At 43.6% G+C, this 72,089-nt stretch overlaps 2 protein-coding genes and 1 long non-coding RNA gene across 3 annotated transcripts; 1 reads left to right on the top strand and 2 right to left on the bottom strand.

Annotated features, from left to right (window-relative positions):
• Positions 1 to 4,710: 4,710 nt before the first annotated feature.
• Positions 4,711 to 5,878, top strand: LOC109786176 (probable F-box protein At1g44080). Its single transcript, XM_020344760.1, has 2 exons — positions 4,711 to 5,015; positions 5,110 to 5,878. The coding sequence occupies exons 1-2, from the start codon at positions 4,711 to 4,713 to the stop codon at positions 5,876 to 5,878; spliced, it is 1,074 nt and encodes a 357-aa protein (XP_020200349.1).
• A 4,580-nt stretch (positions 5,879 to 10,458) lies between these two features.
• LOC109786175 (steroid (22S)-hydroxylase-like) lies at positions 10,459 to 16,742 on the bottom strand. Its single transcript, XM_073496027.1, has 9 exons — positions 16,573 to 16,742; positions 16,076 to 16,409; positions 15,165 to 15,317; positions 13,470 to 13,718; positions 13,224 to 13,413; positions 12,407 to 12,460; positions 12,170 to 12,275; positions 11,804 to 11,912; positions 10,459 to 10,719 (listed from the first exon to the last, which is right to left on the bottom strand). Exons 1-9 carry the CDS (start codon positions 16,740 to 16,742, stop codon positions 10,459 to 10,461), a joined length of 1,626 nt encoding a protein of 541 aa, XP_073352128.1.
• Positions 16,743 to 40,315: 23,573 nt separating this feature from the next.
• LOC120976288 (uncharacterized) lies at positions 40,316 to 40,856 on the bottom strand. Its single transcript, XR_005771534.3, has 2 exons — positions 40,764 to 40,856; positions 40,316 to 40,618 (listed from the first exon to the last, which is right to left on the bottom strand). It is a non-coding gene; the product is annotated as an uncharacterized lncRNA (long non-coding RNA).
• Between the last annotated feature and the right edge of the window lie 31,233 nt (positions 40,857 to 72,089).

Below are 72,089 nucleotides of genomic sequence, written 5' to 3'. Positions count from 1 at the left end.
AGTAGTTAGGAGGCTCCCAGGCAGGAGGCCTTGCCTTTTTTATCGTAGATGCTTTTGTGCTGGCCTTCTTAAGGCAACTTGTTCAACTTATGTCTGTACTCAGATGTTGTTGCTTCCACTGACTTTTGTGTTTTTGAGCTTATGCATTCGAGCCCTCGAGGCCCCTGGCTTGTAATATAAAGCTTGTTTTGTTTTACTTGTGTCTAGAGTTGTGTTGTGATATCTTCCCGTGAGTCCTTGATCTTGATCGTACACATTTGCGTGTATGATTAGTGTACGATTGAATCGAGGGCGTCACACCCAACCCGTCTTTGTAGGATTTCCAGATGATTGCAGCCTTGTGATCATGATTTTGGAAAGGATTTCCATCTTCATCATTGATAGTAGTTATGTAGTTTTTCCTAAAAATTTGAGTAGACATGGCATGAAAAAAATCAATGTTTTCATCATCTAGCTTCACACTCCTCATTTGAAATCTAGATTTCCAGTATATCCTTTTGATTTCCAATAATTTGGAGATGTGGTTTTTCAGGATATTTCTGAAATTTGATTCCATGGTGCTCAGTGATCTTTGGTCTTCAATGCCATCAAGCATAGATAAAACATAGTTGCAGGCAGTAATTTTGGTGTTGAGCTCAGACGGGTTTTTACTCCATTTTTTGAGCCCCATTCTGAGACATTTGAATCTGGCAGCAATGTCTTTTGCAGAATTTAACAATGTTTGGTTTATGTTCCAGCATTGAATAACAGTCTCATAGAATCCATCAAATTCAAACCAATAGTTCTCAAATATGAAAATAGAAGATTTAGGTATGTCACTGCCAATCTGAATGTGAATTGGGACATGATCAGAAGTTACTCTGGCTAGTGGATGTGCCAGGGTGTTTGAAAAGGTCAAGGTCTAGTTTGCAGAAGTGAATATCCAGTCCAACTTCTCCAATAAAGGGAGATCTTGCATATTACTCTAGGTGAAATTCCTTCCTTTGAGTGGGATTTCCACAAGGTCAAGTTGCTGAAGCATGCTATTGAACATGAGCATATTATTAGTGTCACCTCCTGGCCTGTTTCTGTTGTGAGGACTTCTAATTAAATTAAAATCAGCAACTAGTATCCAGTGATCCATCTGAGAGGCATCAATATTGTTCAACCAGTGAAAAAAATCAATTTTGTCTTCATTCTGGCAGGGCCCATATATGTTGCTGATATAAAATATGTGACCAGAGAGATTGCATGACAGTTTAACTGTAATTTGATATGAAGATTGGCTGATGATAGAACCACTGAATAGACTGCCATTCCACATAGTAATTAGCCCACCAGAGAGGCCTATTGATGGTGTATATGCAAATTGGTTGTATCTTCTAGGAGAGAAATTTCTGAGGTAAGCCTGATCAAAAGTGTCTCTCTTGGTTTCTTGTATGCAAATGATGCCACAGTTACTTTCATCAATTTTGGCTCTCAAATCATCCCATCTTGTTTGTGAATTAATCCCTCTGACATTCCAGTTTAATATATTCCAATTTCTACTCATTGATATGGTTAGCAAGAGTGTGATCATATAGGAATGACTTAATCATATCCATAGTGTTCTTACATCAATTAGAGCAAGGAAAGTAAGATAATATCCAGAGGTTTTGACAGGATTTTTTGCCACTGATTAGCTGCTCATAATCCCATTGACCATTCAGACAACTTCTAAAGGAATATAAATAACACATGATGTTCCACCAACATAAGCAAATAGTGGAGTTTAACTCCTTACAGACCAGATGCATAGATAAAGCAAAAGTAATAGTCGAGAAACTAGATAAATAAAGTCTTGGCATAAGGCCAGATAGGGTCTTGTGACAGCAAGACCAACTAGTGCTTATTATGGGTCTATTCATGATCCACAAAGGCCTTGAACTTCTCTCCAGAAACCTCCTCAGGAGGGATCTGACACTGCTTGGTGGCGATTGCTTGGATGGTTTCAAGTGGAAGTTCAGGTGGCGGCTGTGCAGAGGGGTCCCGGATCTCATGCTCGAACTCTGTGTTCAGATTCTTCTTACACTTGTTCGTCTTCTTTGCCTTATTTGCAGCAGCTTCATTTTTAAATCCAACACTCAGACCAGCTATGCGACGACTGCGACGCAGATCGTTTACATCCAATGGGGCATTAACCTTCTTCCTTTTGTTGACAGCCGGAGAGGTAGCATCAGCAGGCAGAACATTAGACACATCCTGGATTGGTTCAGCAGCCGGTGAGTTTTGGTTGCTGGCCATGAAGTCAAGCATTGCAGGTGATAGGTCTTGTTCAGGGTTTTGCATGTAAGATGATTCAGAGATTTCAGATAGTTCAGTCATTTCAGAGATAGTAACTGAGGACACTGCAGGCTCAAGTGGGGCTTCAGTAGTAATGGTCAGCATGCATTTCTTGACAGGTCCATGATCATCATCCACATTGATTAACTGGCATCTGGTGGTAATAACTGAGGAGCCTTAGAGTTGCTCAAGAATAGCAGGTGCAGAAACCATAATTTTTGACATCATGTCATGCATAGCAATGAAAGCATCACTGGCTTCCACAGCAGGTTGGAAAGGCTGATTCTGCTGGGCATTCTCCGGACTCTGAGGTGGTGTGTTGACCATGGGGATGTCTGCATTGGCAGCTGCTGGAGCATGGTGTGCAGCTGGAGCAGCATGATGGTTTTCATTGTCAATAAAATCAGCATCATGCCAGATTCCTCCAAAAGGTGCGAGGGGCATGGGGTGCATAACACCATCGGGGGGGATCGGGTCCTCATCTCCACCCATGGCACCAAGTAAATCAGTTTGCAGAATATAAACAACACTTGTCCATGATTGCCCATGTCCAAAATCATCTAAACTCACACTGATAACATGACTAACTGGGATTTCACACAGATCAGGAACTCCAACAGATCAGAATGCGAACCCTATTAGACATATCTCTGTTCCACACTAAAAACTTGGCAAAACCACTGACAGATTCTCAAACTTTATCCGGTCTCCAGGCCTCAAGCGGATAGTTGACCATTATAATCCAAGCATCATGGGAGAAAGTGCAGTATCGGTGGTTAATACCTCTGTCATGCCGAATGACTCGCAGAACCAAGTCACCAATGAAGTAGGGGCTGTTGGCGATGGCCGTGTCGATGTCGCAGGCGTGCTGAAAGCGGACGAGCGCAGCTCCCATACCGCATCTTGAAATCTCAGCAATGCGGAAACCACGCTCATGATCAAGGTAATGACGGATGAGCATGGCATCCGTATCAAACTGATTTGGGTCGGGTGGTGGTGCGAGGGAGATGACTGCCCAATCCCTGGATTGGACCAGAGGTTCGCCGCCAAGATAATGGTAGCTGCGGCGGCGTCTGTTGCCGTCGGCTTCCAAGATGGCAGTGCCAGGAGGGAGGAGAGGGAGTGGATCGCAAGGGTAGGTGGCCATGGCGGTGGAGGAAATCGAGGCGCCGAGGGAGAAGGATGGTGGAGCAGAGGAGGGGTGTAATGGAGAGCAGGGGGTTTGGCAGGGTGGGCAGTCGTGTTGAGGGGTGGGGGTGGGGTTTTGGGGAGACGAGTCGACGCGCGGGCTATTGGATACGGGTGAAGGGTTGGTAGATGGGTGGGATTTGACCCGATATACGGGGGGTTTGTTTTTGGAGATAAAAAAATGGGATATGTGGCCGTATCTATAACAATTTCGGCATCTGAACTGATTTTGGCAATTAACACGGCGGTGACCGGATGATAAGCATTTCCCACAAAAGGATAAATCGTGAGATAAAAAACGATCAGTAGGGACGATGGTAAGGGAGTGGGCTGGGTGGGTGGGTCGGGTATTGGTGATGGATGGGGTTAGGGCCGTGGTTTGTAGTGGTGGGCCGTTGCTGGGGCTAGGCCGGGTGTTTATGGGCCGCTGCCGGGGAGGATGGGCCGAGGAGGAACCCCCAGGGTTTGAATTTGGAAAAGAAACGGCCGCTCCCGCTGTTGGCTCGTGATCCGAGGAGGGCGCAGGGTTGTTGGAGATGACCGGAGTGTTGCACGACGGCGGTGGTGGTGGACAGCGGGTGCCTAATGGAACGGAATTTGCACCGGAGAGCATGCGACGGGGGGATCTATCCACAGTGGTCCATTCATGATCTAGCTCGTAAAGCCAAGAGTTGTATTCTCTGACCCATGCCAGTCCTCCGAAACCCCATAGATGAAAATGACAAGAGAAACTAGGGCATCTAAAAGATCTAAGATGGTAGATCATAAATCCAACCGCCTTAGAGATAACAGAAGAATTTAAAAACTTGACCACGAAGATGTGTGACATGAAGATCAGTGGGTGATCCACCAATGCATGCCTCAAGGGCAAGGCTAACGTGTTCAGTATTGAAAGGAAAGGACGAATGGCTAAAAGAGACCACAAGATGAAAAGCATGGAGAGGGTCAAGACAATGAACAGGAGTAGATAACCTGGCTCTGACCTTATCTGCAAATCCCACTCCCGGGGAGAGATCCAGGAGAGGTGGAGCCATCTTGGCCGGAGTAGATCAGGAGGAATGGGAGCCATGGATCGCCGGTGGAGTCGCCCTAGGAGTCTCCAGGGAGGAGGAGGGGGGAGGGGGAAGGTGAGCCATCGTGCTCAAACTCTCGATCCACGCTTGTAGATAGCAGAGAGACTCGGATCCATCGGCCGGCGGCCGCGTCAACAAACAAATTAAGATGGCGTCCGCCGGCGATAGCGGCATCCCAGGAACCTCGTCGGTGTCAGGGCAGTGGTCAGGCCTGCATAGCGATCTCCTCCGCATGGTCTACTCCAGGCTCGTCGCCCCGCTCGACCGCGCACGCTTCGACGCTGTGTGCACAGCATGGCGTGCCGCGCCACGACATGTTCTCCCGTGGCTCATCCTCGACCCACGCGGCACCGGCGCCGAGACCATGGTCGTGTACTGCCCCAAGGAGGGCGTGGTCCTGCCGCACCTCCCCCTCCCGACCAAGGCCATAGCCCATAGGCAGGTGCTTCGTCGGTAGTCATGACGGTGGCTGGGTTGCCTCGGCCGAGGCTCCGTTCAGCATAATTAACCTCTTTTCTGGTGCTGTGGTGGTGCTCTCTGCGGTCAGCGTTGATCCTCCGTTGATCTTGAAGAAGATCATCTTCTCTGAGCAGCCGACCTCAAGTGGTTGCATTGTCGCTGCCATCACCGATAAGCACGAGCTCGCTTTCTGCAGAGTTGGGTGCTCGGAGGCCGGCTGGACGACGCAAGGATTTCTTGGGGGTGATGGTCTCATGGATATTGCCTTTTGCAATGCCGAGCTCTACGGCATCACACGATACACCAAGCAGCTCGTCAAGTTTGACCTTGGCTTGAACAAATATGGTGCGTTTGTGATCGTACGCATCCACTGGTTGTGCGCACTAAACAACTATTGGGAGAATCCGAATGAGCACATGAGTTACATTGTTGACCTACTTGGCAAGCTTGTGATAGTGATAAAGAACTATCGGTGGTGGTCGCGCCACTTGCATAACATCTGTGGTCCGTGCGTCACGGTGCTTGAGCTAGTCTGCACCGGCTTACGTACAAGCCCTCACGACTACAAGTGGGTGGAGCTGAATAGCTTAGGAGACTACGCGCTATTCTTGGGGCTAACATGCTCCAAAGCAGTGCCTGTGCCGGCATGCGGGAGTGGCGACGTGCAGAGGAACCATATTTACTTCTCCCACCATCGTTGCTTACGGCTCTTGACGAGATCAAACAGTGATGGCTGTGTATATGACAAGCAAGTCGAAAGTGTCACCGATGGTGTAGAAGGCATCATGTCGACAGGTTACTACGCGATGGGTGACGTTTGTCCTCCCATGTGGATTTTACCTCCGATATCAAACTAGTTAGGATTCGACTACATCAACAATTAACTCAACTAGTCGTCAACCCGTGTATTCACACGGGCTAGTCTTTAAGATGTTGCATAACATCAATACTTTGATATATAAGACATTTTAGGTCAGTAGTTCATATGACAGGATCATCCTTTATTTTCTTGTATATTTGTAAAACAAATCATGAAAACAATTCAATCAGTAGTATCTACTCTCTCTGTAAACAAATATAAGACATTTTAGGTCAATAGTTTATATGACAGGATCATTCACGATTCCACATTAAGAAAAATTTAACCTATCTGATGGTGTAAAAAAAGAAATCAAGTGCTTTATGAAAATTCTAAATGCTATATTGTAGTGTTGCTCCATACAAATTTATACAAAAAAAACCAGACCTAGGTTTTGATCAGCAGGCACCATGCATACATAGGTCCAAAACAAATACCCTATATATGAAAACACTGAAAATTACATGGTCAGCATGCAGTAGTAATCCAATCTACATCATGCCAACACAAATAATAGAGTGCTACAGTTCATATTATTACACACGAAACCGATGTAGAAAGTAAGAAAAAAATTATAATTGGTCATCACTTGAATAAACAATCATTGGAACTTTATCAAGAAATAAATATGTTATTAATTTTTTTTGCGAATAATATGATTAATTATTTGATCGAGCTATAGTTGATGTCTTTGTTTGTAGGAAGAGACAAAACAACATTTCTAACATCGAAGGAGAAACTTTAGTTGCTTGAAACTCGATGTAAAACGCTAAGCACCATCAGCATAAACTAACATATCAATGTACCATATATAGTAAACCATGTAAGCGTTTATCTCAAATCTACCTATTAGCAGTTTTGCACTTCATAAGTGGCATGCATATAGAGAGCTGAAGATAAAACAGTCAACAGACTAAACACTCAATGTTTTATCTCTAAACATTTGGAGGTGCCTTCAAGGAAATAATCACAGCTGATGTGTTGGATGACCAATTATATGGTTGTTCATGGCTGAAACTATAATTTAATAAAGCCTTAATACTTGCTTATGGCCCTATAAAGGTTTTACATGTGACAATTGAAAGAGGCATTAAGGTGCTATAACAATGTTAGCTAACTAAACGCTCACCATGCAAGTCAGTAGAAGAGCCTAAATAATTCCAGCTTACATGCTCATAAATATAGAAAGGAATAACACAGCTCATAAAAGTTAAACTCAATAGAAAAAATGATAAGTGAAAGAATTCACAAAATATAGATGCGAGCCTTGCTCCAGAAATACAACCTTGCTCCACGCCTCCACCAACTACCAATAGACCACGGCTGGCGTTTTCTGCGTTTCTGAGTTCAATTTGCTTTTTTAGGGGTGGTTCTGAGTCCAGTTATTGGTAAGATAACTTCAGGATGCTGCCAGTAATTGTATTGTTGTTCGTTAAAGTACACTTTTTACCTCGGGAATTACTTCAGGGGCAGATTATGGTTACCTCCGGCCCGCCCCTCACCGGTTTTATTAAAGTTTATTTATTTTGCGTTATTAAAGTTTATTTTGTTTCTACTTATTTATTTTATTTTATTTTTTTTCTACTTATTTATTTTATTAAATTTTAATTTATTTTATTCTGTTTCTACTTATTTATTAAAGTTTATTTTGTTTCTTTCTCCTTTTCATGTTTTCAACAGAAAATACATATAACACTAGAGGTTTATAAAAGCTTTTTAGTTGATTTCTTTTGCTATTCGAGTTTTATAAAGTTTTTTTTCGTTGATTTTCTTTTTGCTATTAAAGAATATTATAGTTTTGTTTTACTTGATCATAACAGAATATTTTAATTGATTATTTTTGAGCTAAATGATGTGGCTTTTTAGTTGATCAGGGTTTCATACGGAAACTCATCTGTTACAAAGAGATTTTATTTTTTTTAACTTATTTGAACTCCAGACTTTTTGTGTGTTCAAAATGCACCATTCAAAGCCTCATCATGAATTTTCAACCCTTTCTAACTTCATTTGTTATTTTTCATGCATTTACTGATTTTTTTGAGCTATAAGACCCTGAAATTCAAAAGCATTTCAAATGAACTCTAAAAAGGTTGAAAATTGGCATGGTATCATCATTTCACCCACATAGCATGTGCTAAAATGTTGCGAGGGTTACGGCAAAAACTAGATGCACTTCGTGTACAAAATGGACAATCTCTTTCGAAGTATCAGGGTTTCATACGGAAACTCATCTGTTATAAAAGGGCTTTCATTTTTTAAAACTTATTTGAATTTCAGACTTTTTGTGTGTTCAAAATGCACCATTCAAAGCCACATCATCAATTTTCAACCATTTCTGACTTCATTTGTTATTTTTCATGCATTTACTGATTTTTTAGCTATAAGACCCTGAAATTCAAAGCATTTCAAATGATCTCTGAAAAGGTTGAAAGTTAGCATAGTATCATCATTTCACCCACATAGCATGTGCTAAAAAGTTCAGAGGGTTAGGGCAAAAACTACATGTACTTCGTGTACAAAATGGACAATCTCTTTCGAAGTATCAGGGTTTCATATGGAAACTCATCTGTTACAAAGGGATTTCATTTTTTAAACTTATTTGAACTCCAGAATTTTTGTGTGTTCAAAATGCACCATTCAAAACCACATCGTCAATTTTCAACCCTTTCTGACTTCATTTGTTATTTTTCATACATTTACTGATTTTTTTGAGCTATAAGACCCTGAAATTCAAAAGCATTTCAAATGAACTCTGAAAATGTTGAAAATTGGCATGGTATCATCGTTTCACCTACATAGCATGTGCTAAAAAGTTGAGAGGGTTATGGAAAAAACTAGATGCACTTCGTGTACAAAATGGACAATCTCTTTCGAAGTATCAGGGTTTCATACGGAAACTCATCTGTTACAAAGGGATTTCATTTTTGAAACTTATTTGAACTCCAGACTTTTTGTGTGTTCAAAATGCACCATTCAAAGCCACATCATCAATTTTCAACCCTTTCTGACTTCATTTGTTATTTTTCATGCATTTACTGATTTTTCTTGTGCTATAAGACCCTGAAATTCAAAAGCATTTCAAATGAACTCTGAAAAGGTTGATAGTTGGCATGGTATCATCATTTCACCCACATAGCATGTGCTAAAAAGTTGAGAGGGTTAGCCTCAGCCACTTCGGGAAACATAATTATGTGTGTCTGTCACCGTACATCCATTGCCTGTTCATCTACGTGCATTATATATAATTATGTGTGTCAAAAACCATTACAGGTTCACATGGATAGATAAGTGACCAAATCAATAGTAGTTCATCATCACATTAAAACCAAAGTACATACGTAGTTCAAATTGAACAACATATAGCTCTCCAGAGCATCTAGTTAAACCATACATTGAAACTATGTAAAACCTTTCAATGCAACAACAAATGCGATCATAATCACAACCAAGGTAACAATTGATCCAACGGCATAATGATACCAAGCCTCGGTATGAATACCATATTCTAATCTTTCTAATCTTCAACCGCATTGCATCCATCTTGATCTTGTGATCATCGACGACATCCGCAAGATCCAACTCCAATATCATCTTCTCCTCCTCAATTTTTTTTTATTTTTTCCTTCAAGTAATTGTTTTCTTCTTCAACTAAATTTAACCTCTCGACAATAGGGTCGTTTGGAATTTCCGGTTCAACTACCTCCTACATAAATAAAATCTATGTCACATGGGTCGGCATAATTGTCATAAACAATAAATGAACTAAATAGTTATAAAAAGATAATATATACCACATCCGAATCATAGACAGGACGAGGGCCGATAGGGGCGGATAGCAAAACCATCACACTATATAATAACAAGCAATAATAAAAGTAAGAAAATTAGACAAGTATCTATCTAAAGTAAGAATATATTTTTCTTTCAGAAAGAAGATAAGAACAAGAGGCTCACCACGGTGGTGCCGGCGACGAGATCGGCGCAGGCGATCGACGGCGGCGAAGACGGGGACGGGACGTGACGGACCGCTAAACCTATGCAAATCTCAGAGAAAATGGAGCTTGGAGGTCGAGCTTCGAGAGGAGAAAGCTTAACTCGTGTGGCTCGGGCATTTCATCGAACACCTCATGTGCATAGGAGGGTTTTTTTAGAAAAGATGGCCCCCGGCCTCAGCATCTGGGCGATGCATACGACCACTTTATTAATTATTCTCACAAGACCTTACAAAGTAATACCACAGTAAGACTAAAGCCGCCGTCTAAGAAACAAACAATCGCTACACCTAACCAGTTGATGAAGAGGCGCAGATAGCCTGGGCCTAATACCAAACAGACATCGCAGCCAAACCTAACATCTAAGACCCGAGGACCCATCCAGGACGCCTGCCGGGCATGGGTCTCTTCGGTCCGGCGTGCTCTCAGAGGCCGCCGCCGCCAACTGCCACCGCTCCATCTTCAGAATTGTACTGATGCATCAACCTTGCTCGGTCTAGCTATCGTCGACGCCACCACGGCGCCCAACGGCACCTCCTCCCTGCGCGCAAACAGCTGTGCACGTCGCGGTCGCCATTGATACACCTTAGCACCATGTTGCCAAGTACCACCAGCCGACACAGCTTGAAGTCTTTGGAAGATCTGTCATGCGTAGCACCTGCCGACCAGGCATGACAAAGCGTAGCACCTGTCGGTCAGGCATGACTTGACATCTCCACCGAAGCTCCGTGAAAGACGAAGCCGCTCCACCTCCTGCCTCTGACTTCCAGCGCTGGTCCACAAACGATGCTCCCAAGAGAGAAACGACACCGCAATGCCGCCATCGTCCGATCTGGAACACCAGATCCTAGGGTTTCCCCAGAGCAGCACGAGTGGGTCGACAGTAGTTACACGACGATGCCTCCATCAAGGTAACGGCGTAGAATGCCACCATCGCCTGCAAACGGCTCGGTTTTCACCGGCAACCATGTCTCCCCAACTCGCAGCCGGGACTAGATGATGGATCTCGAGATCCGATCACCAAGCCTCTGGCCGGCCATCTCTGACGAAGAAGATGACCACCACCATTGGCCAGCGAGACGATCCGAGATGAAGTAGGGCGCTGCCAGCGTGCGTCCTGGCCAACACCACCGGCGCTCGGCCCGTCCCGGACCACGCCTCATGGCCGAGGGCAACGTCAAGCGCTGCCACGACAAGGACGCAGACCGGAAGCCCAGATCCGGCCCACCCGCGCGCCGCCACGTGGCCACCACCAAGCGCCGTTCAGGGGCAGCCCCGCCGCCGTGAGGGACGCCGCCTCACGGGCAGCAGGCGCCTGCCACCGGCGGAACACCGCCGCGCGCCACCGGCCGCCGCGAGATCGCCACCGGCCGCCACGAGATCTGCATGAGAACGACGAGGACGCCCTGCCGCCACCTTACCTGGGGATCACGCGGGCTTCGCCGGTCTCCCTTCCGGTGGCGGCGAAGCGGGGGAGGAGCGGGGAGGGGCGGCTGGCGGCGCGGTTAGGGTTTCGCCCGTGCGCCAGAGGCGACACACTGGGGACGGGGGACGGGGATCCAAATGCCCTCCCCTCGCCGCCAGAAAAAACAGAGCACTATGGAGTGCTCTGCTACGTCGGTGGGGCAGCTCATTTGTCCCGGTTCGTAGCTGGAACCGGGACTAACGCTCCACCTTCTGTCCCGGTTCGAGCCACGAACCGGGACCAATGTATGTGGGGCAAGAGTGAGACCCATTGGTCCCGGTTCGTGCCTAGAACCGGGACAAATGGGTCCAGACGAACCGGGACCAATGCCCACGAGGCCCCGGCCGGCCCACTGGGCTCACGAACCAGGACGTATGCCCCATGGGTCCCGGTTCGTGACTGAACCGGGACTAATGGACAGACCAGGCCCGAACCAAAGCCCTGTTTTCTACTAGCGAGCTCTGACCTGGCGCAGAGCCTCGTGCCGCCGCCGTAGGGCATGAAGTTGCTGTTGTGCGCCACGGCGGATGTGTTGCCCTGCTACAACAGCAAACACAACGTTAACTCCTCTGAAGCTGAATGCATATATCAAGTATCATTACCAGTTCCAACGGCCACAGGGCGTCGTTTTGTCTTTGCCACCGAAGTTTCACTGTGCAAACGGCATGAAGGCCTGTGATTGACTGGACAACAACGACTGCCAGACATACATTTTCCTTTTTTGTTCTTTCTTGGATTGAATTTCACGATATCCTTAAGCTGATAGCAGTATCATTCCTAGTTCCAGTTGATTTTGTGCTGATAAAATTGTAGGCATCGTTTAGGCACTGACCTTCCACCTCCAAGGCTGAAGCTGTTGGGATCTTCGTACAGTGATGAGTCGAGATGCACTGCTGCTAACACCGGCAGAATTTTCCATCCGCTCGGAATGTCATACCCTGTCAGTCCACGTACATTAAAATATTCAACAACTCCATCTATAGGAAGAGGAGTTCACTGGTACTGTCAGAAGAATATATGTACGGTAAGAATTAAGCCACCAACCATTGTAGTGCACATCCCGAATGACCTTCCGGTGCAGAAACCTGACCACGTTGCCTAGCCGCAAGGTTTCGTTTATAACCTGCAAGAAAAGAAGCAATTAAGGACTCAAACATTTGTCACCTTATTTTCTCTACCGCTTTTGAACTAACTCGCAAACAAGAGAGTTCAGCAGTTGGAATGTGTAGGACCGGAAGATGCTATTTTGGTGTAAAATGACACATTGTATAGTTCCATACAGTAGCACAACACCGTGGAAAATGCTAACAGTGACCGTCTGACCGAGGTACAGGGAGCTCGTTTTCAAAATACAAATTTCCACAGAATCAAAAAAATAAAAAATTGTGAACACACAAACACGTATACACGTATGTGCAAAATGTCATAACATTATACTTCCGCACGTTGCATACAAAAGAAAATTGTAGTTCCGAAATGGGCTAACATTTTTGGTTGTTTGTCCAGAATTTTGTTGTTATTTTGTACAGCCTAGAAATTGCAATATTTTCTACTGACTTGTCACACGTTCGTGCGGAACACATATAAATTTCAATGGAATTTTTTTAATTGCTTTGAAACTTTGAAATGGGCGTTTTGACATGTTGAAAATAGCGGCCTCCTGGTGCTCGAGCATCAAAAGAACACACTCAACACCTACGATGCTATTATAATAGTACTACTCTACCAAGGAAAGGTGCTCCCCAACTTTTCGGGGGATCAGATAATTTGCCTTGGCATCAAACTGTACATGGACAGTGATTTCCCCATGGGAAGTTAGCAGCCACACACATATATCTTGCACTGATATTATGAGGGAGGAAACAGACAAATCAAAAGGGCCTTACGCATTGTGTGAAAACCATCTCTTTGTAGTCTTCCCAGCTCAATTTGCACTCCCCTCTCAGCTTCTGCTTCTAGCAATCTCAAGATGCTACTCCTGCACGGCCATGGATCACTGTGAATATTTGCATGATATTTCTGGTTCATTTCACCATCCATGTACTGAATGTGGTTTCTTTTTCTTCTGAAAGATTGCTATGTCCAGTTTAGCACAAATGAATTTGAGTTTGTATAGTAAACTGAATTTGTACCCGCAGTTCTTTGACAGCTTTAGGACAACCTTCGAGGAAGAAGATGGCGAGGGCAAGTGCCACTGACGATGTCTCATGCCCAGCAAAGATCAAGCTAAGCAAGAGGTCCAATATTTGCTCTTTTGATAGATTAGAGTGCTTCAATGCCCACCCGAGAAGATCATCTGCTTCTGTGCTCGAGTCCTCGTTCATTTGCTCGAGCCTCTCCTCCATTTTCCTCTCGATTACTCCAACTATGGTGGCTCGCGACTGCACGCAAAATATAGTAAATAATTACTGGTGTTATTCTATGATAGAAAAAAATAAAATTACAGCAAAGTCATATGTAGTAATTTTGTTTGGGCTTGTTGGGAGAACATTTGACCTGTCACAATCATTAAGATGTTGCCTAACTGCCTACTGGTTGAAGATCGTGCCTTGTCATACCTTTCTATTTTGGAGAATTTATATCTTTTCAACATAGGTGCCGTCAAATAAAGTAGGATAATTCCCCAGCATACAAATTATTCCCCTTCTCCATTTTTTGTGCTCTGACGCTAAGAAATGATTAATTAAACAAAAAATGTATTGCTCTTTGGTTTTGGTTTTTTCTTTTCTGTTCAATCTATATTTTTTCACTTCGTGTTGCGAGACGTTTGTAGGTTGGTGAATAGGCAACAAGAAGTACTTCCTAAGCTCGAGTGTACAATGCAAAATTACTTTAAACATTTCATGAATCAAGCATATATATGCCAACGGACGCGGCTTTTTTGCTCCTAGGTCCATATGCACCCATTGTCGAAAACACACATTTTGAAAAGTTGAAAAATTCGGAACAAAAATCCCGCGTGTATATCCGGACATTTTATGTCCGTTCACAAGGTTTCGGTAAAAAACAACGTTTTTTGTGGCTTGTGTAAAAAAGATAAAGAAATGCCTCGTGAATAGTTAGAATGAAGCATCAGAAATTGTCTTTTTTACACAAGCCACAAAAAACGTCGTTTTTCACCGAAACCTGGTGAACGGACATAAAATGTCCGGATATACACGCGGGATTTTTGTTCCGAATTTTTCAACTTTTTGAAATGTGTATTTCGACAATGGGTGCATATGCACGTAGGAGCAAAAGGGAATATCCGAACATTGATGACAATTACTATTTTCTTGACAAAATTTCCTTCTAACAAGGGGTGCTAACATCATTAATTAAGACAAAATCTATGTATACTAGGATATCGATATCAGCTAATAAAGGGTGCTAATGTCATTAATGAAAACAAAATTAAGAGGGTTGCAAATAGCGTGCCTGGTGACATAAACGTGGTTAAATCAAGATAAATGACTGGTTTTTCCAACATATAATCATGCCAAATTAGGAAGGTTGGTCATTCAACTTTTTCTAAGAGGTAAAAACTTCAAGTTGCAATTGTATGCTGTTCACCACGGGCCGTGTGTAGGGAAGAGAAATAGTGTGAGAGCATGCATGCAGCATGCTGCATCTGGGAGCAATCAATAAAGATCATCTGAGTGTGACCGCACAAGCAGTAAAAGGCAGGCAACATTTTATGCGCTCATAAGTGATGATCAGTAAACAAGTGATTTCTTCAACTTATTTTTCGATACTTGACATGACACCCAAGCGCGCGCACAGAGACAGGGACTATATTATACTAGTACTAGTAGCGTGTTGACTGTTGAGTGTTGTTGTTGTTGTACCTTGAGGGCCTTCCAGTAGGCCGTCCCGGGGAACTTTAGGGGCGCAGACACCACCCCCTTCATGAACGTGACGTACTCCAGCCTCAGCCGCTCCGTCTCCTCCTCGCCGGGCTCCATGCTCATGAGATTCTTCCCCATCAGGTTATATGTGAACTGCGCGAACGGATCCATCCATTGTTAATTTTCTACAACTCCACTGTGGGCGTACGACGTTGTCAGTTCCATTCATCTTTTTCCAATGCAAGTTTGTATGTTCTACATGATCAGTCATCCAAATAGCGTCAAATTTGTATCCGCCCACAAGTGTCACCAATATTTTTGATCATTGGTTGGATGGTATTCCAAATAAGTTGAAAACGCTAATAAGGATGGAAGCGTATGCCTTACTATGGTCGCTTTGGCTATGTAGAAATGATTTGGTTTTCAATAACAAAAATGCTTCTCCTTTGTAGGTTATTTTTCGTTGAACGCACTCGCTTCATACGTGGTCTACGCTACAACGAGTAGAGTACCAATCGCTGTTCAAGGCGGTGTGTACGCGGTTGGAGTAGGTGGCTACGGAGGTTTTTACCCAACATGGGTGGCAGCATAATCTCCGGATCGGTCCACCACCCCTTTTGACATAGGCATAGTGTCGGTCTATAAAACTCTACTATCGCTCATTTGTCGTTTTTTTTCTTTCTTTTTATCAGACTTTAGGTGATAGGCTGTGTGCATCTTAGTTATGCAGAGGCCGAGTATTACTTATAATGCTTTGTATCCTCTTGATGCTACTTTTTGAGATAATAAAAACGCCCTTTATTGAAAAAGTTCCATTCATCGACCTTGCATGGACGGATGGACCACATCGCAACACCAAACCAGGTGCTGTGCATGGCGCGTGGTCAAGGAGGTCGTCAGTTACTAGTTACCTTCTTGGCTTGGTGCTGGGTGGAGAAGACGGCGGAGGAGGAGGAAAGTAGCCAGTCGCGGTGTACGAGGAGGGTGTGGCGCTCAACCTCCGGGAGGAGCACGGCACGGAGGCGGGCGGAGCTGAGGAAGTCCAGGGCAATGGAGCGCATCTCGCAGTGGTGGTGCCCGACGAGCACCAACATCGACCATTTGCCCAGGATGCCGCCGATGCTCGGCGGGTAGCTGACCTCGAACAGCCGCCCCTCGTTCTGCAGGATGTACTGGTTCAGCCCTGCGTCCGCCGACACCACCGTTGGGTGTCCGAACAGGCTCGACCGGTATATCTTCCCGTACCTGCATCCATATACCATCAATATCATGCGACCTCAGCCCGAATGTTTGATCACGCATGTTGGCATGCTTTGTATTTGTATGAATGTATGTGTACGTACGGACCGTGCGATGTGCTGGTTCATGAAACTGGCCGATGGAGGTGGCAGGGTACGCGCGGAGGTACCCGAAGGTCTCGCCGATGAAGGGCCAACCGACGGTGCCGGGCGGCAGATTCGGTCGCTTCTTCTTCGTCCAGCCGGCATGGCATTTAGCCACCGTAATGGTGTAGAAGCTGAGCACGGCCAGGAGGATGAAGGGCAGGAAGAAAAGGAGCTCGCTGGTTATGGAGGCCATCATGGCGGCCATGAGCTACGGACTAGCACAAATGCCCGTGCGTTGCAACGGAAGAGAAAAAAACAATTTATATTCAAGTTTAGTTATTTTTATGTGCTAAATCACATTCACGGGTAATGCAAAATTTAGTTAAAATTAAAATTGTTCGGAAGATCCAAATTTGCCCATTTTTTGCTCTTTTTTTTGCTCGTTTTTTTTTTTGCATGATATTTTTTCAAATTTTGTTCTCGTTTTTGTATCTTGTACGTTCTTTTGCCGTGTTCTTTTGCCGGAGAGGAGTTCTCCGGAGAGGAGGGCCGAGGTCACTGGACAGGAGGAGGAGGAGGTCACCGGAGAGGCGCTCGCCTACATCGCCAGAGAGGAGGAGGAGGTCGCCGGAGAGGAGTTCACCGGAGCACCGGAGAGGAGGAAGGAGAAACCGTGAGGGGAGGGGAGGAGAGGAGGGAGGAGGAGCTCACCGGAGAGGAGGGAGGAGGAGATCACCGGAGAGGAGGGAGGAGGAGATCACCGGAGAGGAGGGAGGAGAAACCGTGAGGGGAGGGAGGAGGAGGTCGCCGGAGAGGAGGAGCAGGAGGTCGCCGGAGAGGAGGAGGAGGAGGTCGCCGGAGAGGAAGAGGGTAGTATGGTGGAGGAGAGAAGGGGAGATGGAGTGGAGGAGAGGAGGAGATGGAGTGGAGGAGAGGTGGAGTGGAGGAGAAGAATGAAGAGGTAAGGAGGAGAGGACCACGCCCAGCCATATATACGGCATAGTAATGGCGCACTGTGGGCAGGTGCACCATTACTAACTCTTTTTTTTTTTAATTTTGGAGGCGGGAAGATAGTAATGGCGCACCATGGGCAGGTGCGCCATTAGTAAGTTTGAATTTTTTTGCCTCTCCAGATCTTAAAAGCCCCGTATCTTTTTTTCTGTTAGGTTTTTGAGGATTTTGAAAATGTTTAACAGGGTTCCCGCGGTTAAATTCGGATGTAACTTTTCGAGTAGATGATTTTTCATATAAAAAACTTTTTCATCCGAGTTCGTATGCAAAAATTATGCCCATTTTACAAATTCTCGAGAGATTTTGCAAAAAAATCGAAAATTCATGTTTGTAAATTTTGCTAACAACTAGACCACATATCACATGAGAATCTTATTTTCTTTTATTTTTTTGACATTTCTATCATTTTCTTTTATTTTTTTGAGACTGAAAAGGCGGTCCAAGGGGGGTGCATTCGGGGGAATGTTTGGGCCAAATTACTAATGGCGCACCGTGGGAGTGGTGCGCCATTACTAGTTTTGAAAAAACAAAAAAAAATTACTAATGGCGCACCGTGGATGTGGTGCGCCATTAGTACTAATGGCGCACCAACACATGATGCGCCGTTACTATTTAGTAATGGCGCACCACATGCACAGTGCGCCATTAGTGTCCATATTGGCTATAGCTGTTTTTGTAGTAGTGAAACCCCTTTCGGTCCATAATATAAGATGTTAATTCGTCTAATATGTTAGTATATTGGATGTTATAAGATACTCCCTCCATTCCTAAATATTTGTCTTTTTAGAGATTTCAAATGGACTACCACATACGGATGTATATAGATATATTATAAAAGAGTGTTGTATTACATCATTGTGCAATTGCTGTTTAACTTCTAATATTAACTTGGTGCTTTTAGGTACATATGTCATTGGTAAAGATCCGCGCTTCGACCCTTTCTGCGTATGGGGCAATGAGATACCGATGAACCAGCATCAAGTGAGGAAGCTTATAAAGACTGTTAGTAAAATGGGTCCAAATATGGCAATTAAACTATTTGTTTACACTTTATCCAAGACAACGGCGAACTGCAGGATGGTAAGTAAGAACTCTGCAACCTTCTTTTTACTGCCCATAATGAGTTGTGTTAGATGACAATGTCTAAATCTTTTTCTTTTGCAGTGGTTGCCAAAGCAGTTTACTCAAGATTACATCCCAAGCTACATGATTGGTGGGCATGCAAAGGTTAAAGTATTTCTACCAGAACACGATGATTATCTAGATGTTTTCATGAAGACCGTGAAGGATGGGCGGTCGACCATCACAAGGGGTTGGACTAGAGTCGTGTGTGCCTTCTGCATGGAGGAGGGCACAATGTGGGCATTCCGCTTCACCTTGTTCAGCACCCAAAATATATTTCGCCTCTTTTTTTACCGTCTTTAATAGTACAAGTATACAATTGTGGTTCATCATTCTTTATTTGGTTCCTATGTAATTCTTGAACATATGTACCCATGAATCGAATAATGCATTGGTTGTTTGAACCTGATGGACATGAATAAAGCTGTAGCATACATTTAAATTCAAATTCAAATCCGATACAATTTGAAATAGCAGCAATTAAATTTCGGTAAAATTACGCTCTCCAGGTTGTTACGGCACACACGGTTGGTAAAACACAAACATTTGCGATATATACCATAGTCCGAGACGGTTCACATAGAGGAAACGTATGCAAGCATGCACACAGTTGCCGTTTGCAAGCGTGTGCGATGTCTGACAATATCACAAACGGTGCGAGCAAACTAAATGTTTGTGTTAGTTGCCTTATTGTACACGATTTGCAACCATGAACTATTTCTGATGAAGTATGCATCGTAAACGTTGCATCACAGAATAGCGTGTGTGATAGTTGTCGTGTATGACGGTCCGACGTTTGGTAATCTTGTCCGACACTCGTACGACGATTAGGTAATCTTCTTAACAGTGAATCGTTTATGATGGGCCGCGCATCATACACGTTCTATAATAGTGAACCGTTTGTGATGGGTCACGCATCGTAAACGTAGCACCACAGAATACCGACTGCGATGGCAATGCGAGCAGAAATGAGTAGGAGTACTGTAGAGTCCCTATCCCCAACAGTTTCTGGGTTGTGTGGGAAGGACCCCCCTATCGCCCAAACTCACTTGGCGACGGTTCCAAATTCCATCGCGGAAAGGGTTAAAAACCGTTTGTTTAGGACTGACGCGCACTAGTGGAGGGAGGCAGTGGTGGCGAAGGAGGCAGGGGTGTCTCCAGTGACGGCGAGGGAGGCAGTTGTGGCGAGGGAGGCAGGGGCGTCGAGGGTGGCTCTGGTGGCATTGATGAGGCCGCGCGGCTCCGGTGGCGTCGACGGCGCGCGGCTCTGGTGGCTCCGGGGGCGTCGACGTCGGCAGGAGACGGCGGCGAAGTGGGGCGACGACGAACTGGGGATACGGCGGCAAAGTGGGGCTGAAAGTGCTAGTTATCGACTAGAGGGGGGTGAATAGGCCATTTTTATGAAAGTCTTCAAAACATGAGAGTTTCGAAGACAAACAATAGAAATGAACCTATTGATATGCAGCGGAAGGTAAACTACACTAAGCAACCCATAGTCAAGTATGCAATGAAGTGAAATCACGAAGACTAATAGCCGCTAGGTAGTAAGGATCAGGATGGAAGATGGTATGAAGCCAAACAATGATAGTAGTCACACAGTGAAGACAAATAGGTAAAGCAAATAGGCAATGACTTCACGAAGACCAACTGTAAGTAAGGAGAGGGAGAGGATAGAACCAGTCACCTGTTGAGGACACAAGATTTGTTGGACCAGTTCCAATTGCTGTGACAACTGTACGTCTGGTTAGGGAGGCTGAGATTGAACTCAAAAGACCGCGTCTTCACCTTATTCCCCTTGAGCTAAGGACACCCAGTCCTCGCCCAATCACTCTGGTAAGTCTTCAAGGTAGACTTCCAAACCATCACAGACTTCGTTCACCGGCGATCCACAATGACTCTTGGATGCTCAGAATGCGACGCCTAACCGGCTGGAGGATTCACAGTCCTCAAGTGTAATAAGTCTTCAGGTCACGCGGACAGAAAGACTTCAGTGATGCCTAACACTCTTTGGCTCTGGGTGTTTGGGCTTTGTCCTCACAAGGATTTCTCTCTCTCAAAAGCTTCGGAGGTGGGTTGCTCTCAAACGACAAAAGCCGTGCACTAACTCTGAGCAGCCACCAATTTATGGTGTAGGGGGTGGGCAATTTATAGCCACTAGGCAACCCGACCTGATTTGGCCGAAATGACCCTGGGTCACTATGGAACTGACACGTGTTCCAACGGTCAAATTTCAAACACACGCGGCAACTTTACTTGGGCTACAAGTAAAGCTGAGTCATCCAGCTCTGGATAAGATTTGCTCTGATTGTCTTCGCTCGAAGACATAGGATTTTGGTTGAGCATCCCTTCAGTCACTCTGACTTTGTTCACTGGGACCCCACTTAACAGTACGGTGGTTCCTACGACTCAACAAAGAAGAAAAAGAAACAACGAAACAACTAAGTCTTCGCGCTCCATAGTCTTCACGCAATGCCTTCTCTTGCCATAGTCTTCAATGTGAATATCTTCACATACCACCATTGTCTTCAATGTCTTCATACATTTTTATGGGACATCTCCGGTAGGTAAACCGACTCAATGAGGGACTACTACCTGTGTTGTCCTGCAATTCTCACATACACATTAGTCCCTCAACCAGGTTTGTCGTCAATACTCCAAAACCAAGTAGGGGTGGCACTAGATGCACTTACAATCTCCCCCTTTTTGGTGATTGATGGCAAACTGGTTGAAGTTTTCAACGGGGATAAATATATGTGAAATTGTAAAGGATTTAGTTATTGTCTTCATAAGTAGCAAAAGGCTCCCCCTGAAGATGTGCATATAAGTAATTTGCTTTTGGAATGCAAATGCACATGGCAGGTTGTACTTGTGGAGATCCTCTTCAACTTATGAAGACAATTCATCATGCATGATTTGATATAACAAAGATAATGACATGCACAATGAAAAATGGACGTCTGCAAAAATGACTAAGTGCGGAATTTATCCTCGCACATGCGGAATTTATCATCGCATCAGAGAATAGCAGAAAACATAGCAGACGACCATCAAGTTTAAGTGTTACAACTGAAAGAACCAAATGTATCAAAAGCGAGAGTTGTAAACACTAGGCAAAATATAAAGCAACCGCCCATATGGACCCGCTTGAAGACTATCAACTCATATGCTTCTCCCCCTTTTCTCAGTAAGGACCAAAAAGGTTTGAAGACATAGAGCCTCTACTCGTTCCCAGAAGGAGTAGGAGAGGATGCGGGGTAGGATTCGGGGTTTGGCGGTGCAGACGAACTTGGTGCAGTGTCGATACGTGCTGAAGTTGGAGGTGGTGAAGTAGCATCATCTTGATCATCGATCACTCTTGCATTCACCGTTGCAGCGGAGGAGGAATAATCAGAGTTTTCAAGAGATGGAGTTCGATGCAAGACATCATTCCTTGGAGGAGTGGAGTCAAACTTAAGTCTTTCAGTGAAGCCATCGTCTTGAAGATCTGCTTCAGCACTCACCAATGTCAAACTCTTCCATGACCTCCGAAAGGTTTCATGAGTAACAAAGGCATTCTTGGTGGCAAGATTGCGAATGCGATTGACGTCCACCAAGAGGCTTTGCATCTGACGCTTCAGCCAGAAGTGATGCTTATCCTGTTTCTGATGCAGGGCAACGAGAAGTTCTTGGTCATTGAGAACACGAGATCGCTTCCGAGGCCTTTGAGCAATAGTGCTTTCAGTGGCTTCAGTTTGAGCACGGTGAGGTAAGCGTGTATTTCCGGCCAAAGGATAAACACGAGTGACTGCCTGGACTCCTTCAATGGGTTGCGTGAAGCTTTGGTGATCAGCATTGTGAAGACAAACAGGCTCCTTGGCAGGCTCTGGGTATATGTCTTCAACTGACGTATCAACCTCTGGCAGAAACATTAGATGGTTGCGAGCAGAGGGCTGATTGTTGACAGCTGAGTGTAGCTTGATGAGGCGCATGACCCATGGAGCGTAGAACTTCAGTCCAAAGAGATCAGAGCCTGATGCAGCCTACTGCCTGATAAAGAAGTCTTGAGCATTGAAGCTGATGCCGTTGAAGATATAAAAGACCAAAGTCTTCATTGCTCCTTCATGTTTTGCTGCTGAAGAATGTCCTTTGACAGGCCATAGAGTTTGCCTGATGATGTGATAAATAGTGTGGGGTAGATACTCTAGGTCTTCGACAAAGAACTCCTTTGGGTAATCAGCGTCATGTGGCAGAGGCTTCATCATGCTCAACATTTGGCTCATGTTGGGCTCTGGCTTATGGAAGATACTCTCCAAAGCATTGCGGTGAAGCTGACAACCAGGTTCATATAATTCTCCTAGAGTGGGCAGGCCAGTTATCTCAATGATGTCAAAAGCTTTGGCTTCATGATGGACATTGCCTGTCATCCACTCAAGGACCCAAGTCTTCGGATCCCTGTTGTAGCCGCGAATGTGGAGGGTGGCATAGAATTGAAGCAGAAGTTCTTCATTCCAATGCTCCTTATCAGTCACAAAGTTTAGCAAGCCAGCATAACGGAAGCAGTCAAGGGCTTCTTCAAGGCATGGCAATCCAGCAATTGCTTCGCCGTCAAGACGCATATGAGGAAAGATGCTCCCTTGATCGTAAAGAACACAAGAATAATAACTGCGCTGCTGATAGCTCCAGAACCGATCTGATGAAATCCTTGGCTTGGAATAGGGGTTCTTGGCGCTATCAAAGAAAGTGTTGTGCGCAATGAAGCCATTAGCATTGAAGGACCCTGGTGAAGTGGCAGTACCTGGAAACCTGGGCAGTCTTGGCTTAGGCTTCTGGACCTGAGGCCTGTGCTTGACATGATAGTCAAATTGAGGACCAACAGCAGGCGGAGGCACCAGAATAGGCCATCTGACAGTGACCAGCTGACCATAGTTGTATGCTTGCTCAATAGTATGTGGCCTGGGAGGTGGAACAGGAGCAGTGGGAGTGGCAGTGGCAGTGACTTCAAGCTGCAGATTTGCATCAGGTGCAGCATTGACTTCAGGTGCTATCACTTCGGGCACCACATTGACTTCAGGCGCCACATTAGCTTCAGCCATGACAACGTCATTGGCTTCAGTGTTGGTGTTGGTGGCTGCCTCAATGTTGTTAACCTCCACTTGAGTAGCTGGAGAGACAGACACGTTCTCCTGGAGAACAACTTGGTTGGTAGGGGGTGTAGCAACACGTGCTTCTTCTTCTATTGGTTCTTCTTGGTCATCGGCTGATGCAGCCGGAATATCTTCAGCCATATTGGCTTCAGTCTCGTGGTTGTTCACGGTTGGAGAGGCTTCAGGAAAGACTTGGCGTGAAATGGATTGGCACTCTTCTCCTTCTGGAACTCTTGACAGAGTGACCTGTGGCCTTGGTCCTTTGCGAAGCCTGCGAAATGCTGGCGACACTTGTGGAGATGGAGTTGGTTGGGCCACAAAGTCTTCATCTTCGATCACCGGAGTGGTGACCTGTGTTGGGGGAGTAACTGGTGTTTCTTCTTGACGGGGGGATTCTTGTGGGTGATCAGCCCATGAGTCATCCTGAGCAATTGGCGTCAATGGACGACCAATGCTGATGAGTTTGCTGTTCGTAAGAACAGGCGATGATACCATGTTGTGCTCGATCTGAGGAAGGACTTCATCATCTTCAACATTGTCTTGATGACCAATGTCTTCAGCTGCGGTGGGGTCAACAGCTGGAATGTCTTCAGCCTCAGGAGCCTCTGTGGAAGCATGCTCATGAACTATCATTTGACGTTCTTGTGGTGCAGATTCAGGACGAGCAACAGAAATCGGCTCGACTACAAGGGGCTCTGTGGGAGCAGCCCGATCTCTCTTCTTGGTCTTGCGCTTCTTGGTGGGTGGAGCATCATTAGTGGTGTTCTTGGTCTTGCGCTTTCTGGCCTTGGCTTCAGCTGCCCTTGTCTTCTGAAGCGCTGAAGCCACTGTGGGGACCTTAGGCTTCACGCCTGTCATACTGGCTGGGAAGACAATGCGAGGTTCTTCCCGCCTGGATGGTTCAGTTTGGTCCACAGATGGCTTCTTCTTCTGCTTGGCAGCCATCTTTGGGTCGATGCCAGGACGCCAAGTGCGTTGCGCTTCTCAGCTTCATTGTAAGCTTGAACACACTTGACAGCAAGAATCTTCATGCGCTCACGAGAACCTTTGGCTTCATCACATTTCTTGTGAAATGCTTCCTTGAGCTCATGCAGCATGACCTTGAAGTTTTGGACGTTTGCCACGCTCAGCTTGGCCATGTGCTTCTTGAACTGAGCCTTTTCATAATGATCTTGTGCTTCAGCTCAACAATTTTCTGAGCAAGAGCCAGCTCAGGAGCAATGGCACCATGGAAGGAGACGCTCAGGCCAATGGGAAGTTGTAGATCGTCAAAGCTGAGATTGGGGGTGTCAAACCACTCATCAATGAAGTTGTTCAATACTTCCACATCAAAGAGAGGAAAATCATTGAAGATTTCCGCCTCTTGCTTGCTCTTTATCAGCTGCTCAAGAGCGTCATCAGCAAGATCATTGTCACTTGACAGATCAATGGCGTCATTCTCGTTCCTCAGAACAGCAGCAGGGGTCAGAACTTGACCAATGGTGTGCATAGTCTTCTTGTTCTTCTTCTCAGTTTTGGAGATGCGTGAGAGATCTTCAGACTGCACACTTGGTGCAGGAGGAGCAGTGACCAGAGGCTTCACTCGCGAAGCTTTTGGTGCAGGGGAAGGCTTCGAAGCTTTAGGTTTCTTCAGCTTCTTTGGCTTCGGTGGTGCAGGCGCTTCGTCAGAATCAGCGTCGTTTGCAGGCTCATCCACGGCTGTCCCTTGAACCATAATATGAGTGATGAGACCCTCTAGGTTGTACAAGGTCCCAACAAGATTGGGTTCAGCTTCGCGTGTGCCATCGGCACGAGGAGCAGAGGGGCCTGGACTGAAGTCTAATCTCCGCGACTTCTTGTTTTCTTTGGCAGAGTTCTTGGCAAACTAGAAGTTGCGCTTGAACAGATTGTCGTCACGACACCATAGCAATGAAGATGGGTTGGCATCTTCAAGTTGTGGTCCATGGACCATGCAAGGGTAGAAGCCTTGTTCAATGGCATCAGCTCTGGACCTGGGTGGAAGATTTTTGTACAAAATGTCTCCCCAAGGTCGCTTGATGGCATTCTTCTCAGCATATTACTGGGTCATGAACATGTACTTGTACCATTGTTTTGCCCAATATCTTCGAATCCATTGGATTCAGGTTTTTTGCTGATTGTAGTCCTCCTCTGGATCTGTCTTGTACAGCTCATAGAGGTCAGGAGGCAAATCACTTGAGGTGTTCCCACGGCGTTGTCTGCCACCCTTCCTTGCAGACTTCTCTGTTGCCATGAAGTTCAGACTGAAAGGCTTCAACACTATCAAGGGCTTCCGTCTGCTGGTCACACAGGAACTGGCTTCGGGAGAGTTGATGTGATGCTGTAAGAATTCTGCAAATGAATGCAGACTATGAGAACCAAGGGATTCTCCCACGGAAATGTACCTGTGACAGCATTAGTGATGCGAGGGAAGGGGAAGAGGTCATATGCATTCTCAGAAGATTTTGAAGATAAATCAGTTTAGAAGACATTGACCTCATAGCGCGAAGACATTCACTTATATGTTGAGAGTTGGTTCCAGATTTGTACGAATCCAAGAATAAGTACAAGTGAGGAATCTAACTATGTGTGAAGCATAAGTGAATATACTAGGCATTATATGAGATGCAGACAGGATAGATCCAAATTTGTGGAGGCAGAAACCACTTTTGGTAGAAAGGATGAATCTATAGGATCAAAAAGACGGTAAAAAGAGGGTTTTAATTTACCACACGACAAACTGCTAGACGGAGTAGAAGATGAGGCCGAGCAGTTCGATCTTTCGTGCCCTAACTTGGCGACGGAGGACACCTACGGCGGCGGCGGAGAAGACGATGTCCGCGGCCGGCGTGTAGACGACGTCGGAGAGGTCGCGGCAGCTAAGCGCTTCGTCGCCGGCGTCGTCGAGAGCTAGCGGTGGCGCTAGGGTTTGTCGAGGTGGAAGAATGATTTTGACCGCGATTGGACAGGTATATATAGGGAAAGGGGACGGCACATCGCAATTACGCAGTTGCCCCTGGCGGTTCACATTTGAGGGACACGTGGGGAACATGCAACACATTTGGAGTTGTCCCACGTTCCCACGCCCCTCTGGACTGTCGGATGATCGTTCCGGCTTCTCCGGGTTTCAGGCAATAAGAGTTGAACATTTAAAACAGATTTAATGTTTTTCTCTGTATCTTCTGCTCACAAGGACACAGAGAAGACATTCGACAGTTTCAAAAGAATGCATATGATTTGGATAGACAGAGTTTGAGGTAGGAAGCATAGAGAGGTTAGGGTCCGATCACATTCACTTAGTTCAAAAGATTCAAACGAGAAGACATAGCTATAAGTGAATGTTGTAGAGGATAGAACACTAATATAGGTATATATCAGAATGCAACCAAATCAACATAGTGAAGATAATCACGAAGACAAGTTGAAATTGAAGACAAACCAAATGCGAATACATAGCAAATGTAACGCCATGAGAAAAACACTTCAAACAGAAGAATTTGGTGGTGGCGTTACCCACCGTATAGGAAGTATTAGACCCAGACACGGCGCACAATTATCGTGGCGCTCTGAAGTCAAATTCCGTGTTAATGTATTCACACTTAGAATGTAAGTCTTCATTGATTGAAGATATACTTTACTTCGTGTGTTACACATCTAAGTCATCAACATGCATAAGTGTTAGGATGTGTGCCTGATCACAGGACATTTGAGGATTCCAAGATATTTAGCTCACACCGTAACTTGCAGAACCTTTTCTCATCCAAGGGCTTTGTGAAGATATCTGCCAGTTGCTCTTCAGTGTTGACATGTATGATATCAATATCTTCCTTCATGACATGATCTCTGAGAAAGTGATGACGAATTTCAATGTGCTCTGTCTTCGAGTGCTGAACTGGGTTGTTGGCAATCTTGATGGTCCTTTCGTTGTCGCAGTAGAGTGGTACTTGTTTCAGATGGATTCCATAGTCCTTGAGTGTTTGCTTCATCCATAGAAGCTGAGCGCAGCAAGATCCAGCAGCAATGTATTCAGATTCAGCAGTGGAGAGTGATACACAGTTCTGCTTCTTTGAAGACCAACAGACAAGTGATCGTCCCAAAAAGTGACATGTGCCTGATGTAGACTTGTGATCCACCTTGTCACCAGCATAATCAGCATCCGAGAATCCAACTAGATCAAACTCTGAGCCCTTTGGATACCATAATCCTAATGTTGGGGTGTAAGCCAAATATCGAAGAATTCGCTTCACAGCTAAGTGATGCGATTCCTTTGGTGCCACTTGGAATCGAGCACACATGCAAACACTAAGCATAATATCTGGCCTAGATGCACATAAATAAAGTAAAGAACCAATCATGGAGCGGTATACCTTTTGATCGAAGTCTTTACCATTGACGTCAGGACCCAGATGACTCTTGGTTGGCATTGGCGTCGTGTAACCTTTGCACTCTTGCATTCCAAACTTCTTCAGACAATCTTTGAGGTATTTCTCTTGACATACGAAGATGCCATTTCTTTGTTGACGGATTTGAAGACCAAGGAAAAACTTCAGCTCACCCATCATTGACATTTGATATTGCTCTTTCATCATGTGTCCAAATTCATCATTGTATTTCTGGTTGGTGCAGGCGAAGATAATGTCATCCACGTATATTTGGCACACAAACAGTTCACCATCATATGTCTTCGTGAAGAGTGTGGGATCCAGGGAACTAGGTTTGAAGCCTTTGCTCTTCTGGAAGTCTTTGAGCGTCTCATACCAAGCGCGAGGGGCTTGTTTGAGGCCATTCAGTGCCTTGTTTAGCTTGTACACCATATCAGGATGTTTTGGATCTTCAAAGCCAGGAGGTTGTGCGACATACACTTCTTCTTCAATCTTGCCGTTGAGAAATGCACTCTTCACATCCATTTGATACAGCAAGATGTTGTGATGGTTAGCATAGGCTAGCAGTATGCGAATAGCTTCAAGCCTAGCCACAGGAGCAAATGTTTCATCGAAGTCAATCCCTTCAATTTGAGTGTATCCTTGAGCAACGAGACGAGCCTTGTTTCTGACAACTTGACCATGCTCATCTTGTTTGTTGCGATATATCCATTTTGTTCCTATTATGTTGTGCTTGCGGGGGTCAGGACGCTTGGCAAGTTCCCAGACATTGTTCAGCTTGAACTGTTGAAGCTCTTCTTGCATAGCTTGAATCCATTCAGGTTCCATGAAGGCTACAGCAACTTTCTTGGGTTCAGATATTGAGACAATCTCAAAGTGCCCACAGAAACTTGCTAGCTGTGTTGCTCTTGAACGAGTGAGTGGACCAGACGCATTGGTGTTGTCAATTATCTTCTCAATCTGTACTTCATTTGCAACTCAAGGATGAACCGGACGAAGATTTTGCTCTTACTGATCATTTTCATCGTTAGGAGGATTGTCTTCAGGCTGAGCATTGTCTTCAGGTTGATTAGGTGCGGAAATGATAAGTTCCTCTTCAGGCTGTGCATCAGTCGGTATGATTTCTCCAGTTCCCATTAGCTTGATGGATTCACTAGGTGGAACTTCATCTAGCACATTTGGCAGGTGCTCTCTTTGCGAGCCGTTAGTCTCATCGAACCGCACATCCACAGTTTCAACCACTTTATAGTGAAAGAGGTTGAAGACTCTATAGGAGTGCGAATCCTTTCCGTAGCCAAGCATAAAACCTTCATGTGCTTTCGGTGCAAATTTTGAAGTGTGATGTGGATCCTTGATCCAGCACCTAGCACCAAATACTCTGAAGTAACTGACATTTGGCTTCTTACCAGTGAGGAGTTCATAGGATGTTTTCTTCAGAAGCTTGTGAAGATAAACACGGTTGATGACATGGCATGCAGTATCAATAGCTTCAGGCCAGAACATTCTTGGTGTCTTGTATTCATCGAGCATCGTCCGAGCCATCTCAATGAGTGTTCTGTTCTTGCGCTCCATGATGCCATTCTGCTGAGGTGTGTACGGAGCGGAGAACTCATGAGTGATTCCCAGTGTATCCAAGTAAAGGTCGAGGCCGGTGTTCCTGAACTCTGTGTCGTTGTCACTCCTAATATGCTTGATCTTGACGCCATAGTTGTTCATGGCACGGTTGGCGAAGCGTCTGAAGGCATCCTGCACTTCAGTCTTGTAGAGAATTATGTGCACCCATGTATATCTTGAATAATCATCAACAATGACGAAGCCATAGAGACAAGCAGTAGTAGTGAGAGTAGAGTAGTGAGTAGTGTTGGGGTACGTAGCGATAATTCAAAATTTTCTACGCATCACCAAGATCAATCTATGGAGTCATCTAGCAACGAGAGAGAGGAGTGCATCTACATACCCTTGTAGATCGCGAGTGGAAGCGTTCAAGAGAACGGGGTTGATGGAGTCGTACTCGTCGTGATCCAAATCACCGATGATCCTAGCGCCGAACGGACGGCACCTCCGCGTTCAACACATGTACGGAGCAGCGACGTCTCCTCCTTCTTGATCCAGCAAGGGGGGAGGAGAGGTTGATAGAGATCCAGCAGCACGACGGCGTGGTGGTGGAAGTAGCGGGATCCCGGCAGGGCTTCGCCAAGCGCAAGCGGGGGGAAGAGGTGTCACGGGAGGGAGAGGGAGGCGCCAGGGCTTGGATATTGCTGCCCTCCCTCCCCCCACTATATATAGGGCCAAGGGAGAAGGGGGGGGCGCAGCCTTGGCCCTTCCTCCAAGGAAGGGTGCGGCCAGGGAGGAGTCCATCCTCCCCAAGGCACCTCGGAGGTGCCTTCCCCCTTTAGGACTCTCCCTTTCCCTTATCTCTTGGCGCATGGGCCTCTTGGGGTTGGTGCCCTTAGCCCATATAGGCCAAGGCGCACACCCCTACAGCCCATGTGCCCCTCCGGGGCTGGTGGACCCCCGGACCCCTTTCGGCACTCCCGGTACAATACCGATAATGCGCGAAACTTTTCCGGCGACCAAAATAAGACTTCCCATATATAAATCTTTACCTCCGGACCATTCCGGAACTCCTCGTGATGTCCGGGATCTCATCCGGGACTCCGAACAACTTTCGGGTTACCGCATACTAATATCTCTATAACCCTAGCGTCACCGAACCTTAAGTGTGTAGACCCTACGGGTTCGGGAGACATGCAGACATGACCGAGACGACTCTCCGGTCAATAACCAACAGCAGGATCTGGATACCCATGTTGGCTCCCACATGCTCCTCGATGATCTCATCGGATGAACCACGATGTCGAGGATTCAATCAATCCGTATACAATTCCCTTTGTCTATCGGTATGTTACTTGCCCGAGATTCGATCGTCGGTATCCCGATACCTTGTTCAATCTCGTTACCGGCAAGTCTCTTTACTCATTCCGTAACACATCATCCCGTGATCAACTCCTTGGTCACATTGTGCACATTATGATGATGTCCTACCGAGTGGGCCCAGAGATACCTCTCCGTTTACACGGAGTGACAAATCCCAGTCTCGATTCGTGCCAACCCAACAGACACTTTTGGAGATACCTGTAGTGCACCTTTATAGCCACCCAGTTACGTTGTGACGTTTGGTACACCCAAAACATTCCTACGGTATCCGGGAGTTGCACAATCTCATGGTCTAAGGAAATGATACTTGACATTAGAAAAGCTTTAGCAGACGAACTACACGATCTTGTGCTAGGCTTAGGATTGGGTCTTGTCCATCACATCATTCTCCTAATGATGTGATCCCGTTATCAACGACATCCAATGTCCATGGTCAGGAAACCGTAACCATCTATTGATCAACGAGCTAGTCAACTAGAGGCTTACTAGGGACATGGTGTTGTCTATGTATCCACACATGTATCTGAGTTTCCTATCAATACAATTCTAGCATGGATAATAAACGATTATCATGAACAAGGAAATATAATAATAACCAATTTATTATTGCCTCTAGGGCATATTTCCAACAGTCTCCCACTTGCACTAGAGTCAATAATCTAGTTCACATCACCATGTGATTAACACTCACAGGTCACATCACCATGTGACCAACATCCAAAGAGTTTACTAGAGTCAACAATCTAGTTCACATCACTATGTGATTAACACTCAATGAGTTCTGGTTTGATCATGTTATGCTTGTGAGAGAGGTTATTAGTCAATGGGTCTGAACCTTTCAGATCTGTGTGTGCTTTACGAATATCTATGTCATCTTGTGGATGCTACCACGCGCTACTTGGAGCCATTTCAAATAACTGCTCTACTATACGAATCCGGTTTACTACTCTGAGTCATCCGGATTAGTGTCAAAGTTCGCATCGACGTAACCCTTTACGACGAACTCCTTTTCACCTCCATAATCGAGAAAATTCCTTAGTCCACTAGATACTAAGGATAAGTTCGACCGCTGTCATGTGATCCATTCCCGTATCACTATTGTACCCCTTGACCAACTCATGGAAAGGCACACTTCATATGCGGTACACAACATAGCATACTGTAGACCCTAAATCTAAAGCATAGGGGACGACCTTCGTCCTTTCTCTCTCTTCTGCTGTGGTCAGGTCTTGAGTCTTACTCAATACTCACACCTTGTAACACAGCCAAGAACTCCTTCTTTGCTTATCTATTTTGAACTCTTTCAAAATCATGTCAAGGTGTGCGTTCTTTGAAAGTATCATCAGGCGTCTTGATCTATCTCTATAGATCATGATGCCCAATATGTAAGCAGCTTTATCCAGGTCTTCCTTTGAAAAACTCCTTTCAAACAACCCTTTATGCTTTCCAGAAATTTTACATCATTTCGGATCAACAATATGTCATTCACATATACTTATCAGAAATGTTGTAGCGCTCCCACTCACTTTATTGTAAATACAAGTTTCTAACAAACTTTGTATAAACCCAAAAACTTTGATCACTCCATCAAAGCGTATATTCTGACTCCGAGATGCTTGCTCTAGTCCATGGAAGGATCGCTGGAGCTAGCATACCTTTTAGCATCCTTAGGATCGACAAAACCTTTATGATTATATCACATACAACCTTTCCTTACGAAAACTGGTAAGGAAACTTGTTTTGACATCCATCTGCCAGATTTCATAAATGCAGCTAATGCTAACATGATTCCGACGGACTTAAGCATCGCTACGGATGAGAAAATCTCATCGTAGTCAACTCCTTGAACTTGTGAAAATACACTTTGCCACAAGTCGAGCTTCATAGACGGTAACATTACTGTCCACGTCCGTCTTCTTCTTAAAGATCCATTTATCTCAATGGCTTGTCGATCATCGGGCATGTTCACCAAAGTCCATGCTTTGTTTTGATACATGGATCCTATCTCGGATTTCATGGCTTCTAACCATTTGTCGGAATATGGGCCCACCATCGCTTCTCCATAGCTCGTAGGTTCATTGTTGTCTAGCAACATGACTTCCCAGATAGGATCACGTACCACTCTGAAGTAGTACGCATCCTCGTCGTCCTACGAGGTTTACACGGAGTGACAAATCCCAGTCTCGATTCGTGCCAACCCAACAGACACTTTCGGAGATACCTGTAGTGCACCTTTATAGCCACCCAGTTACGTTGTGACGTTTGGTACACCCAAAGCATTCCTACGGTATCCGGGAGTTGCACAATCTCATGGTCTAAGGAAATGATACTTGACATTAGAAAAGCTTTAGCAGACGAACTACACGATCTTGTGCTAGGCTTAGGATTGGGTCTTGTCCATCACATCATTCTCCTAATGATGTGATCCCGTTATCAATGACATCCAATGTCCATGGTCAGGAAACCGTAACCATCTATTGATCAACGAGCTAGTCAACTAGAGGCTTACTAGGGACATGGTGTTGTCTATGTATCCACACATGTACCTGAGTTTCCTATCAATACAATTCTAGCATGGATAATAAACGATTATCATGAACAAGGAAATATAATAATAACCAATTTATTATTGCCTCTAGGGCATATTTCCAACTATCTTGAATAATCATCAACAATGACGAAGCCATAGAGACAAGCAGTAGTAGTGAGAGTAGAGTAGTGAGTAGGGCCAAATAAGTCCATGTGTAGCAGCTCGAAGGGTTGAGATGTCGTCATGATTGTCTTCGAGGGATGCTTAGCCCTAGACATCTTTCCAGCTTCGCAGGCACCGCACAAGTGATCCTTCTTGAACTTGACGCCCTCGATGCCTATGACATGCTTCTTCTTTGCGAGAGTGTGTAAGTTCCTCATGCCAGCACGCCCTAGCCTCCGATGCCAGAGCCAGCACTCTAAAGCTTTTGCAAGAAGGCATATGGCAAGCTGTGGCCCTGCTGAGAAATCTACCATGTACAGATCATCTTTCCGGTACCCTTCAAAGAATAGAGACTTGTCAGATTCCATTAGTACAAGGCAACGATATTTTCCAAATATCACAATCATGTTCAAGTCACAAAGCATTGAAACAGACATTAAGTTGAAACCAAGGGATTCAACAAGCATCACTTTATCCATGTGTTGATCCTTTGAGATTGCAACTCTACCTAGACCCAATACCTTGCTTTTACCAGTGTGAGCAAATGTGATGTGACTCTTGTCAAATGGACGTAAGGTTGAGTCCATGAGAAGACTTCGATCACCAGTCATATGATTAGTGCATCTACTGTCCATAATCCATTCTGAAGCATGAGGTGTCATACCCTACAGTACAGTTAGGGGGATAGGATTCACCAAGAGTATTGTGAAGCATAAACATTTGACGGGCAAGAGGATTATCAAGATTAGGACTGATAGGATGATTGGCAAACGATTCAGGAACAAAATACATAGTGAGACCATTTGGGCATTTGATCTTGCGCCCTACAAGATGTTTTAGGTCCTGAGCAAAAGCATCAGACGCCTTTGATTTCCAGCTGGAGACCTTTCCCTGCAAAAGAAAGTTAATTCTTCTTAAGAACCCACATCTTCAAGGGTGGCTTAGAAGCAATGAGTCTAAGTGCAGCATCTGAGAACTTCGGCTTTGGAGCCCTAGCAAATAGCCTTGCAGGAGAAGAATGGTACTCATATGAATAAGCAGAAAAGTTCTTAGTTTTATGAACATAGCAGTTTGAAGACACACGCTCATATTCACAAGTCTGAGTATGGTTTCCCTGCAAAACATTGGCGTTAGGGTGACTCAGTTGAGTCATGTATCTGTATGAAGCCTTTGGACCATATGAAGCCTTTGGTCTGGGATTTGTCTTCTTCCCAGGTGGTGTCATGATGGCATTCACGAGAACTATTGGGAACCCAGATCTTCTTCATAGGTTGTCCATTCCTGCAGTTAGTACTAATATATCTGGCAAACACTTCACCATTCTGATTCTTAAATAGTTTGTAGTTTGCATCAAAGGATTCATCAATGATAATAGGGTTAGCACAGGTGAAGCCAGATAAGGTGGATGGATCCACTGAAAGGTCCCTTTGCAGCAACCCATGTGGTTTTGGGGTACTGCTCAGGCTTCCAGTAGGAGCCATCAACATTCATTTTCCTCTCGAACCCAACACCCTCTTTCCTAGGGTTTCGGTTCAGAATCTGCTTTTTGAGGACATCGCACAGTGTCTGATGCCCTTTGAGACTTTTATACATCCCTGTTTCAAGCAATGTCTTCAACCTAGCATTTTCATCAGCAATAGTAGTGGTATCCTCAACAAAGGGGTTAGTTACCACATCAACAGTTAAGGATATTGCAACAGTAGCAGTAGTAGAACATTCAGCAACAGAAGTAGCGTTATCACGCTCAAGGCATTTTAGACATGGTGGTTCAAATCCTTCCTGAGCGGAACTGATCTGTTGAGCGCGAAGTGACTCATTCTCTTTTTTGAAGATCTTCATGAGTCGCTCTCAATTTCTCAAGCTCTTGCTTCCTTTAAAGATAATCATAGGAGAGCTTTTCATGAGTTGTTGAGAGCGTTTCATGACGACTCTCAAGTTCCTGGTACTTAACATGAAGATTTTTTATGTCTTCAATTTAGGACTGAGAACGGGTCATTTCAGCGTCCAACAGGTCATCGCTTTTATCTAACAGTTTTTGAGTATGTTCCATAGCTTTCTGTTGTTCAGTTCCAATTTTAGCAAGTGTTTTGTAGCTAGGTTTGGATTCACAATCAGAGTCATCTTCACTAGATGTTTGAAAGTAAGCATCGCGTGATTTTACCTTGGCACCACGTGCCATGAAGCAGTAGGTGGGAGCAGAGTCGTCCTTGTCATTAGCTTCAGCGTTGGTGACGGAGCCATTGTCTTCAGTGTTGAAGATGGACTTGGCAGCGTAGGCAGTAGCTAGAGCCAGACTTGCAACGCCAGGGCCGGACTCCTCCTCAGACTCCACCTGCGCCTCCTCAGAAGAAGACTCCTCCTCTAAATCCATCTCCTTGCCGACAAAAGCACGAGCCTTGCCAGATGAGCTCTTCTTATGAGATGAAGACTTGGATGAGGACTTGGAAGAAGACTTTGAGGATTTCTTCTTCTTGTCATCAGAATCATATTCCTTGCTCTTCTTCTTCTTCTTCTTCTTCTTCTTGTTCTCATTGTCCCACCGTGGACACTCAGAGATGCAGTGTCCAGGTTTCTTGCACTTGTTACATGTTCTCTTCTTGTAGTCATGAGTGGAAGCTTCATCATTTCTTGAGCTGGATCGTGAAAACTTTATGAAGCCCTTCTTCTTAGTGAACTTCTGGAACTTCTTCACAAGCATAGCAAGTTCCTTTCCAATGTCTTCAGGATCATCAGAACTGCAGTCAGATTCTTCTCCAGATGAGGAAACAGCTTTTGCCTTCAAAGCACGTGTTTGGCCGTAGTTGGGACCATAGATATCTCTTTTCTCATATAGCTGGAACTCATGTGTGTTGAGCCTCTCAAGTATATCAGACGGATCGAGTGTCTTGAAGTTAGGGCGTTCTTGTATCTCGGTAGTGTCTTGACGATTTCATGCTTGGTGATCTCAGTGGCGCCGAGAGCACGAAGCTCATTTGTGATGTCAGTGAGCCGATCAAACGTGAGCTGGACATTCTCATTGTCGTTTCTCTTGAAACGGTTGAAGAGGTTGCGAAGAACACTGATCCTTTGATCTCTTTGGGTTGAGACGCCTTCGTTGTCCTTGGAGAGTCAGTCCCAGACTAGTTTCGACGTTTCCAGAGCACTGACACGGCCATCTTGTCCTTTGGTCAGATGACCACAGATGATATTCTTGGCAGTAGAATCTAGTTGAATGAACTTCTTGACATCGGCAGGGGTGACACCTTCACCAGTCTTGGGAAGGCCATTCTTGACGACATACCAGATGTCGACATCAATGGCTTCAAGATGCATGCGCATCTTATTCTTCCAGTAGGGATATTCAGTTCCATCGAAGACGGGGCAAGCAGCGGAGACTTTGATTATCCCTGCGGTCGATATAGCTAAAACTCCAGGTGGTTAAATCGAATCACACAGAACAAGGGAGTACCTTGCTCTGATACCAATTGAAAGTGCTAGTTATCGACTAGAGGGGGGTGAATAGGCGATTTTTATGAAAGTCTTCAAAACATGAGAGTTTAGAAGGCAAACAATAGAAATGAACCTATTGATATGCAGCGAAAGGTAAACTACACTAAGCAACCCATAGTCAAGTATGAAATGAAGTGAAAGCACGAAGACTAATAGCCGCTAGGTGGTAAGGATCAGGATGGAACATGGTATGAAGCCAAACAACGATAGTAGTCACACAGTGAAGACAAATAGGTAAAGCAAATAGGCAATGACTTCACGAAGACGAACTGTAAGTAAGGAGAGGGAGAGGATAGAACCAGTCACTTGTTGAGGACACGGGATTTGTTGGACCAGTTCCAGTTGCTGTGACAACTGTACGTCTGGTTAGGGAGGCTGAGATTCAACTCAGAAGACTGCGTATTCACCTTATTCCCCTTGAGCTAAGGACACCCAGTCCTCGCCCAATCACTCTGGTAAGTCTTCAAGGTAGTCTTCCGAACCTTCACAGACTTCGTTCACCGGCGATCCACAATGACTCTTGGATGCTCAGAACGCGACGCCTAACCGGCTGGAGGATTCACTGTCCTCATGTGTAATAAGTCTTCAGGTCACGCGGACAGAAAGACTTCCGTGATGCCTAACACTCTTTGGCTCTGGGTGTTTGGGCTTTGTCCTCGCAAGGATTTCTCTCTCTCTCAAAAGCTTCGGAGGTGGGTTGCTCTCAAACGACAAAAGCCGCGCAATAACTCTGAGCAGCCACCAATTTATGGTGTAGGGGGTGCGCTATTTATAGCCACTAGGCAACCCGACCTGATTTCTCCGACATGACCCTGGGTCACTAAGGAACTGACACGTGTTCCAACAGTCAGATTTCAAACACACGCGGCAACTTTACTTGGGCTACAAGTAAAGCAGACTCATCCAGCTCTGGATAAGATTTGCTCTGATTGTCTTCGCTCGAAGACATAGGATTTTGGTTGAGCAGCACTTCAGTCACTCTCACTTTGTTCACTGGGACCCCACTTAACAGTACGGTGGTTCCTACGACTCAACAAGGAAGAAAAGGAAACAACGAAACAACTAAGTCTTCGCGCTCCATAGTCTTCACGCAAGGCCTTCTCTTGTCATAGTCTTCAATGTGAATATCTTCACATACGACCATTGTCTTCAATGTCTTCATACATTTTTAGGGGACATCTCCGGTAGCTAAACCGACTCAATGAGGGACTACTACCTGTGTTATCCTGCAATTCTCACAAACACATTAGTCCCTCAACCAGGCTTGTCGTCAATACTCCAAAACCAACTAGGGGTGGCACTAGATGCACTTACAGGGGTGAGGGATTTGGGGGAAAAGTGGTGGCCGGGGGTGGGGGGGGGGGGGATCGCACGGGGGTTAAGTCAAACATAGCGGTAGCGCTGGAAGTAAAAATGCGCCATAGCTAAGTTAGCTATAGAGCTTTTTACAAAATGCGCTACTGCTATAGCTATTTATTTTCCTTTTATTTTCTTATTTCCTTTCGCCTTTCTATATCGGGGGTCTAAAAAACGCGCTGCTGTTATATTATCTATAGCGACTATCATGAACATACACTACTACTATGCCTTCCTCCTTTATTTTTATTTTTCTTTACATTTTATTTTTTTTCCTTTCTCCTTTTTCTATTTATTTCATTTTCATTTACTTTTCTATTTGTTTTTCATTTTATTTTATTTTCATTAGCAGTAGCGTTTTTTACGGTAAACGCGCCGCTACAATAATCTTAGCGGTAGCGCGGTTTTTCTAAGATCGCTACTACTATTTGTAGCCTATCGGCTTAGTAGTGGGAATTTTAGTAGTAGCGCTTTTCTCTGAAGAAGCGCTAATACTACATCTGTATCGGTAGCACGGTTCACGTGCACGCGCTACTGCTATGAGGCACTAGCGCCCTTTTTTAACCAGCGCTACTGCTAAAGTTCTATGTATAAGGTTTTCCTAGTAGTGATAAGTGGGTTGTTCAAGTAAGAACAACACAACACCACCTGTCTACCCACATAATAACTTATCAAAACAGTGAACGCGAGTCTGAATCTTGATGAACTTGACAAGACAACATTCGCATGTGTCCTCTAGAACGCTTTGCTCACTATAAGAAACAGTGCCAGCCAACTCCTGCTCCGACTGCTCCTCCATCCAATGTGGTGCACTTAAGCTCCATCTACAACCATTAGGCCGTTGTTGCCATCTCGGATGACGATGTGCAGGCGAGGAATCGGGCGCATCTTTTAGTTTTAGTTAGATTTAATTTTGTGATTTCAATACTATTGTTCAAATCTGTGTAAAATGTGGATGCCAACTAGTTTAATATTAATGTTTGAGTAAGGTTCAGTTTAATTAATGTTTTAACTAGATTAGTGTAACATGCTGGGGTTATCTGACAGTAGGTGTTTACTGACGTTGGGACCCACAGGACAAAGCGAGCATGAGCAACATGGCACATCACTTCTATTACTGGCATCTACTGTCCATGGTGCAATACTTATAATTTGTTAGTTAGTGGCGTCGCATGCCAAACGCCACAGATGAGAGATATACAACTGGCGTTGGGTGTGGATGTTAGTACCAGCTTACCACTGATGTTACACTAGCGGCAACGGCATCTACTGCCACTAAATACATTTTTTGAACGCCGCTAGTAGGCATTTATGCACTTTCCCTCGCATGCTACTAAGTTGTATAGTTTCTTGTTGAGTTATTCTTCCATTCGCCAATATCCTTTTGATTTTAACAATCTATTTCTTTGGTCTTCTATCTGTTTTGTAGAAATTGCTAAAATTATTCAATTCACATTCACCCCCTCTGGTCGATATCTTTTTTTAGGACATTGCTCTGGTCGATATCTGATCCTACAAGTTTCTACCACTAAACATACTCACCGACTAGGGAAATATATACTACTTCCTTGTGTTCTGGCTCCATCAGAAACGGGACTGCCGGTATAATTAGGTCGATTCATTCATGTCGTATAAGGTTGTTTTTCTAACTTATAAATCACGAGGCCATGCAAACCTAAAATTACCAGATCAATATCGAACACATGACAAGAACGAATAGAACACCTAAAATGGCAATCGTTATGTATTCTTAGATGCATGTCACAGGAAGATTTTATTATCGGATCACATCATTTGTCCATTTTTCGACATGATTTTTCAGTGCAACTCTACAAACAGATACGGCACCTACAATGCCAATAGTATGGGACGGGGTTGATACACCATGAGGCTGTGAGTTCTGCTGCAAACAAATCTTTGCAGGTCACCTGGCATTTTGACAGATTGCACTCACGGCCGATAGAAGCAGTTAGATCCTTGCATGTTTTTCTTTGCGGGTGAACTAGATCCTTGCATTTATCTGTAAAGAAAAACACACACCATAAAAAGAAGTCCAAATTGGGGAAAATATGAAAATATTCATGATGTTTAAGTGACAATATTATCCTACTTTGGTTGATAGGAGAACGGAAACATATATAGGGATGGGGAGATCGATTTCTTACCAATATGAATGGAATTTCCAACGTGCGCAAGCACCATAAGGCAAAGAAGAATAGCTTTCCCTTCCATAAGAGAAGACACAAACTTCTTACTCCTGACTCGGTTTGGGCGTCTAGAAGCATTGTATCTTTATATATAGACTTATGGCTAGAGAATATTTACTCCCATCTCGCTCAAAATGAGATCACAAAGATTTGGCCGTCTCACTATACTTAATTTGTAAAATATGGTTCTATCTATAAGATGGTGTCCATTTCATGGATGTTATCTTTCCATCTATGCAAATATAAATTTTGAAGGTATTCTTAAGTGTGTGCCATTAAATATGATATCATCTCAAATCTAGTATTAAATACCATATCACTTGAGTACTAGCACATTGGACCTGGTATAGAGTACAGCTGACCATCACCTGCCAATTTTCTCTTGTATGGGACGATGTTGCTACACCATCACCTGTCAATTCTGCACACACAAAAAACTAGCTCTCTACACAAATGATGTCACGGAAAACCTGTAGGTATTAGAGCATCTACAGCCGTTGGCCCACCAGGAGGCGCTAAAAATCACCCCCTGGAGGCGCACCGGCGCAAACCGCGTGCTGGGGGCGTGATGCCCCCCAGTCGCGGCGCCCACGTTTTTTTAAACTAAAATCCGGCACAAACATGGCGCAAATTCAACCAAACTTCGGCGAGTTCATACATATTTAAAATATTTTACATAAAAAGAAAAAAAAACACTACTAGGCCCGCCGTTTCCCTCGCCGCTCCTTGCCGCCCGCCGCCCTTGAAGCTCTACATGCCGAGGAGGCTGTAGAACTGCGTGTAGTCACTGCCGTCATCATCGTCGTCGTCGTCGTCACCTACTCCGCGGCCGCCGTCCCTGCTGCACCCCTCCCCAGGTTGGCGCGGCGGGTTGGACAGTCCAGGGGCGTCCTCGTCCTCGTCACTGTCGAGGATCACCACGCCGTGCTCGTCCTCACGCCCACGCTTGCGGGCGGCTATCTCCTCCAGGGCCCGGCGCTGCCGGACCATCTCGTCGCGGAGGTAGTCATCCCGCGCCCACCGTAGGGCCTCCTCGTCAGAGAAGCCGCGCCGGGCAATCTCCTCGTACTCCGCGGGGAGGCCGGGCTCCGGCTTCGGCCTGATGAGGACGAGGCGGCCAGAGGCGGGGGTGGAGTCGTCGATGCGGATGCCGGAGCTGCGGGTGCATTGGCTGACAGGCGTGTCCTGCGGCTCCGGCTTGACGTGCGGAGGCAGGGAGAGCCAGACGAGCGGCCGGACGAGGAGGAGGACGCCCCCGGTTCCATGCGCCTCGGCATCCACGAGCTCCCACGTCGGCGAGAGAAGGACGGGGGAGCGGGGTACTCCAGCCTGGGCGTGTTGCCGCCCTCGATGTACTAGACGACGGCCTCCAGCGTGCGGCCGGACACGCCTCACCATCGGCGGCGGCCTTCGGAGTTGAGCCTCCCGGAGGGCACGACGCCGTTGGTGGCCTCGAGCTGCTCGGCGTGGCGGCGACGGAAGTAGGGGTCCCACAGTGGGCTGTCGGGGACGTACCGTGGACCTTCCCTCGCCGCCCGCGGTAGAGAGGCGCGGATACACGTGATCTCCGCACGCCGCGCCGCCCCGGTGGGCGGTGGTGGCACCGAGACCCCGCCGGCGCTGATCCTCCATGCCCCGGGCACCCGCATGTCCGGCGGGACCGGGTACTCGGCCTTGTAGAGGAGCCGAGCTTCGTCCTCGTGAAGGTGTCGGCGGCCGATGCCGTTCGCTGCTGCGCCATCGCCTGGGAAGCACTCGCCATGGTTGAACTGGAGAAGGCGAGAGGAGAGGGGAGGAACGGCGGTGGAACGGGGCGTCGGCGGTGGAGAGTCTGTGCTTCACCGGCGCGCTGGGGGACGGCTTATATAGGCGGAGGCGCCGCGCGTACGCGTGGCCGCCGTGTGTACGCGTGGCGGGTGAGGGACGCGCGGCGTCCCGTCTTCTCTACGCCGTGATAACCCACAAGTATAGGGGGTCGCAACAGTTTTTGAGGGTAGAGTATTCAACCAAAATTTATTGATTCGACACAAGGGGAGCCAAAGTATATTCTCAGGTATTAGCAGTTGAGTTGTCAATTCAACCACACCTGAATAACTTAGTATCTGCGGCAAAGTATTTAGTAGCAAAGTAGTATGATAGTAACGGTAGCAGTGGCAAAAGTAATGATAGTAGTATTGTAGTGATTGTAACAGTAGCAACGGTAAAGTAACTAAGCGAAGAACAATATGTGAAAAGCTCGTAGGCATTGGATCGGTGATGGAGAATTATGCCGGATGTGGTTCATCATGTAACAGTCATAACATAGGGTGACACAGAACTAGCTCCAATTCATCAATGTAATGTAGGCATGTATTCCAAACATAGTCATACGTGCTTATGGAAAAGAACTTCCATGACATCTTTTGTCCTATCCTCCCGTGGCAGCGGGGTCCTAATGAAACTAAGGGATATTAAGGCCTCCTTTTAATAGAGTACCGGACCAAAGCATTAACACATAGTGAACACATGAACTCCTCAAACTACGGTCATCCCGGGAGTGGTTCCGATTATTGTCACTTCGGGGTTTCCGGATAATAACACATAGTAGGTGACGATAGACTTGCAAGATAGGATCAAGAACTCACATATATTCATGAAAACATAATAGGTTCAGATCTGAAATCATGGCACTCGGGCCCTAGTGACAAGCATTAAGCATAGCAAAGTCATAGCAACATCAATCTCAGAACATAGTGGATACTAGGGATCAAACCCTAACAAAACTAACTCGATTACATGATAAATCTCATCCAACCCATCACCGTCCAGCAAGCCTACGATGGAATTACTCACGCACGGCGGTGAGCGTCATGAAATTGGTGATGGAGGATGGTTGATGATGACGATGGCGACGGATTCCCCTCTCCGGAGCCCCCAACGGACTCCAGATCAGCCCTCCCGAGAGAGTTTAGGGCTTGGCGTCGGCTCCGTATCGTAAAAGGCGATGAATCTTTTTCTCTATTTTTTCTCCCTGAACATGAATATATGGAGTTGGAGTTGAAGTCGGTGGAGCACCAGGGGGCCCACGAGGCAGGGGGCGCGCCCAGGGGGGCAGGCGCGCCTCCCACCCTCGTGGAAAGGTTGTGGGACCCCTGGCCTTGATTCTTTCGCCAATATTTTTTATTATTTCCAAAAATAATCTTCGTGAAGTTTCAGGTCATTCCGAGAACTTTTGTTTCTGCACAAAGATAACACCATGGCAATTCTGCTGAAAACAGCGTTAGTCCGGGTTAGTTCCATTCAAATCATGCAAGTTAGAGTCCAAAACAAGGGCAAAAGTGTTTGGAAAAGTAGATACGACGGAGACGTATCAACTCCCCCAAGCTTAAACCTTTGCTTGTCCTCAAGCAATTCAGTTGACAAACTGAAAGTGATAAAGAAAAACTTTTACAAACTCTGTTTGTTCTTGTTGTTGTAAATATGTAAAGCCAGCATTCAAGTTTTCAGCAAAGATTATGACTAACCATATTCACAATAACACTTATGTCTCATGTTTACTCATGTCAATGGCATAATTAATTAGCGAGAAATAATAATAAATCTCGGATGACAACACTCACTCAAAACAATCATGATATCATATAACAAGATGGTATCTCGCTAGCCCTTTCTGAGACCGCAAAACATAAATGCAGAGCACCTTTAAAGATCAAGGACTGACTAGACATTGTAATTCATGGTAAAAGAGATCCAGTCATAGTCATACCCAATATAAATTAATAGTAATGAATGCAAAGCAGGGATTTGTAGAGGTGCTTGAGCTCGGTTTTGAAATAGAGATAAATAATATTTTGAGCGGCATACTTTCATTGTCAATATAACAACCAAGAGATGGCGATATCTTCCATGCTACACACATTATAGGCGGTTCCCAAGCTGAGTGGTAAAGTTTATACTGCCCCTCCACCAACAAGCATCAATCCATGGCTTGCACGAAACAAAGAGTGCCTCCAACTAACAACAGTCCCGGGGGAGTTTTGTTTGCAATTATTTCGATTTGATTTGCTTAAAGCATGGGACTGGGCATCCCGGTGACCAGCCATTTTCTCATGAATGAGGTGCGGAGTCCACTCCTCATGAGAATAACCCGCCTAACATGGCAGATACGGACAACCCTAGTTGATACATGAGCTATTCGAGCATACAAAGTAGAATTTCATTTGAAGGTTTGGAGTTTGGCACATACAAATTTACTTGGAACGGCAGGTAGATACCGCATATAGGAAGGTATAGTGGACTCATATGGGATAACTTTGGGGTTTAAGGTATTGGATTTACAAGCAGTATTCCCGCTTAGTACAAGTGAAGGCTAGCAAAAGACTGGGAAGCGACCAACTAGAGAGCGACAACAGTCATGAACATGCATTAAAATTGATAAACATTGAGTGCAAGCATGAGTAGGATATAATCCACCATGAACATAAATATCGTGAAGGTTATGTTGATTTTGTTTCAACTACATGTGTGAACATGTGCCAAGTCAAGCCACTCGAATCATTCAAAAGAGGATACCACCCCATCATACCACATCACAACCATTTTAATAGTATGTTGGCATGGAAGGTAAACCATTATAAGCTCCTAGCTAATTAAGCATGGCATAAGCAACTATAATCTCTAATTGTCATTGCAAACATGTTTATTCATAATAGGCTGAATCAGGAACGATGGACTAATCATATTTACAAAAACAAGAGAGGTCGAGTTCATACCAGCTTCTCTCATCTCAATCAGTCCATCATATATCGTCATAATTGCCTTTCACTCGCACGACCGAACGGTGTGTATAATAATAATAGTGCACGTGCATTGGACTAAGCTGGAATCTGCAAGCATTCAATAAACAGGAGAAGACAAGGCAATATGGGCTCTTGGTTAAATCAACAATAATGCATATAAGAGTCACTTTAACAATTTCATCATGGTCTTCTCCTATCGACCCCCAAAGAAAAGAAAAAAAATAAAACTATTTACAGGGGAAAGCTCCCAACAAGCAAAAGAAGAACATGAAATATTTTTGGGTTTTCTTTTTAATTACTACTACTACAAGCAAGAAAGTAAACTAGCTAAAAGTTACAATTTTTTTTATGTTTTTCTTAAGCTTTTTTCAAACACACAAGAAGAAAGCATAAAAAGGAAATAAACTAGCATGGATAGTACAATGAAAAATATGAGCACCGATCACTAGCATGAGTGTGTGAACATAAATGTAATGTCGGTGAGAAATACGTACTCCCCCAAGCTTAGGCTTTTGGCCTAAGTTGGTCTACTGCCACAGATGGCCTGGCGGATATCCAAAGTTGTAACTAGGGTTGTACTGTGAAGAAGGCTCGGATTGCCACTGGTTGGCAATCACCTCCGGATCCCACTGGTAATCAGACTATCGTGGAGGAAGTCGGTGAGGCCTGCATTCTCAGCCAACTCATAAAAATCGTCATAAGTCCCGACTGCTCTCAAGAAATCATCACAAGGCCATTCACACGGTCGAACCTCCGCGGTGCGAGGCATATTATATTTGGACCTCTCTTCTTCTTCACTCTGCTTATCCTTCGAGCTTTGGCTCGAAGAGCCCCTAAACAATCTCTTCATCATTTTCTGAAAATTTCTGAAATTTTTAGTAACTTCAAATAAAAGTGAACCAAACACAACAAAATTGATAGCAACTACTCCCACAAGTGTCTAGAGACTATACCATGCATTAGAACTACTTGGAACCATATAAATTTGACATGCAAGCTCAAGAACATGGTCACCTAGGCAGCAAAAATTTGCAATGAATAAAGCACTAGAACAAAAACTAATTGGACCATTGGAGGAGTCACATACCGAGGAACAATCCCCCAAAGCAGTTTGTGAGAGGTGCTTTGAGCTGGGAGATCGAAAATTGCAGCAAAATGAGCTAGAACTCGTGCTTGAGCTTGTTGGTGATTTTTTTGGGAGGAAGGAGTGTGTGGGTGCAGGAATAAGTGGAGGGGAGCCACCATGGGCCCATGAGGCAGGGGGCGCGCCCTGTAAGGGTGGGCGCGCCCTTGACCTTCGTGGCCAGGTGCTTGCTCCCCTGCTGTGTTCTCAGTGCCACATATTCTCAAATATTTCAGAAAAAATCATATTTCAATTTCGGGACATTTGGAGAACTTTTATTTTCGAGGTATTTTTATTGCACGGATAATTCAGATAACTGACATAATATACTTTTTTTGCTTTATCTCAACTAAATAACAGGAGGTAAAAAGAGGGTACAGAAGGTTGTGCTTTCTAACTTCATCCATCTCATGCTCATCAAAAGGACTCCACTAACCAGGTTGGTCAGGTCTTGTTAACAAACTCACTCCGAATCACATGAAACCGGAGAAATTTCGAATAATACTAAGTTACCTCAACGGGGATATGCACGTCCCCAACAATAAGAATATCATATTTCTTCTTGACAGTAGGAAGAGGAAATTCAAAACCTCCAACAATAATCGATGGAATTTTTCCAATGGAGTTTATACTATGAACTTGAGGTTGTTTCCTCGGAAAGTGTACCGTATGCTCATTACCATTAACATGAAAAGTGGCATTGCCTTTGTTGCAATCAATAACAGCCCTTGCAGTATTCAAAAAGGGTCTTCCAAGAATAATAGACATACTATCGTCCTCGGGAATATCAAGAATAACAAAGTCCGTTAAAATAGTAACGTTTGCAACTACAACAGGCACATCCTCACAAATGCCGACAGGTATAGCAGTTGATTTATCGGCCATTTGCAAAGATATTTCAGTAGGTGTGAACTTATTCAAATCAAGTCTACGATATAAAGAGAGAGGCATAACACTAACACCGGCTCCAAGACCACGTAAAGCAGTTCTAATAGAGTTTCTTTTAATGGAGCATGGTATAGTCGGTACTCCTGGATCTCCAAGTTTCTTAGGTATTCCACCCTTAAAAGTATAATTATCAAGCATGGTGGAAATTTTATCTTCTGGTATCTTTCTTTTATTTGTAACAATATCTTTCATATACTTAGCATAAGGATTCATTTTGAGCATATCAGTCAAACGCATACGCAAAAAGATAGGTCTAGCCTCATCATCCTTTTTCTTGGATGGTTTGGGAGGAAAAGGCATGGGTTTCTGAACCCATGGCTCTTTTTCTTTACCATGCTTCCTAGCAACATAGTCTTTCTTATCATAACGTTGATTTTTTGATTGTGGGTTATCAAGATCAACAGCAGGTTCAATTTCTACATCATTATCATTGCTAGGTTGAGCATCAACATGAACATCATCATTAACATTATCACTAGGTTCATGTTCATTACCAGATTGTGTTTCAGCATCAGAAATAGAAATATCATTGGGATTCTCAGGTGTGTCAACAACATGTTCACTAGAAGCATGCAAAGTCCTATCATTTTTCTTTTTCTTCCTTTTAGAAGGAGTAGTTGTATCAACATTATTTCTATGAGAATCCTGCTCAATTCTCTTAGGGTGGCCTTCAGGATACAAAGGTTCCTGAGTCATTTTACCAGTTCTAGTAGCCACTCTAATAGCAAAATCATTATTCTTACTATTCAATTCATTGAGCAAATCATTCTGGGCTTTAAGTACTTGTTCTACTTGAGTGGTAACCATAGAAGCATGTTTACTAATGAGTTTAAGTCCACCTTTAACTCTAGACATATAATCACTCAAGTGTTCAATCATATAAGCATTGCGTTTTAATTCTCTACCAAAATAAGCATCGAAAGTTCTCTTGCTTAACCATAAAGTTATCAAACTCATCGAAACATTGGCTAGCAAACTTAGTAGGAGGGATTTCAGCTTTATCATGTGTATAGAGAGAATTTACCTTTACTACCTCTGTCGGGTTATCAAAACCATGTGTTTCCTTAATAGGTGATGGATTAAAACCATGTATTTCTTCAACAGGCAGTGAATTAAGACCATGTATTTCTTCAACAGGAGGTAAATTCTTAACATCTTCAGCTTTTATACCTTTCTCCTTCATAGATTTCTTTGCCTCTTGCATATCTTCAGGACTGAGAAATAGAATACCCCTTTTCTTCGGAGTTGGCTTAGGAGTTGGTTCTGGAAGTGTCCAATTATTTTCATTGGTCAACATATTATTCAATAGAATTTCAGCTTCATCTAGTGTTCTTTCCCTGAAAACACAACCAGCACAACTATCCAGGTGGTCTCTGGAAGCATCGGCTAGTCCATTATAAAAGATATCAAGTATTTCATTTTTCTTGAGAGGATGATCAGGCAAAGCATTAAGTAATTGGAGAAGCCTCCCCCAAGCTTGTGGGAAACTCTCTTCTTCAATTTGCACAAAATTATATATATCCCTTAAACCAGCTTGTTTCTTATGAGCAAGGAAATATTTAGCAGAGAAGTAATAAATCATATCCTGGGGACTACGCACACAACCAGGATCAAGAGAATTAAACCATATCTTAGCATCACCCTTTAATGAGAACGGAAATATTTTTAAGGATATAATAGTAGCGAGTTTTCTCATCATTAGTGAACAGGGTGGCTATATCATTTAATTTAGTAAGATGTGCCACAACAGTTTCAGATTCAAAGCCATAGAAAGGATCAGATTCAACCAAAATAATTATATCAGGGTCGACAGAGAATTCATAATCCTTATTAGTAACAAAGATAGGAGAAGTAGCATAAGCAGGATCATATTTCATTCTAGCAGTCAAAGTTTTTCGTTTTAGCTTAGCTAATAATTTCTTAAGATCACTTCTATCATTGCAAGCAAGAAAGTCTCTAGCAGTTTCTTCATCCATAACATAACCCTTAGGCACAACAGGCAATTCATATCTAGGGGGAGAATCTTCATCATCACTTTCATCAATATTAGCAGGTTCAATAATTTCATTCTCTCTAGCCCTAGCAAGTTGTTCATCAAGAAATTCACCAAGTGGCACAGTAGTATCAAGCATAGAAGTAGTTTCATCATAAGTATCATGCATAGCAGAAGTGGCATCATCAATAATATGTGACATATCAGAATTAATAGCAGAAGCAGGTTTAGGTGTCGCAAGCATACTGAAAATAGAAGGTGAATGAAGTGCAGAGCTAGATGGCAGTTCCTTACCTCCCCTCGTAGTTGAGGGATAAATTTTAGTTATCTCGTCTTTCAAGTTCCTCATAGTGACCAGCAGATATGAATCCCAAGTAACTCAAAGAATAGAGCTATGCTCCCCGGCTACGGCGCCAAAAAATAGTCTTGATAACCCACAAGTATAGGGGATCGCAACAGTTTTCGAGGGTAGAGTATTCAACCCAAATTTATTGATTCGACACAAGGGGAGCCAAAGAATATTCTCAAGTATTAGCAATTGAGTTGTCAATTCAACCACATCTGGATAATTTAGTATCTGCAGCAAGAAAGTAGTATGATAGTAACGGTAGCACTGGAAAAAGTAACGATAGCAGTATTGTAGTGATTGTAACAGTAGCAACGGTAAAGTAACTAAGCGAAGAACAATATGTGAAAAGCTCGTAGGCATTGGATCGGTGATGGAGAATTATGCCGGATGCAGTTCATCATGTAACAGTCATAACATAGGGTGACACAGAACTAGCTCCAATTCATCAATGTAATGTAGGCGTGTATTCCGAATATAGTAATACGTGCTTATGGAAAAGAACTTGCATGACATCTTTTGTCCTACCCTCCCGTGACAGCGGGGTCCTAATGGAAACTAAGGGATATTAAGACCTCCTTTTAATAGAGTACCGGACCAAAGAATTAACACATAGTGAACACATGAACTCCTCAAACTACGGTCGTCACCGGGAGTGGTTCAGATTATTGTCACTTTGGTGTTGCCGGATCATAACACATAGTAGGTGACTATAGACTTGCAAGATAGGATCAATAACTCACATATATTCAAGAAAACATAATAGGTTCAGATCTGAAATCATGGCACTCGGGCCCTAGTGACAAGCATTAAGCATAGCAAAGTCATAGCAACATCAATCTCAGAACATAGTGGATACTATGGATCAAACTCTAACAAAACTAACTCGATTACATGATAAATCTCGTCCAACCCATCACCGTCCAGCATGCCTACGATGGAATTACTCACGCACAGCGGTGAGCATCATGGAATTGGTGATGGAGGATGGTTGATGATGACGATGGCGACGGATTCGCCTCTCCGGAGCCCCGAACGGACTCCAGATCAGCCCTCCCGAGAGAGTTTAGGGCTTGGCGGCGGCTCCGTATCGTAAAACGCGATGAATCTTTTTCTCTGAATTTTTCTCCCCGAACATGAATATATGGAGTTGGAGTTGAGGTCGGTGGAGCACCAGGGGGCCCACGAGGCAGGGGTGCAGGCGCGCCTCCCACCCTCGTGGAAAGGTTGTGGGCCCCCTGGACTTGATTCTTTCGCCAGTATTTTTTATTATTTCCAAAAAATAATCTCCGTGAAGTTTCAGGTCATTCCGAGAACTTTTGTTTCTGCACAAAGATAACACCATGGCAATTCTGCTGAAAACAACGTCAGTCCGGGTTAGTTCCATTCAAATCATGCAAGTTAGAATCCAAAACAAGGGCAAAAGTGTTTGGAAAAGTATATACGACAGAGACGTATCACGCCGCCCGTGAGGCATCAATGGAGGAGGCTGACCGGCGCGGCAGCGCGCGGCAGCTTTGGCATTGATTCCGCCGCGGGAACCGAGGCGATGAGGATGACGAAGCGGCGAGAAGAGCCGAGTCGCTGCCTAGGAGGGCCCGCCGATTTTCGCGCCAAAAACGACTCGGCCGGCGCCTCCAAGCGCCCCGCAGCGCGCGGGGTTCGGCCTGGGTCCGCTGGAGCCAATTTCGGCCCGAGCCGGCGAAAACTGGGCCCTTGGGGGCGCAACTGGGCTGATTTTTTGATGCAGACGGCCGGAAAATCGCCTGGGGGGCCTTGTTGGGGCCGCGGCTGGAGATGCTCTTAGTGTGGAATGTTTACACTGGGAAATCATGCACAGAAGGAACGGATAGTTATACGTGAAAGGAATATTTGATCCCAGTTTTTGGGTTGTAGTTTTGTAGACTTGCAGCCATGCAGTTAACATTGCAACTATGCACCGAAAGAAAAAAAATCAAAGACCCTCTAGAGGAATCGGTCCAACTCAAGCGGTAGTCTATCTGAATTCTTAAAAGATGGTTGGATATTCTGCCGAAATATGGCAAACGTAATATAGAACGAAATTGACGCATGGTAGGCAGATCATTCATTGATCCATCTGTTGCCGTTGATTCACACCCCTTGTGTCAAATAGACTATGATCAGGCACCGACACCGCGGTTGTTTGGATGTCTTATGATTGTGCAGCTTCAGTTTAGTCTTTTTCAGAGAGAGAAAGTTTCAGTTTAGTCATCTTCATCGGAAGAACAGAGCAGAGCTCCTGGGCTTGGTTGGATGTGGCACTCTTGGGCTTGGGCACGGTCTCATCGTCCCCTCCGACGAGCTCAATGCTGCCCTCCCGGGAGCTGGAATAATGGCCTTGGTCACGAACGGCGATCCTCTAGAGGATGCCTTTGTATGCAGGAGGCTGTCAGCAACGACCGCTGGGAGCGCCACGTCTATGCCAGCCCATGATCCCAACCCCAGGTGATATGCGTAATCCATTTTTTGCTTGCATCTATATTGTGTTTAAAAAAATTCCTGAACGGGCCGGGTGCCTAACTCTATCAGATGAGGTGGAGAATGGACGGCAGATAGGGTGTGCATAGTACTACACTGCAGGTTCTTCCTACCTGATTCAGTTCAGGGCCTATCAAGAAGATGTGGAAACAATCCATGAATGCAGAAATGTTGAGCGTGCCAACCAGAAAGCAGAGTGGACAGACAGACACATGGTCATCTCCAATATATAATACCTAAATAGCACATCTTCACTATGTTATTTCTCTTGACATGCAATCTATCCATCTCAGCGGCCCTGCCACATCATTGTTCAGTTACCGGGTTACTGGAGAGCCGGACCACAAGTTGCCACACCATTGTTCAGTTACCGGGTTACTGGAGAGCCCGACCACAAGTTGCCACATCAACCCTAGTAGAGAAAATATTCTTTAAAGGCCCGGTTCCCGCGTACATCCTCTGTTCGCTTCCCCTTCTGCCATCAGTAACGGACAATTCACCCTAATCAAAATAGAAAATCCACCAGCAGCCTATATCCATTAGCCCAACCATCCTCGATCGAGAGTGATCTGGCGAGTGCAGCAACGCTGCCATGCAAGATGGTCAACCACCCCTGCCGAGTGATGCACTGACCTCATCGACGGTACCCTGTGTCGCATCCGGTTCTACCCCAGGGAATCGACCGACAATCTCGGTGACGCCGCCCTGACCCCATTGACAGTACCACGCGTCCCCATTGATTCCGCCACATGTGACCTTGGCGAGCCACTCCGTCGCCCACTTCATGAGATGACCTCAGGCGACCCCTAGTGCTAATTGTGCATTCGCTCTTCCGCCGACCAGTGTAGCCTTTCAGCTAAAGGCCTCTTCGTGGGCTTTCTGGTGAACGGTACAGGTCTCTCCGGAGCAGATCTGCTAACAACCCAATGCGTGGAAAAGATAATTTTATGTTTTCAATCCTGTCTATCCAACCCTTGTGGAAGAGTATCTGGGAAAGGAGGTGGAATGGAGGTTTTGAGGCTATCCATATAGACGAGCTCGGGCTCTCGCGACTCTCCCTCCCCACGAAACCATCGCCGCCACCACCTCCCTAGCCCGTCTCCGGCGGGATCCGTCGGCCCTCGATGGCTAGCGGATTGGATCCGGGCCCCCCTTCCCCCGCCCTTCCTTCCCCTTCCCTCTTTCTGTCCTCGCGCTGCCTCTCCGACAGGCGGCCGGGGTGGCTCCCTCGGCCTCTCTTCCCTCCTCCTCTCCCCTACTGTCACTGGCAGCAGGATCTCCTCTTCCCGCGTGCGTCCTCCCACCCCGGTCCGGTGACCCGGTGGGGTGGCCGGTGGCGTACGTGGTGGCAGTGCTACTCCTTGGTGGCAGGGCGGCGTGCTGGCGCGGGGTGGCCGGCGGCGCGTCCTGAGCTCAGATCTGGGCCCTGCTGGCCCCATCTGGGTCTTAGCAGGTCGATCCCCGGCGTGGCTTCGTTGTCTTCTGCGTGGCGAGGTAGAGGAGCAGCTCGGACCGGGGGCGGCGACGTGCTACCTCTTGAGCACTGCGTTGGTTTTCCCTTGAAGAGGAAAGGGTGATGCAGCAAAGTAGCGTAAATATTTTCCTCAATTTTTGAGAACCAATGTATCAATCCAGTAGGAGGCTACGCGTGAGTCCCTCGCACCTACACAAACAAATAAATCCTCGCAACCAACGCGATAAGGGGTTGTCAATCCCTACACGGTCACTTACGGCAGTGAGATCTAATAGATATGATAGGATAATATTTTTGGTATTTTTATGATAAAGATGCAAAGTAAAGAAAGTAAAATAAAAACGGCAAAAGAAATAGCTTGTTGTTGGAAGGTGAATATGATGGAAAATAGACCCGGGGGGCATAGGTTTCACTAGTGGCTTCTCTCAAAAGCATAAGTATTTTACGGTGGGTGAACAAATTACTGTTGAGAAATTAACAGAATTGAGCATATTTATGAGAATATCTAGGTATGATCATGTATATAGGCATCACGTCCGAAACAAGTAGACCGACTCCTGCCTGCATCTACTACTATTACTCCACACATCGACCGCTATCCAGAATGCATCAAGAGTATTAAGTTCATAAGAACAGAGTAACGCTTTAAGCAAGATGACATGATGTAGAGGGATAAATTCATGCAATATGATAAAAACCCCATGTTGTTATCCTCGATGGCAAAAATACTATATGTGCCTTGCTGCCCCTACTGTCACTGGGAAAGGACACCGCAAGATTGAACCCAAAGCTAAGCACTTCTCCCATTGCAAGAAAGATCAATCTAGTAGGCCCAACCAAACTGATAATTCGAAGAGACTTGTAAAGATAACCAATCATACATAAAAGAATTCAGAAGATTCAAATATTGTTCATAGATAAACTTGATCATAAACCAACAATTCATCGGTCTCAACAAACACACCGCAAAAGAAGATTACATCGAATAGATCTCCACAAGAGAGGGGGAGAACATTGTATTGAGATCCAAAAAGAGAGAAGAAGCCATCTAGCTAATAATTATGGACCCGAAGGTCTGAGGTAAACTACTCACACTTCATTGGAGAGGCTATGGTGTTGATGTAGAAGCCCTCCGTGATCGATGCCCCCTCCGACGGAGCTCCGGAACAGGCCCCAAGATGGGATCTCACGGGTACAGAAGGTTGCGGCGGTGGAATTAGGTTTTTGGCTCCGTATCTGATCGTTTGGGGGTACGTAGGTATATATAGAAGGAAGGAGTACGTCGGTGGAGCAAAGTGGGGCCCATGAGGGTGGAGGGCGCGCCGGGGGGGTAGGCGCGCCCCCTACCTCGTGGCTTCCTGGTAGCTTTCTTGACGTAGGGTCCAAGTCCTCTGGATCAAATTCGTTCCAAAAATCACGTTCCCGAAGGTTTCATTCCGTTTGGACTCCGTTTGATATTCTTTTTCTGCGAAACTCTGAAATAGGCAAAAAACAGCAATTCTGGGCTGGGCCTCCGGTTAATAGGTTAGTCCCAAAAATAATATAAAATTGAATAATAAAGCCCAATAATGTCCAAAACAGAAGATAATATAGCATGGAGCAGTAAAAAAATATAGATACGTTGGAGACGTATCAAGCATCCCCAAGCTTAATTCCTACTCGTCCTCGAGTAGGCAAATGATAAAAACAGAATTTTTATGTGGAATGCTACTTGACATAATTCTAATGTAATTCTTCTTAATTGTGGTATGCATATTCAGATCCAAAAGATTCAAGATAAAAGTTCATATTGACATAAAAGTAATAATACTTCAAGCATACTAACTAAGCAATTATGTCCTCTCAAAATAACATGGCCAAAGAAAGTTCATCCCTACAAAATCATATAGTTTATTCATGCTCCATTTTCGTCACACAAGAATGCTCTCATCATGCACAACCCCGATGACAAGCCAAGCAATTGTTTCATACTTTAGTAATCTCAAACTTTTTCAACCTTCACGCAATACATGAGCGTGAGCCATGTACATAGCACTTTGGGTGGAATAGAATATGATGATGGGGGTTATGTGGAGAAGACAAAAAAGGAGAAGGTCTCACATCAACGAGGCTAATCAATGAGCTATGGAGATGCCCATCGATTGATGTTAATGCAAGGAATAGGGATTGCCATGCAACGGATGCACTAGAGCTATAAACATATGAAAACTCAACAAAAGAAACTAAGTTGGTGTGTGCATCCAACTTGCTTGCTCACGAAGACCTAGGGCACTTGAGGAGGCCCATTATTGAAATATACAAGCCAAGTGCTATAATGAAAAATTCCCACTAGTATATGAAAGTGACAAAACAAGAGACTCTCTATTATGAAGATTATGGTGCTACTTTGAAGCACAAGTGTGGTAAAAGGATAGTAACATTGTCCCTTCTCTCTTTTTCTCTCATTTTTTGGGCCTTCTCTTTTTTATATGGCCTTTCTCTTTTTTTATTCCTCACTTGGGACAATGCTCTAGAAAATGATGATCATCACACTTCTATTTATTTACAACTCGATACTAGAACAAAGTATGACTCTATATGAATGCCTCCGGCGGTGTACCGGGATATGCAATGAACCAAGAGTGACATGAATGAAAGAATTATGAATGGTGGCTTTGCCACAAATACTATGTCAACTACATCATCATGCAAAGCAATATGACAATGATGAACGTGTCATGATAAACGGAATGGTGGAAAGTTGCATGGCAATATATCTCGGAATGGCTATGGAAATACCATAATAGGTAGGTATGGTGGCTGTTTTGAGGAAGATATAAGGAGGTTTATGTGTGAAAGAGCGTATCATATCACGGGGTTTGGATGCACCGGCGAAGTTTGCACCAACTCTCAATGTGAGAAAGGGCAATGCACGGTACCGAAGAGGCTAGCAATGGTGGAAAGGTGAGAGTGTGTATAATCCATGGACTCAACATTAGTCATAAAGAACTCACATAATTATTGCAAAAATCAACAAGTCATCAAAAACCAAGCACTACGCGCATGCTCCTAGGGGGATAGATTGGTAGGAAAAGACCATCGCTCGTCCCCGACCGCCACTCATAAGGAGGACAATCAAAGAACACGTCATGTTTCAAATTTGTTACATAACGTTTACCATACGTGCATGCTACGGGACTTGCAAACTTCAACACAAGTATTTCTCAAATTCACAACTACTCAACTAGCACAAGTTTAATATCACTACCTCCATGTCTCAAAACAATCATCAAGCATCAAACTTCTCTTAGTATTCAAAACACTCATAAGAAAGTTTTTACTAATCTTGAATACCTAGCATATTAGGATTTTTTTAAAGCAAATTACCATGCTATTTAAGACTCCAAAATAATCTAAGTGAAGCACGAGAGATCAATTGTTTCTATAAAACAAATCCACCACCGTGCTCTAAAAGATATAAGTGAAGTACTAGAGCAAAAACTATATAACTCAAAAGATATAAGTGAAGCACATAGAGTATTCTAATAATTTCCGAATCATGTGTGTCTCTCTCAAAAGGTGTGTACAGCAAAGATGATTCTGGTAAACTAAAAAGCAAAGACTCAAATCATACAAGACGCTCCAAGCAAAACACATATCATGTGGTGAATAAAAATATAGCTCCAAGTAAAGTTACCGATGGAAGTAGACGAAAGAGGGGACGCCTTCCGGGGTATCCCCAAGCTTGGGCTTTTAGGTGTCCTTAGATTATCTTGGGGGTTCCATGGGCATCCCCAAGCTTAGGCTCTTTCCACTCCTTGTTCCATAATCCATCAAATCTTTCACCCAAAACTTGAAAACTTCACAACACAAAACTCAGCAGAAAATCTCGTGAGCTCCGTTAGCGAAAGAAAACAAAAGACCACTTCAAGGTACTGTAATGAACTCATTATTTATTTATATTGGTGTTAAACCTACTGTATTCCAACTTCTCTATGGTTTATAAACTATTTTACTAGCCATAGATTCATCAAACTAAGCAAACAACACACGAAAAACAGAATCTGTCAAAAACAGAACAGTCTGTAGCAATCTGTAACTAACGAAAACTTCTGGAACTCCAAAAAATCAGCCAAAAAAGGAAGACCTAGAAAAAAAAATTATTGATCAGCAGCAATTGTAATCAATATTTTATCACGTCCTGGTGATTTTTAACAATTATTTTCATGAACAGAAATTTCTGGAATTTTCTGCAAGATCAAATAACTATCATCCAAGAAGATCCTATAGGTTTAACTTGGCACAAACACTAATTAAAACATAAAAACACATCTAACCAGAGGCTAGAACAAATATTTATTCCTAAACAGAAGCAAAAGGCAAAAAAAATATTGGGTAGCCTCCCAACAAGCGCTATCGTTTAACGCCCCTAGCTAGGCATAATAGCAAGGATAGATCTAGGTATTGCCATCTTTGGTAGGCAATCCATAATTGGCTCTCATGATAGACTCATATGGTAACTTTATTTTCTTCCTAGGGAAGTGTTCCATGCCTTTCTTTAATGGAATTTGGAATCTAATATTCCCTTCCTTCATATCAATAATTGCACCAATCGTTCTAAGGAAAGGTCTACCAAGAATAATAGGACATGAAGGATTGCAATCTATGTCAAGAACGATAAAATCTACGGGAACATAGTTCCTATTTGCAACAATAAGAACATCATTAATTCTTCCCATAGGTTTCTTAATAGTGGAATCCGCAAGGTGCAAGTTTAAAGAGCAGTCCTCAAAATCACGGAAACCTAGCAAATCGCACAAAGTTTTTGGAATCGTGGAAACACTAGCACCCAAATCACACAAAGCATAGTATTCATGATCTTTAATCTTAATTTTAATAGTAGGTTCCCACTCATCATAAAGTTTTCTAGTGATAGAAACTTCCAACTCAAGCTTTTCTTCATAAGATTGCATCAAGGCATCAACGATATGTTTGGTAAAAGCTTTATTTTGACTATAAGCATGAGGAGAATTTAGCACGGATTGCAACAAGGAAATACAATCTATCAAAGAGCAATTATCATAATTAAATTCTTTGAAATCCAAAATAGTGGGTTTATTAATATCTAGGGTTTTGTTCTCTTCAATCCCACTTTTGTCAATTTTAGCATCAAGATCTAAAAACTCCGAATTTTATGAACGCCTTCTAGGTAAAGGTGGATCATATTCAGTCCTAGCATTATCAAGATTCATATTGCAAAACAAATATTTAATAGGGGACACATCAATAACTTTTAGATCTTCATCTTTGTTTTCATAAAAATTAGGAGAACACGCTCTTATAAAGCAATCTTTCTTAGCACGCATCCTAGCGGTTCTTTCCTTGCACTCCTCAATGGAAATTCTCATGGCTTTGAGAGACTCATTGATATCATGCTTAGGTGGAATAGATCTAAGTTTCAAAGAACCAACATCAAGAGAAATTCTATCAACGTTCCTAGCCAATTCATCAACATTAAGCAATTTTTCTTCAAGCAAAGCATTGAAATTCTTTTGTGAATTCATAAATTCCTTAACACTAGTCTCAAATTCAGAGGGCATCTTATTAAAGTTTCCATACGAATTTTTGTAGGAATTACCATAATTATTAGAGGAATTACTAGGATAAGGCCTAGGATTAAAGTTTCCTCTATACGCGTTGTTACCAAAATTATTCCTACCAACAAAATTCACATCCATAGATTCATTATTATTCTCAATCAAAGTAGACAAAGGCATATCATTAGGAAACACTCTTAGTAGCAAATAATTTCATAAGTTCATCCATCTTTCCACTCAAAACATTAATTTCTTCTATCGCATGCACTTTTTTATTAGTAGATCTTTCAGTGTGCCATTGAGAATAATTAACCATAATATTATCTAGGAGTTTAGTAGCTTCTCCTAAAGTGATTTCCATAAAAGTGCCTCCCGCGGCCGAATCTAAAAGATTTCTAGAAGCAAAATTCAATTCGGCATAAAAAAATTATATAATCATCCACAAATTCAAACCATGAGTGGGGCAATTACGTATCATTAATTTCATCCTCTCCGAAGCTTGTGCAACATGTTCATGATCAAGTTGCTTAAAATTCATAATGTCGTTTATAAGAGAGATGATCTTAGTGGGAGGAAAATACTTAGAGATAAAAGCATCTTTGCACTTATTCCAAGAATCAATACTATTTTTAGGCAAAGACGAAAACCAAGCTTTAGCACGATCTCTAAGCGAAAAAGGAAATAGCTTCAATTTAACAATATCATTGTCAACATCTTTCTTCTTTTGCATATCACACAAATCAACGAAGCTACTTAGATGAGTAGCGGCATCTTCACTAGGAAGGCCGGCGAATTGATCTTTCATGAAAAGATTCAACAAAGCAGCAATGATTTCACAAGATTCAGTATCGTTAAGAGGAGCAATCGGAGTGCTAAGGAAATCATTATTGTTGGTATTGGTAAAGTCACATAATTTGGTATTATCTTGAGCCATCGTGACAAGCAAGCAATCCAACACACGAGCAAACAAGAAGCGAACAAAAAGAGGCGGACGGAAAAGAGAGGGCGAATAAAACGGCAAGGGTGAAGTGGGGGAGAGGAAAACGAGAGGCAAATGGCAAATAATGTAATGCGGGAGATAAGGGTTTCTGATGGGTACATGGTATGTTGACTTTTGCGTAGACCTCCCCGGCAACGGCGCCAGAAATCCTTCTTGCTACCTCTTGAGCACTGCGTTGGTTTTCCCTTGAAGAGGAAAGGGTGATGCAGCAAAGTAGCGAAAGTATTTCCCTCAGTTTTTGAGAACCAAGGTATCAATCCAGTAGGAGGCTACGCGTGAGTCCCTCGCACCTACACAAACAAATAAATCCTGGCAACCAACGCGATAAGGGGTTGTCAATCCCTACACGGTCACTTACGAGAGTGAGATCTGATAGATATGATAGGATAATATTTTTGGTATTTTTATGATAAAGATGCAAAGTAAAGAAAGTAAAATAAAAACGGCAAAAGAAATAGCTTGTTGTTGGAAGATTAATATGATGGAAAATAGACCCGGGGGCCATAGGTTTCACTAGTGGCTTCTCTCAAAAGCATAAGTATTTTACGGTGGGTGAACAAATTACTGTTGAGCAATTGACGGAATTGAGCATAGTTATGAGAATATCTAGGTATGATCATGTATATAGCCATCACGTCCGAAACAAGTAGACCGACTCCTGCGTGCATCTACTACTATTACTCCACACATCGACCGCTATCCAGCATGCATCTAGAGTATTAAGTTCATAAGAACAGAGTAACGCCTTAAGCAAGAAGACATGATGTAGAGGGATAAATTCATGCAATATGATAAAAACCCCATCTTGTCCTCGATGGCAACAATACTATACGTGCCTTGCTGCCCCTACTGTCACTGGGAAAGGACACCGCAAGATTGAACCCAAAGCTCAGCACTTCTCCCATTACAAGAAAGATCAATCTAGTAGGCCAAACCAAACTGATAATTCGAAGAGACTTGCAACGATAACCAATCATACATAAAAGAATTCAGAAGATTCAAATATTGTTCATAGATAAACTTGATCATAAACCCACAATTCATCGGTCTCAACAAACACACCCCAAAAGAAGATTACATCGAATAGATCTCCACAAGAGAGGGGGAGAACATTGTATTGAGATCCAAAAAGAGAGTAGAAGCCATCTAGCTAATAACTATGGACCCGAAGGTCTGAGGTAAACTACTCACACTTCATCAAAGAGGCTATGGTGTTGATGTAGAAGCCCTCCGTGATCGATACCCCCTCCGGCGGAGCTCTGGAACAGGCCCCAAGATGGGATCTCACGGGTACAGAAGGTTGCGGCGGTGGAATTAGGTTTTTGGCTCCGTATCTGATCGTTTGGGGGTACGTAGGTATATATAGGTGGAAGGAGTACGTCGGTGGAGCAACATGGGGCCCACGAGGGTGGAGGGGGCGCCCAGGGTGGTAGGCGCGCCCCCCTACCTCGTGGCTTACTGGTAGCTTTCTTGACGTAGGGTCCAAGTCCTCTGGATCACGTTCGTTCCGAAAATCACGTTCCCGAAGGTTTCATTCCGTTTGGACTCCGTTTGATATTCTTTTTCTGCGAAACTCTGCAATAGGCAAAAAACAGCAATTCTGGGCTGGGCCTCCGGTTAATAGGTTAGTCCCAAAAATAATATAAAAGTGAATAATAAAGCCCAATAATGTCCGAAACAGAAGATAATATAGCATGGAGCAATCAAAAATTATAGATACGTTGGAGACGTATCACGACGCCGACGGCGTGCCTTCTACAGCGCAAAAGCGGAAGCTTTATAGGCCTAGGAGGGCCCGGTCAGGCCTGTGGGCCCATGATGTCTACTACGCAACTTTATTCTTGTAGACTCGTGTTGGGCCTTCAAGTGCAGAGTTTTGTAGGATAGTAGCAATTTTCCGTCAAGTGGATGACCTAAGGTTTATCAATCCGTGGGAGGTGTAGGATGAAGAAGGTCTCTCTCAAGCAACCCTACAACCAAATAACAAAAAGTCTCTTGTGTCCCCAACACATCAAATATAATGGTAAATTGTATAGGTGCACTAGTTCGGCGAAGAAATGGTAATAAAAGTGTAGTAATGATAGTAGATATTGGTTTTTGTAACAGGAACAATAAAAAACAACAAGGTAGAAAGTAACAAAAGTGAGCACAAACATATTACAATACTTGAAAATGAGGCATAGGGTCCGTACTTTCGCTAGTGCAATCTCTCAACAATGCTAATATAATTGGATCACATAACCATCCCTCAACATGCAACGAAGAATCACTTCAAAGTTCCTATCTAGCGGAGAACATAAGAAGAAATTGTTTGTAGGGTACGAAACCACCTCAAAGCTATTCTTTCCGATCAATCTATCCTAGAGTTCGTACTAAAATAACAGCAAGCTATTCTTTCCGATCAATCTAATCAAGTGTTCGTACTAAAATAACACCATATGACACACATCAACCAACTCTAATGTCACCTAGATACTCCAATGGCACCACGAGTATCCGTGAGTTAATTATACGATATGCATCAAACAATTTCAGATTCATAATACTCAATCCAACACAAAGAACTTCAAAGAGTGCCCCAAGATTCTACCGGAGAAACAAAGACAAGAACGCGCATCAACCCCTATGCATAGATTACCCCAATGCCACCTCGGGAATAAGCGAGTGAGTACCAAAACATATATCAAGTGAATCAATACGATACCCCATTGTCACCACAAGTATTCATATGCAAGACATACATCAAATTTTCTCAAATACATAAAAGTATTCAATCCGATAAAACGAAATCTCAAAGGAAAACTCAATTTATCACAACAAGATAGAGACGGGAAAACACATATGATCCAACTATATTAACAAAGCCGGCGATACATCAAGATTGTGCATCTCAAGAACACGAGAGCGAGAGAGAGAGAGAGAGAGAGAGAGAGAGAGAGAGAGAGAGATTAAACACATAGATACTGGTACAAACCCTCAACCCCGAGGGTGGACTACTCCCTCCTCATCGTGGTGGCCACCGGGATGATGAAGATGGCCACCGGTGATGATTCCCCCTCCGGCAGGGTACCGGAACGGGGTCTAGATTGGTTTTCGGTGGCTGCAGAGCCTTCCTGCGGCGGAACTTATCATCTAGGTTAACCCCGAGGGTTTTTGGAATATTTGGTGATTTATAGTGCAAAGAGGGGGTGCCGGAGGCCACCGAGGTGGGCACAACCCACCAGGGCACCCCTGGGGGCCCAGGCACGCCCTGGTCGGTTGTGCCTCCCTTGGGGCACCCCCAGGTGCAGCTCTGGCCCATTGGGTGTCTTCTGGTCCATAAAAATTCCACAAAAAGTTTCACGGTGTTTGGACTCCGTTTGATATTGATTTCCTGTGATGTAAAAAACAAGCAAAAATAGCAACTGACACTTGGCACTGGGTCAATAGGTTAGTCCCAAAAAATGATATAAAGTTGCTATAAAATGATTGTAAAACATCCAAGAATGATAATATAACAACTTGAATACTTCATAAATTATAGATACGTTGGAGACGTATCACTAGTAGAAAACAGGGCTTTGGTCACAGCCGGATTAGAGCAATAGTCCCGGTCACGTTACCAATCGGGACTAATGTGGGCATTACTCCCGGTTCGAGCGGCGCAGGCATCAATCCCGCTTCGAACGAGACACCAACCGGGACTAAAGGGTTTGCGACCAGCTTCGAACGATGCGAGCCCCTTTAGTCGCGGTTGGTATCTCCAACCGGGACTAAAGGGTTTGCGACCAGGTTCGAACGATGCGAGCCCCTTTACTCCCGGTTGGTATCTCCAACCGGGACTAAAAGGTCTATCTTTGGTCCCGGTTGGAGGTACAAACCGGGACTAAAAAATTCAATTTTTTTCCAGTTTTTTTCTCCCAGCCCTTTTGTCCCGGTGGGTGAGGTCTATCTTTAGTCCCGGTTAGAGACACCAACCGGGACAAAAGCCTTTTACCACATTAAAATTGGAAAAATCATAACTAAATCATCCTAATTAAGAAAAATACATGTAATATATCAAAATTTGCAGAATAAGTTTTCCGTATCGACAAATTTTTAAAATCACAAAATTCCAAAGGGAAAATAGAGCTTTTGGACATTTTAGACGTTTTTTAGACGTTTTCAGGGTTTAGGGCTAGGGTTTAGATTTCAGAGTTTAGGGTTAGGTTTCATGGTTTAAACCCTTAGTGTTTACTGTTTAGCATAGAGTTTCCGACGTTTTAAGTCCCGGGTTTAGGGATTAGGACAATTTTTGAAATGACAATATTCCAAAGGGAAAATGGAGTTTTTGGACGTTTTAGACGGTTTAGGTTTGGGTCTAGGGTTTAGATTTCCAAGTTCAGGGTTAGGTTGTAGGGTTTGAAACTTTAGTGTTTACTGTTTAGAATAGAGTTTCGGACGTTTTCAGTCCCGGGTTCAGGGTTTTCATAGTTTATTTGCAGTGCTTTTCAATTTCAGGCTAATTTAGCTCAAATAATCATTAAATGCATGAAAAAATAGCAAATGAGGTCAAAAAGGGTTGAAAATTAAGAATGTGGCTTTGAATGGTTCATATTGAACACACAAAAATTGCGGAGTTGAAATAAGATTAAAAAATGAAATGTCTTTGTAATATCTGAGTTTTCGTCCTAAACCCTGTTACTTTGAAAGAGATGGTCCAGTTTGTACACGAAGTGCATCCAATTTTTGCCATAACCCTCTCAACTTTTTAGCACAAGCTATTTGGGTGAAATGATGATACCATGCTGACTTTCAACATTTTCAGAGTTCATTTGTAGTGCTTTTCAATTTCAGGCTAATTTAGCTCAAAGAATCATTAAATGCATGAAAAAATAGCAAATGAAGTCAAAAAGAGTTGAAGTTAAAGGATGTGGCTTTGAATAGTTCATATTGAACACACAAAAATTCTTCAGTTAATATAAGTTAAAAAAAGAAATGTGGTCAAACTCTGGTCAAACTACTTATTCAATAAATATTAATGTTACTAAATAATTATTGTTTTTAGCATAATAATTTCAAACTCAAACGGTGAAGCGTGTGACATCATGGTCACATTTTTCTGGTAATAATGGATATATTATTTGTCGAATTTCGATTTACAGATTTAAAGATATTAAATCAATAAATGGCATAATAATATTAATAATATTAGTACTTACTTTATTTTCATTGGTATTCAATATTATTATTACTTACTTTATTTTCATTGAAATTCAATATTATTATTACTTATTTTATTTTGAAATTTTTGTATTATTTTGGATTTTTGGATTTCTTTTTCTGTTTTTCAAAGAATTTCTGTTTTTTTGTAAAATTTTCCTTTTTTGAAGTATTTTTGAGTTTTTAAATTAATCATTGTTGTTTGTTAATCATTGTTGTTTATTTTAACAATTTTTCAAAAAATTAAATCATGTGACATCAAGATCTAAGGGTTAACAGGATTGATAGCTTAATATTGTGAGGAAAAGAAAAAGAGCAGACTTGGAAACTAAGACTGACAGAACCTGAAAGTTAAGCGTGCTCGGGCTGGAGTAGTGAGAGGATGGGTGACCGTCTGGGAAGTTAGACGATTTTGAATAAGTGCTGATTAGAGATTAGAGGAGGGGTGATTAGAGATTAAGTTGTCAAATAATTCAAAGATTTGAAAATCAGAAGAAAATGGGAAACAAATTTAAAAAAATTGAAAAAAATGATTTTTTTTTCTTTAGACTAAAGGTGGTGCCTTTAGTCCTTTAGTCCCGGTTGGTAACACCAACCAGGACTAAAGGTTCTCCAGCCCACGCACAGAGAGCGGCCACGTGGAGGGCCTTTGCTCCCGGTTCGTAACACAACCAGGACTAAAGGGGGGGGGCTTTAGTCCCGACCCGTTTGTCCCAGTTCCAGAACCGGGACTAAAGGCCCTTTGGAACCGGAACAAACGGCCTGTTTTCTACTAGTGTATCAGCATCCCCAAGCTTAATTCCTACTCGTTCTCGAGTAGGTAAATGATAAAGGAAATAATTTATGAAGTGTGAATGCTAGCAACGTGCACAAGTTTGATCAATGAAAATTTCAATCACTTTTCCTAGCATCATAACAGCAATTGTTTCTCATAAAACTCATCATGATGGAGTAGCAACCAATTCACATGATAAGGTTCAAACAATGAATCCTCTTGAAACTCAACAACCTATGTTCTCAGTCACCAAACAATTGTAATTCAACTTATTCAACAAAATCTAAGTAAGAGCTCCACACACTACAAGAAATATGTCAATTTGTGACCTTTATTATTGACCGTGGATAAATTAGTCGTAAATCTACAACCATTTTGAACCTATTGGTCGTAAGCTTTTTAAGAGGGTCCAAATCCTAAACAATAATGACAATTTTAGTCAAAAAAGTCATTATTGCCTTACACAAAATGGTCATGAGCAGACAACAATAGTCGATGGCCTTATTTTTTACTGATTGCGACCAATCTAAATGGTCATGAAGTTGTAAACATGGATATATTAAAAAAATGAATAAAAAACGCATACGGGAAGATTCGAACCCACACCCTCGTCCTCCCTGTAGGAGCCCCATGCCACTACACCACACACACCTTACATGTAGGAAATAAGAGGTGGATCCTACTTGACGCACGCCTGCATCCAGGAGCTGCGGCTTCGCTGAAGGGATCGTCACTTGGGCCGGCCCACGTACAGGTTTTCCTACGCTGCTTCTCCTTCACTGTTTCTTGTGGGTTTTTTTTCGTTTTTCTTCTGCGGCTTTCGGTTTTTGACTGTTTTGTTCAATTTTCAGTTGTTTTGTTTCAGTTTTCTTTTTTCTGTCTTGATTCATTTTTTTCCTATCAGTTTTTATTTTATGTTTCTTTTTGTTCTACTTTTCTATTTTTGTTTTCTTCTCTTTTACTGCGTATTATACAAAAGGTTCACTGCATATTACAAATATGTTTGTCGTTTTAATAAAAATGTTCATCATATGTTCTAAAAATACTTGATCTTTGTCGTTTTAAATTGTTCAACGTACATTAAAAAAATTCAATGGATATTACGAATTTCCAGAGTATAATTTTGGAATTTTTTCAAAAGGTTTCGATAGTTATACTATGGCACCTCATATTTAGCACTAGAACTCGCTAGCTTGTTCGTTTAGTAACCCTCATTCGGGAGAGGGAGGTCGTGAGTTTGATGTCTCCCTCGCGCTTAACATTTTTGTTTTATTTTTACTTTTCTGGAGCTCGCTCACCTCCTCATGGGCCGGCCAATTTGCTCTGGCTTTAGCAAAGGCTCCACCACATGCCGCCTGCGGCGGCAAATAGTAGCTCTCCGAGGACCCAATTTGTGCACTCACGATTCAACCTGGGCCATCGCGATGCATAAGGGCGCCCTAACTAGGCCGGCCCATTTTTTTTTCTTTTCTCTGTTTCTTTCTCTTTCCTTTTATTTTTTCTTTTTCCTTTTTGCTCGCTTTGTAGTTTTTCGGATTCCTTTTCTATTTCATGTTTATTTCTTTAAATAGTTCGAGAATTCAATTTTGTATTTGAAATTTTAAATAATGTTTTAATGTTTGATTTTTGATTAAATAGATACTTATATACCTATAAATTATTTTTGTAAAAAATAAAGAGCAAACTATAAGGCAGATGCAGTTAAAATTTGACCCGCTTCCTGCTGAATCGGCAGAAATTTGTCTTTTTCACAAGAGGTGGATCAAAACTTTGGACACCCAACCGTTTTGTCAATTTTGCATTAAATATGGCCTAATATTTTAGAAAAATGATTTGGTCCAATGTTGCAACAAATATATGGTAGCTCCATCACAAAAAAAACTCATTTTGGGCATTCAAAAAATGGAAAATGAATTTTTCGTCCAAAGAAAATGAAAACATCCTTAGCCAACATTGTTTGCCATTCCAAGATGCACCTTTGTACACAATATAAGATCATTTGAACAAACTATGCCATGAATATGGCCATTAGATTGACCATTTGGTTTGAAAGCCACGAATCTTCACACATGATAGCTAATTTCTGAGAACACTTTTTTAAAATAATCACTGTATTACAAGTTTATTATTTTTCCTGGTAACTTGGTCACATGTAATGACACAATGCAAAGGTTTTCCAATTTTTTGATTTTTTTTTGAATTTTTTATGTCCGTTTTAAAATGCGGTCAAAACGGCGGGAATGACCGTTCCTAGCAAGTGGTTGAATCTTGGATTTTTTTTTGGTGTTTCTCTGATTAAATATATACTTTTGTACCTAGAAAATATTTTTGGAAAAAATAAAGAGCAAACTATGAGGCAGGTGCAGCTCAAATTTGACCTGAATCGGCGGAAATTTGTCGTTTTGACCAGAGATGGAACAAAGCTTTTGACACCCAACCATTTTGTCAATTGTGCATTAAATATGGCCAAGTATTTTAGAAAAATGATTTGATCCAATATTGCAACAAATATATGGTAGTTCCTTCACAAAAAAACTCATTTTGGGCACTCGAAAAATGGAAAATTGATTTTCCGTCCAAAGAAAATGAAAACTCCCTTAGGCAACATTGTTTGCCATTCCAAGATGCACCGTTGTGCACAATATGAGATCATTTGAACAAACTATGTCATGAATGTGGCCATAAGATTGATCATTTGGCTTGAAAGCCATGAATCTTCACACATGGTAGCTCATTTCTGAGAACACTTTTTCAAAAGAATTGTCGTATTATAAGTTTATTATTTTTCCTGGTAACTTGGTCACATGTAATGACACAATGCAAAGGTTTTCCAATTTTAAGTTTTTTATGAATTTTTTATGCCCGTTACAAAATGCGGTCAAAACGGCGGGAATGACCGTTCCTAGCTAGTGGTTGAATCTTGAATTTTTTTTTGGTGTTTCTCTGATTAAATAGATACTTTTGTACCTAGAAAATATTTTTGGAAAAAATATTGAGCAAACTAGGAGGCAGCTGCAGTTCAAATTTGACCCGCTTCCTCCTGAATCGGCGGAAATTTATCTTTTTCACCAGAGATGGAACAAAGCTTTTGACGCCCAACCATTAGGTCAATTGTGCATTAATTATGGCCTAGTATTTTAGAAAAATGATTTGGTCCAATTTTGCAACAAATATATGGTAGGTTCTTCACAAAAAACTCATTTTGGGCACTCGGAAAATGGAAATAGCTCTTTTGTGCAATGAAAGTGAAAACCCCCCAAATCAACATTGTTTGTCATCCCAAGATACACACATGTGCACTCTATTGGTTCATTTTAGCAAACTATAAGTGGTTAATATGTTGAATGTTTACCCTGAATTAGAGGGTGAAAATTATAAGAGAAACAAAAGAAAAAAAAACAAAACTACCTAAGCTTAATTCTGATTGGTGGAATCACTTGTGGCTTGGATCGATGACCTCGCGTCCATCCGTCCATCCGTCCATCCATCCATCCCATCCCACGGCAGCAAACCCCCTCTCTCGCGCGAACCCCACCCAACCCCCTCTCTCTCGCGCGAACCCCACCCACAGCAGCAAGCCGTCCTCTCTGTCGCGCTAACCCTAGCGGTGCCTCCTCCCTTATCGCCGCCACCTCCAGCGCCCGATCCTGGCGACCTCTGGCGGGAATCCTACCGTCCTCCTCTCACTTCCACCGCCCTCGTAAGCGACCCACGCGCCCCTATCCTCCCATTCATGATTCGTCAGCGGCCTCGCGGATCAGATCTGACTGACCTCACGATGGATGTTTCTCTGCAGGTGGCCAGGATCTCCGCCGTTGGCGTCGGCGTCGTCTACGGCTCCGTCAATCTCGAGCAGGTGGGGCGGCCGCAGCGGATTCGGCCCTCAGCTCCTCCACCGCGATGGTCGCGCCCAGGTGGCCAGAAAGGCGCCGCGGAGGAGGTCGTCCGGCAAGCTCTTCATCCTCGAGGAGGTCGCCAAGCACAGCACCAAGGACGACTACTGGCTAGTCATTGGTGGCAAGGTTTCCCCATCCTTGCCTTGGAGTTCAGCATCGGTCAGTCTCTTTCTTTTCTTTCTGAGCACTATCGATCGATGAAGGTGTTTGTGGCTGCTCAAATTAATGTCTGAATGTGCCAAATCTGCTGCTATGTATAGCAACTAAAACCTGCTGCTCTGAAGGTGCCAGCGCCGGTGAGGGAATTTATCAATGGTGGGTTCAGTACAGTATCTGCTGCTATGTTATTTGCAGCCAGAGAAGATATATGTTCATGCCATTTTCTTAACTGTGTCACCCGTTTTCAGCTAGTGTACAAACAAACAAATTATAGGCATGCATGAGTAGTGCAAGGACGCATGTGAGTGTATCTTACCAGAGATGGACAAAGTCTTTTTGCGTAATTATGCCTGAACATGCAAGGTATGAACAAAATCCTGACCGATTATAGAGAGAGCAAGTAGATACTCTCATCACTGAGAAAAAGCTTATTTAGTTGAGAGTGTTCCATGGGAACCCACAGTCAGTGTAGCAGCACAAATATGTATAATCAACTTCTCTGCACCAGCTGTGCTAGTGTCTTACTGACTTCCAAGTCATAAACAATGTCAATAATGTTAATAAGTGCCAGCTGCAAAAAATCTGCAAACACCACAGCATGCTTTCCCTCGTAGCAATGTCCTTTTATATTCATATAATCCTTACCTAATCAAATTGTCGTATCCCCGTATGCTGGAGGACGAGTTTAGTCAGGCCAGCAACAATGCAGAGCTACATGATTAAATAACCTGATCTGAACTGTGAGCACATGATGATTGTGTGGGTGCAAATAAATGGAAGTCGAAATGCTTTTGGCTGTGACTTACTATTCCTTAGCCTATATGCATGTCTTAGTTAAACTTCAAAATCATTGTTTTCTCCTATGATGTTATGTGATTCAGTAATAAATTAGTAGACTCGAATATTTCTTGTTTTGATCAGTCTTGTGGAAAATATGACCTTCATTGAATACTCTACTCATTATATGTCGCTCAAGGGTTCCCCGTCGTAGCTTTTTTTATTGTTTTTGTTCAATCTACATTTATATGTTAGTCTAGTTATTAGATTGATTTTAGAATGTTCATCCAACTTTTGTTGATCTAAGAAACATCTTGCATGCTATAGAAGTCATATTAGCTAAACTTGGCTTGTAGTTGTCTCGATGAAAGTGGTTGTATTTTGATTTTTATCTATTGGTTTGCTGCAGTGGAATGCTCATCACCTCGTAGGGAAGATCTGAACCAAGTGAACGCAAGGATTTTTTGGCAATGTCTAGCTCAATCTCACCTTCGAGAAAATGTAATATTTTTCCTCCGGAGTTAGTCTACACTATCCAGGTTGTATGCTACTACTCAGATCCCATCAAGGTAATGCTCTTCCCCCACATCTTAATCTGCAAGAAAAGTATAAACAAGATTCAAGTGAGCGGTCTTCATGGGGTTGCTTGTTCGTATGATTTGTTCATGTGCTTCATTTTGTAATTCCAGTCAAGTAAAGGCTAAAGAAACATGCTACCCTCAAACTGAAGTTTTGCAACCATGTTAATATTTAATGCAA

This window comes from Aegilops tauschii, chromosome 3, assembly GCF_002575655.3.
Source record: "Aegilops tauschii subsp. strangulata cultivar AL8/78 chromosome 3, Aet v6.0, whole genome shotgun sequence".
NCBI classification, from domain to species: Eukaryota; Viridiplantae; Streptophyta; class Magnoliopsida; order Poales; family Poaceae; genus Aegilops; species Aegilops tauschii.
Note: the sequence above shows the minus strand (reverse complement) of the source record. Positions and strands in the feature narration are given on the sequence as shown.

Excerpts from the sequence above, each read along its gene's own strand:
- LOC109786176 (XM_020344760.1), top strand. The coding sequence starts at position 4,711 with ATGGCGTCCGCCGGCGATAGCGGCATCCCAGGAACCTCGTCGGTGTCA. Across the intron at positions 5,016-5,109 it reads CATAGGCAGGTGCTTCGTCG|CGTTGATCCTCCGTTGATCT; the intron begins GTAGTCATGACG and ends CTCTGCGGTCAG.
- LOC109786175 (XM_073496027.1), bottom strand. The coding sequence starts at position 16,742 with ATGGCCTCCATAACCAGCGAGCTCCTTTTCTTCCTGCCCTTCATCCTC. Across the intron at positions 15,318-16,075 it reads CCCAGCACCAAGCCAAGAAG|TTCACATATAACCTGATGGG; the intron begins GTAACTAGTAAC and ends CCGTTCGCGCAG. Across the intron at positions 13,719-15,164 it reads CCTACTGGAAGGCCCTCAAG|TCGCGAGCCACCATAGTTGG; the intron begins GTACAACAACAA and ends TTTTGCGTGCAG.